The 72089-nt window shown below is 42.3% G+C and overlaps 1 protein-coding gene and 2 pseudogenes across 5 annotated transcripts; 2 read left to right on the forward strand and 1 right to left on the reverse strand.

Annotated features, from left to right (window-relative positions):
• Positions 1-3619: 3619 nt before the first annotated feature.
• Positions 3620-3973, forward strand: LOC100598814 (annotated as a pseudogene).
• Positions 3974-24924: 20951 nt separating this feature from the next.
• Positions 24925-28434, forward strand: LOC100591770 (annotated as a pseudogene).
• Positions 28435-42110: 13676 nt separating this feature from the next.
• PDP1 (pyruvate dehyrogenase phosphatase catalytic subunit 1) lies at positions 42111-51346 on the reverse strand. Of its 5 annotated transcripts, none has more exons than XM_030795190.1 (3): positions 51077-51241; positions 50259-50293; positions 42111-46200 (listed from the first exon to the last, which is right to left on the reverse strand). In XM_030795190.1, exons 2-3 carry the CDS (start codon positions 50287-50289, stop codon positions 44543-44545), a joined length of 1689 nt encoding a protein of 562 aa, XP_030651050.1. In that variant the 5' UTR covers positions 50290-50293; positions 51077-51241; the 3' UTR covers positions 42111-44542. The 5 variants fall into 5 exon arrangements, with proteins under 5 accessions (XP_030651050.1, XP_030651046.1, XP_030651047.1 ...); XM_030795186.1 differs by lacking the exon at positions 51077-51241 and adding an exon at positions 50537-50684; XM_030795187.1 differs by lacking the exon at positions 50259-50293 and having other exon boundaries at positions 51077-51346.
• Between the last annotated feature and the right edge of the window lie 20743 nt (positions 51347-72089).

Consider the following 72089-nt stretch of genomic DNA (forward strand, 5'->3'; position numbering starts at 1 on the left):
AATTCCAAGCTTTCATTCTTACCTTCACTTATAGCCCCCAAAACCTGGGAGGAAGAACTGTTAGAAGCATTGTGGGTCCCCCCAAAGCCACCACCATCCCTTAATGTCCTATGATGTACTCAAAGAAGCAGGAGAGAAAAAAATAAAGCAGCGTTTGAAATAGAATGAAAACTGCCACATTGGGGCAGCATAACTACATCCTGCTGGCAATTGCCAACCACCTGGGCTTCCTCAGGCCCAACCCCAAATCCCTGGAGGAGCCTGCCTGATAAATAAAGCAGGCCAAGAGGCGGAGGCTTATAGAGGGTGAAGTATCAATTTAGGACACTATGTTCTCTGGTTTAGAGCAAAAATTGAACTTGAAAATAGCTAGATCCATTTGGTGAGAAAGGATCAGGAAGGGGATTAGAGGAAAACACATTATGAAAGAATCTTACTGGTGTTTTTCCCTTGGGGATTCCTTGCCACTTGCTGTGTGCTTTGGAAACAACCCAAGTAGAATTTGCTTTTATTAGCAACAAAAATCCAATTTATTTTTCCTATTCAATGGAGGGGGAAAATGAATAAACAGACCCGGGCCTACAAAAAGGTCAAAAATTTCCAAAAGTGTACTGTTAGGCCAATCGTTTGAAAATTGGAATGCATTTTTGCACAGGACCAAAGTGTTGTCTAAGAATTAGATTCTCATGAATGTGTCAAAAGAACCTAGTTAGCTCATAATGAAACTAAAATATTAATTTTGCAATTGAGAAGAAAAGAAAGTAATACTGTCTTAAGAAAGAAGAAGAAAACAGAGCAAACATATTGAATAATTCAGTAATCATTTATTAAATATTTGCTTTGTGTAAGATGTAGTTGATTTGAGTGTGATGTTTAGGACATCAGCTGTGGCCTAGCAGAGCAGGTTTAGTGGATGAGAGGAACAGAAGCTCGCTTAAAGTGGGTGAAGAAGGAGGAGGAGGTAAGAGAGCAGAGCCAAGTGAGATTGTTCTTTATAGGACCTCCATTGGGGAAAAAGAATGTTCTCCTGATAGCTGGAGGAAGATTCAGGTCCAAGTTGTTAAAGCTGTTGGTATTCTCTGATATGCTTTTAGGCTGCTAGAAAGAAGTAAACATAGAGGGAAAGGCAGAAATACAGGTAAAAGAGGCAACATCAATTGATATATGTCCTCGTGCAAAGACTATTAGTTATTCCCTACTGTCTGATCTCTGCCTCCCTTCCTTAGGAAGAGAGCCCTTATTTTAATGCACCCAGCTAGAAGACTACTTCCCCAGCCTCCTTTGTAGCTATGTGTAGCCTTGTGACTAAGTTCTGGCCAATAAGTTACAAGCAGACATTTTAGGTAGACATTTAGGGAAATTACTGACTTGAAGAAAGCTCCTTTGTCCTTCCTACTGTCAAAACATACAAATATTAAAAATATAATTTCCACACATTATCTGAGCACATCCCAAAGTATAATTAATCATTGATGAGGGAAGCCAGTAAGATGACGAGGCAGGTTCAGTAGAAACAAACAAACAAAAAACACCAAAAACTCTGAAATAACAATGCTAAGTTAGATGCAAAAGTGACAAATGTTCTGCAAGGTTAGAAAACCATCTCTGCAGGTTTTCATCTGCATCTAATCAGTTCTTCTAAGTTAACATCTAACTCTCCAGTCTGAACTCTAATCAATAGTACCTAAAGAGTAGTTCACTTCCCAAGAGCGAGATGACCATTAGGGGAACTGGACAATGCTTTAGTACGACATTGGCAGGACATGAAGTCATCCTTTTGCATTATTTCCAAGTTTCGGGTAATTTTCCTGAACACCACCTTCCTTCCTCCTGCTGACTGGAATGTAGACACAGTGGCTGGAGCTGCAGTAGCCACGAGGATGGAAGCCACAAACCAGGATGGCAGAACAGAAAAGGAGAAGGAGACCGTGTCCCTGGTGACCGTGGAGCCACCGAAACAGCTCTGCACCACCTAATTCTGGATTTGTTTTATAAGATAAAAAAATAAAGTTATCTCTTATATAAGCCACTGCTATTTTGGATTTCTCTTAGACATAGCCAAGTCTTATCATCTAATGGAGCAGGAGGGAGATAGAGAGAAAGAACTATGTAAATAATGCTGGAAATTCAATGGGTAACTGCCCTCAATGAGGTTGTCTACAGGCAGACATAGAAGACTTTTAGTGAAACCTACCGAAGAAGGTATGGATGATTTAGGGGTTCCCCAACCATAGACAAATAAGAGAAATGCATTGTTCATACTAGTGGGTGGTGAAGGGTTTACTACAATCTTGTAAAAGAAACTGAAGAACTAACTAAAGACAACGGAGAAACTGACAAAGTTATCCACAAAAACTTAGGTGATGACACCAAATGGGAAATAAGAATATTCTCAGCCTGGACAACATGTTGAAACCCCATCTCTGTCAAAAAATCCAAAAAGTAGCTGGGTGTGGTGGTGCGTACCTGTAGTCCCAGCTACTAGGGAGCCTGAGGCACAAGAATCGCTTGAACCCACCAGGAGGCAGAGGTTGTAGTGAGCTGAGATGGCGCCACTGCACTCCAGCCTGGGCAACAGAGTGAGACTCCATCTCAAAAAAAAAAGGAGTATTTAAAATTTGCTCAAGTGTTACAAAAAGCTAGCTTGATTTATTTTCTCAATATAATCCTCCTTGGAATTGTATGCTATATATTATAGTATACATTATATAGTATATATACCTTACACCTATAAATACTGTCTACTTGATATACTCACACCTGCATATTACTTTACAGTATTGTATTCCTAAAGCTATGTTTGACCTACTGTTATGGGTGACTTAAGAAAACTTCTGAGTGATTCTGACTATATGTGACTCTTGCCTATGGGCTGACTAAAGAATCTAATCTCCATCTTAAGATGTGATTTAACTCCAGAGAAGCTGAAAGGTGATCTGATCAATAAGACTGGTAGAGAGATGAGCCTTAAAACTACAGAGAAGGAGGGAGGTTGAATGCAGGTCAATCTGTTGGCTGGGAAGGAGGAAAGTAAACAAGTTCTCAGCTGATAGCCTCAACATTCTCAGTATGCGACAAGCCATCTGTTGAGAACAGGTGAGCCATGGGAGAGCAAGACTTTCAAGATGCTTGGGAATGTGATGCAGCTTTGGAATCGCTGAATAGGGAATGGGTTTGGGAACTGACCGGAAACTTGTAAGATGATAAGCAAAACTACACACCTAAGCATTGGACATGACTCAGCTCTAAATTGGCATCCTCTTCCTTTCCCCCTATTTCCAGTCCCTGCCAGGGAACCTGGGGGATAGGGAAGGGAAAAGATCAAGCTGTTTTCTATTAAGCCTCATCCACTCAAAGTAAATACGGTCCAATCAGTAAATCGGATAACATGTAGCAGGTGGTGCAATTTGGTTATATTTGTCTAGGAATTGAAGTTTTAGTCATGTGTTTCAAGCTTATTTTAGAATTAAACTCTGTTCCTGGTACAATGTGGACACTTAATAAATGGTGAATGATTAGCCAAACACAAGCAATTGAGGCTTTTGTAGCTGTCCAAGTTCTGCAGAAGCCATTGTTTAGAAGAAAATTTGTCGGGGGACATTGTCTGCAGGCACCCAGAATGGTCCAGCATTTGACATAGCAACATAGGCTTTCCTACAATACAGCTTCTAACAAAACTAGACTGTCCTGAACCCCTGGTAATAGAATTGTTTACCTTTATACCAAGAAGGTTGGGAAAGCACCAAAATCTGCATGTGGTGTGTACCCAGGCCGACTTTGAGGGGTTCGTGCTGTAAGACCTAAAGTTCTTATGAGATTGTCCAAAACAAAGAAACATGTCAGCAGGGTCTATGGTGGTTCCATGTGTGCTAAATGTGTTCGTGACAGGATCAAGTGTGCTTTCCTTATCAAGGAGCAGAAAATCGTTGTGAAAGTATTGAAGGCATAAGCACAGAGTGAGAAAGCTAAATAAATATGAAATTTTTTTGAGTAATACAAATGAAAAAAAAAAGAAAATGTATCAAGAAATGAGTCCTTTAAATGGCAACAAATTCACCTGTACCCCACCTGTGAAGACCTCTAGAATCTGAGGTCCCTGTTGCTGCTGTTTCCTCTCTCTTCTGAGGTCATACCTTCCTCTTTCTTAAACGGTACTTTCCTTTGAAGTGAAAAAGAACTGGGAAAGGAGTCCTGAGAGAAAAGGGCTGAGCATGAACACTACAACCTTACATAACAGACATTTTTATCTCACGATTTAAACCTAATACTGTTTTCCCTTTAGTGGCTATATTTATTTTTGAGAGCACAGTATTTAAAAATGGCATGCCGTGCTGAATTGCTCTCCACTGTCCAGTCCGCCATGGGACTTTGTGATATCATCCGAGTGGTTGGCTATGTTTGTGTTTGATGGCCACGATGCTAATGAAGCAGTGCAGTGTCTTTTGTGGATAGACAGTGGGAAGCACTCTTCATGTCCTTCTGGGTTTTAACAACAACCAAATTTTTAAAAGACAGGAGGCAGAATCCGGCAGAGACCTTGTAGCATTGGCCACCTCTTCTCATGAACATGGGGCTCAATGTCTTAGTATTTAAATGGAGAGTGAGCTCAGTTTGCCATGAAAGGAAGGAAACCATTTCTTTCTGAAGAAGGTAAACTTCTCCAGTACCTAAAGAAATTTAGTTGAGCCAAGAGGGTGGCAGACTTACTCTTTGGGATAGAGGCAAATGTGACCCTGAATGGAGAATAGACTGGGTTTAGAACAAAGTTAGCAGACTCAGAGAACTTGGTTTGAACTCCCTCCCAAAGTGACCAAATAGGAATTTGGTACCCATTGTGTGATAGTAAGCAGCTTTCATCTTCCTTACTTTCCCGGCCATTGTAAGACAGCTGTTGATACAACAAAGAAAAGGATGGCAATTTTGCCTCCGGGCTACAAACGCGGAGCCAGATCATCTTTACTGTGTTCCTACTCCGTGCCAGACAGAAAGCAACATATAAAGAAAGGACGCCCCATATTCAAAGTCAGTGACCTCAGCTGGGCGTGGTGGCTCACACCTGAAATCCCAGCACTTTGGGAGGCTGAGGCGGGTGGATCACCTGAGGTTAGGAGTTTGAGACCAGTCTAGCCAACATGGTGAAACCCCCTCTCTACTAAAAATACAAAAATTATCTGGGCGTGGTCATGCACCCTGAAATCCCAGCTACCCGGGAGCCTGAGGCAGGAGAATCACTGGAACCCAGGAAGTAGAGGTTGCAGTGAGCCAAGGCAACACCACTACACTTCAGCCTGGGCGACAGAGCAAGATTCCATCTCAAAAAAAGAAAAAGAATACAAAAATTAGCCGGGCGTGGTCACGCACGCCTGTAATCCCAGCTACTTGGGAAGCTGAGGCAGGAGAATTGCTTGAACCTGGGAGGCGGAGATTGCAGTGAGCGGAGATCACACCACTGCACTTCAGGCTGGGTGACAGAGCGAGATTCTGTCTCAAAACAAACAAACAAACAAACAAACAAAAATCCACAAAGTCAGTGACCTCAGAACAAGCCCTGGAGCAGCCACAACAAAGTCAGGAAGCAGCTGTCCCCGTGCCTCCATGAGGGTCTGTGTGTTGCTGCCAGTAGACCACGTTGGGGAGCTGGAATGGGAGGTGAGGGGCTGGCCTCTTTCTCAAAAAGGGATGCATTACCAATAAACGTGCTAGAGAAAACCATAATGCAGCAATGATCAAACTCACATGCGGAGGAGGAACAGCATGAGGGGGCGTTGGTGAGGAAAATACAGCCACTGTCCGTAGAAAGAAGATAACTTGCTAGGAAAATAGCACACTTTTACAAGAATACTTTTACAAGAATTCTTTCACAAACCCTAATTTTTAAACACACACACCACACACAAACAGTAAGATAAAATCTGAAACCTCAGAAATTTAATGTGACTGAAATACGTCTGGACAAAAATCACTTGGGTGTTGCGCTCTTCCTCCGTTACCTACGCTGCCAGCTGCAGAAACGTGGAAGAGAAGGGAGGGAAGGGGTGTGCATGTCAGATCAGATGCACTAGAGAGGGCACAGCCAAAGGAGAAGCAGAGGTGAGAGGGTGGGAGAGGGCAAGACACTGGCATTTACAAGGCGCTGCAGAAGTGTTTCCGGCAGAAGATTTTTTTTTTTTTTTTTTTGAGATGAGTCTCGCTCTTGTCACTCGGGCTGGAGTGCAATGGCACTATCTCGGCTTATTGCAACCTCCACCTCCTGGGTTCAAGCGATTCTCCTGCCTCAGCCTCCCAAGTAGCTGGGATTACAGGCATGTGCCACTATGCCTGGCTAATTTTTGTATTTTTAGTACAGACGGGGTTTCACCATGTTAGTGAGGCTGGTCTCAAACTCCCAACCTCAGGTGATCTGCCTACCTCAGCCTCCCAAAGTGCTGGGATTACAAGTGTGAGCCACCACACCCGGCCAAGGCAGAGGATTTAAATATTAACTGTGAATTATGACTTAGAGCCTTTCAAATTTTTAGAGCGCTGAGTAAAACTGAAACGCCTGTTTGAGCAGTGCTTCTTCCAATATAAGCCATCCTGAGACTGGATCATGCAGGTTGTGACTCCATAGATCTTGTCTAAATGAGATAATGAGGCTTTTATTGCCCTTCTGTGAGCAGGTTAAATTGAGAAAAATGAAATCTTTCCCTTTGACTATTTCAAGTACTTTCTTTACCACCCCAGCCCAATCATGTGCCAACTTCTTCATAATCTACATATTACAGTAGCAGAATACATTGAACTTATTATCACTCATTTAAAATTAAGCATTTGTATGCAAAGCAGTTTTCCAAGAATATAGTAATAAGGAATATAAAGCTGTACCCTAAGGGCTTAATTCCAAAAGAGTTTTAAAGTAGCAGTCAAAAGAGAGATACAGATCACATAGCAAATAAACCAGATGTGCCTGTGTATCCCATATTTAAAAATGCTGCAGTTACGACGGGTGCAGTGGCTCATGCCTGTAATCCCAACATTTTGGGAGGCCGAGGTGAGTGGATCATTTGAGGTCAGGAGTTTGAGACCAGCCTGGCCAACATGGTGAAACCCTGTGTAAAACATTTATTTTGTAAAAATACAAAAATTAGCTGGGCGCAGCGGCTCACACCTGAAATCTCAGCACTTTGGGAGGCCAAGGAGGGCGATGACAAGGTCAGGAGATTGGGACCATCCTGGCTAACACAGTGAAACCCCGTCTCTACTAAAAATACAAAAAATTAGCTGGGTGTGGTGGCATGTGCCTTTAGTCCCATATACTCAGGAGGTGAGGGAGGAGAATTGCTTGAACCCAGGAGGCAGAGGTTGCAGTGAGCTAAGATCATGCCACTGCACTCTAGCATAGGTGACAGAGTGAGACTCTGTTTCAAAAAAAAAAAAAAAATTGGCTGGGTGTGGTGGGGGGCATCTTTAGTCCCAGCAACTCAAGAGGCTAAGGCAGGAGAATCAGTTGAACTCAGGAGGTGGAGGTTGCAGCAAAGACTGTACCACTGCACTCCAGCCTGGGTGACAGAACGAGACTCTGTCTCAAAAGAAAAAAGGGGGGGGTGTGTGCTGGCAAGATGACCAAATAAGAACAGCTCAAGTCTGCCACTCCCAGTGAGACCAGCGCAGAAGGCGAGTGATTTCTGCATTTTCAACTGAGGTACCTGGCTCATCCCACTGGGACTGGTTAGACAGGGGGTGCAGCCCACGGAGGGCAAGCAGAAGCAGGGTGGGGCGCTGCCTCATCCGGGAAGTGCAAGGGGTTGGGGAACTCCCTCCCCTAGCCAAGGGAAGCCTTGAGGGATTGTGCCATGAGGGACGGTGCTATCTGGCCCAGATACTATGGTTTTCCCATGGTTTTCACAACCCGCAGACCAGGAGATTCCCTCGGGTGCCTACACCACCAGGACCCTGGGTTTTAAGCACAAAACTAGGGGACCGTTTGGGCAGACACTGAGCTCGCTGTAGGAGGCTTTTTTTGTACCCCAGTGGCACCCGAAACCCAAGCGAGACAGAACCGTTCACTCCCCTGGAAAGGGGGCTGAAGCCAGGAAACCAAGTGGTCTTGATCAGTGGATCTCACCCCCATGGAGCCCAGCAAGCTAAGATCCACTGGCTTGAAATTCTCAATGCCAGCACAGCAGTCTGAAGTCCACCTGGGAAGCTGGAGCTTGGTGGGGGGAGGGGCGTCTGCCATTACTGAGACTTAAGTAGGCAGTTTTCCCCTCACTATGCAAACAAAGCTGCTGGGAAGTTCGAACTGGGTGGAACCCACCACAGTGCACCAAAGCCACTGTAGCCAGACTGCCTCTCTAGATTCCTCCTCTCCAGACCAGACATCTCTGAAAGAAAGGCAGCAGCCCCAGTCAGGGGCCTATAGATAAAACCCCATATCCCTGGAACAGAGCACCCGGGGGAAGGGGCGGCTGTGGGCACAGCTTCAGCAAACTTAAATGTTCCTGTCTGCTGGCTCTGAACAGAGCAGTGGATCTCCTAGCATGGTGCTTGAGCTCTGCTAAGGGACAGACTGCATCCTCAAGTGGGTGGGTCCCTGACCCCCACACCTCCTGACTGGGAGACATCTCCCAGCAGAGGTCGACAGATGCCTCATACAGGACAGCTCAGGCTGGCATCTGTCAGGTGCCCCTCTGGGACGAAGCTTCCAGTGGAAGGAGCAGGCAGCAATCTTTGCTGTTCAGCAGACTCTGCTGGTAATACCCAGGCAAACAGGGTCTGGAGTGGACCTCCAGCAGACCTGCAGAAGACATGCCTGACTGTTAAAAGAAAAACTAACAAACAGAAAGCAATAACATCAACATCAACAAAAAAGATGCCCACACAAAACCCCATCCGAAGGTCATCAGCATCAAAGATCAAAGGTAGATAAATCCATGAAGACAGGACAGGCGTGGTGGCTCACACCTGTAATCCCAGCAGTTTGGAAGGCCAAATCAGGTGGATCACCTGAGGTCAGGAGTTCGAGACCAGGCTGACCAACAACCAACATGGAGAAACCCCGTCTCTACTAAAAATACAACAAAATTAGATGGGCATAGTGGTGGGCACCTGTAATCCCAGCTACTCAGGAGGCTGAGGCAGGTGAATCACTTGAACCTGGGAGGCAGAGGTTGCAGCAAGCCGAGATCACATCATTCACTCCAGCCTAGACAACAAGAACAAAACTCCATCTCAAAAAAAAAAAAAAAAAAAATCCACGAACATGAGGAAAAACCAGCACAAAAATCCTGAAAATTCCAAAAACCAGAATATCTCTTCTCCTCCAAAGGATCACAACTCCTCGCCAGCAAGGGAAAAAAATTGGATGGAGAATGAGTTTGACAAACTCACAGAAATAGGCTTCAGAAAGTGGGTAATAACAAACTCCTCTGAGCTAAAGGAGCATATTCTTTTTTTTTTACAGGTAGGCACTTTTTAAATTAAAGATTTAGGGTACATGTGCACAATATGCAGGTTTGTTACATATGTATACATGTGCCACATTGGTGTGCTGTACCCATTAACTCATCATTTACATTAGGTATATCTCCTAAAGCTATCCCTCCTCCCTACCCCCACCCCATGACAGGCCTCAGTGTGTGATGTTCCCCTTCCTGTGTCCAAGTGTTCTTGTTGCTCAATTCCCACCTATGAGTGAGAACATGCGGTGTTTGGTTTTTTTGTCCCTGCGATAGTTTGCTGAGAATGATGGTTTCTAGCTTCATCCATGTCCCTACAAAGGACATGAACTCATCCTTTTTTATGGCTGCATGGTATTCCATGGTGTATATGTGCCACACCTTCTTTTTTTTTCATTTATATATATTTTTTTATTATTATCATTATTTTTTTTTTATTATACTTTAGGTTTTAGGGTACATGTGCACAATGTGCAGGTTTGTTACATATGTATCCATGTGCCATGTTGATTTCCTGCACCCATTAACTCGTCATTTAGCATTAGGTATATCTCCTAATGCTGTTCCTCCCCCCACCCCCCACCCCACAACAGTCCCCGGAATGTGATGTTCCCCTTCCTGTGTCCATGAGTTCTCATTGTTCAATTCCCACCTATGAGTGAGAACATGCGGTATTTGGTTTTTTGTCCTTGCGATAGTTTACTGAGAATGATGTTTTCCAGTTTCATCCATGTCCCTACAAAGGACACGAACTCATCATATTTATGGCTGCATAGTATTCCATGGTGTATATGTGCCACATTTTCTTAATCCAGTCTATCATTGTTGGACATTTGGGTTGGTTCCAACTCTTTGCTATTGTGAATAGTGCCGCAATAAACATACGTGTGCATGTGTCTTTATAGCAGCATGATTTATAGTCCTTTGGGTATACACCCAGTAATGGGATGCCTGGGTCAAATGGTATTTCTAGTTCTAGATCCCTGAGGAATCGCCACACTGACTTCCACAATGGTTGAACTAGTTTACAGTCCCACCAACAGTGTAAAAGTGTTCCTATTTCTCCACATCCTCTCCAGCACCTGTTGTTTCCTGACTTTTTAATGATGGCCATTCTAACTGGTGTGAGAGGCTATCTCATTGTGGTTTTGATTTGCAATTCTCTGATGGCCAGTGATGATGAGCATTTTTGCATGTGTTTTTTGGCTGCATAAATATCTTCTTTTGAGAAATGTCTGTTCATGTCCTTCGCCCACTTTTTGATGGGGTTGTTTTTTTCTTGTACATTTGTTTGAGTTCACTGTAGATTCTGGATATTAGCCCTTTCTCAGATGAGTAGCTTACGAAAATTTTCTCCCATTTTGTAGGTTGCCTGTTCACTCTGATGGTAGTTTCTTTTGCTGTGCAGAAGCTCTTTAGTTTAATTAGATCCCATTTGTCAATTTTGGCTTTTGTTGCCACTGCTTTCGGTGTTTTAGACATGAAGTCCTTGCCCATGACTATGTCCTGAATGGTATTGCCTAGGTTTTCTTCTAGGGTTTTTATGGTTTTAGGTCTAACATGTAAGTCTTTAATCCATCTTGAATTAATTTTTGTATAAGGTGTAAGGAAGGGATCCAGTTTCAGCTTTCTACATATGGCTAGCCAGTTTTCCCAGCACCATTTATTAAATAGGGAATCCTTTTCCCATTGCTTGTTTTTGTCAGGTTTGTCAAAGATCAGATAGTTGTAGATATGTGGCATTATTGCTGAGGGATCTGTTCTGTTCCATTGATCTATGTCCCTGTTTTGGTACCAGTACCATGCTGTTTTGGTTACTGTAGCCTTGCAGTATAGTTTGAAGTCAGGTAGCGTGATGCCTCCGGCTTTGTTCTTTTGGCTTAGGATTGACTTGGCGATGCAGGCTCTTTTTTGGTTCCATGTGAACTTTAAAGTAGTTTTTTCCAATTCTGTGAAGAAAGTCATTGGTAGCTTGATGGGGATGGCATTGAATCTATAAATTACCGTGGGCAGTATGGCCATTTTCATGATATTGATTCTTCCAACCCATGAGCATGGAATGTTCTTCCATTTGTTTGTATCCTCTTTTATTTCATTGAGCAGTGGTTTGTAGTTCTCCTTGAAGAGGTCCTTCACATCCCTTGTAAGTTGGATTCCTAGGTATTTGATTCTCTTTGAAGCAATTGCGAATGGTAGTTCACTCATGATTTGGCTCTCTGTTTGTCTGTGATTGGTGTACAAGAATGCTTGTGATTTTTGTACATTGATTTTGTATCCTGACACTTTGCTGAAGTTGCTAATCAGCTTAAGGAGATTTTGGGCTGAGACAATGGGGTTTTCTAGATATATAATCATGTCATCTGCAAACAGGGACAATTTGACTTCCTCTTTTCCTAATTGAACACCCTGTATTTCCTTCTCCTGCCTGATTGCCCTGGCCAGAACTTCCAACACTATGTTGAATAGGAGTGGTGAGAGAGGGCATCTCTGTCTTGTGCCAGTTTTCAAAGGGAATGCTTCCAGTTTTTGTCCATTCAGTATGATATTGGCTGTGGGTTTATCATAGATAGCTCTTATTATTTTGAGATACGGCCCATCAATACCTAATTTATTGAGAGTTTTTAGCATGAAGGTTGTTGAATTTTGTCAAAGGCCTTTTCTGCATCTATTGAGATAATCATGTGGTTTTTGTCTTTGGTTCTGTTTATATGCTGGATTACATTTATTGATTTGCGTATGTTGAATGAGCCTTGCATCCCAGGGATGAAGCCCACTTGATCATGGTGGATAAGCTTTTTGATGTGCTGCTGGATTCAGTTTGCCAGTATTTTATTGAGGATTTTTGCATCAATGCTCATCAAGGATATTGGTCTGAAACTCTGTTTTTTGGTTGTGTCTCTGCCAGGCTTTGGTATCAGGACGATGCTGGCCTCATTAAATGTGTTAGGGAGGATTCCCTCTTTTTCTATTGATTGCAATAGTTTCAGAAGGAATGGTACCAGTTCCTCCTTGTACCTCTGGTAGAATTCGGCTGTGAATCCATCAGGTCCTGGACTCTTCTTGGTTGGTAAGCTATTGATTATTGCCACAATTTCAGAGCCTGTTATTGGTCTATTCAGAGATTCAACTTCTTCCTGGTTTAGTCTTGGGAGGGTGTATTTGTCAAGGAATTTATCCATTTCTTCTAGATTTTCTAGTTTATTTGGGTAGAGGTGTTTGTAGTATTCTCTGATGGTAGATTGTATTTCTGTGGGATCGGTGGTGATATCCCCTTTATCATTTTTTATTGCGTCTATTTGATTCTTCTCTCTTTTCTTCTTTATTAGTCTTGCTAGCGGTCTATCAATTTTGTTGATCTTTTCAAAAAACCAGCTCCTGGATTCATTAATTTTTGGAAGGGTTTTTTGTGTCTCTATTTCCTTCAGTTCTGCTCTGATTTTAGTTATTTCTAGCCTTCTGCTAGCTTTTGAATGTGTTTGCTCTTGCTTTTCTAGTTCTTTTAATTGTGATGTTAGGGTGTCAATTTTGGATCTTTCCTGCTTTCTCTTGTGGGCATTTAGTGCTATAAATTTCCCTCTACATACTGCTTTGAATGTGTCCCCAGAGATTCTGGTATGTTGTGTCTTTGTTCTCGTTGGTTTCAAAGAACATCTTTATTTCTGCCTTCATTTCGTTATGTACCCAGTAGTCATTCAGGAGCAGGTTGTTCAGTTTCCATGTAGTTGAGTGGTTTTGAGCGAGTTTCTTAATCCTGAGTTCTAGTTTGATTGCACTGTGGTCTGAGAGACAGTTTGTTATAATTTCTGTTCTTTTACATTTGCTGAGGAGAGCTTTACTTCCAACTATGTGGTCAATATTGGAATAGGTGTGGTGTGGTGCTGAAAAAAATGTATATTCTGTTGATTTGGGGTGGAGAGTTCTGTAGATGTCTATTAGGTCTGCTTGGTGCAGAGCTAAGTTCAATTCCTGGGTATCCTTATTAACTTTCTGTCTCATTGATCTGTCTAATGTTGGCAGTGGGGTGTTAAAATCTCCCATTATTATTGTGTGGGAGTTTAAGTCTCTTTGTAGGTCACTCAGGACTTGCTTTATCAGTCTGGGTGCATATATATTTAGGATAGTTAGCTCTTCTTGTTGAATTGATCCCTTTACCATTATGTAATGGCCTTCTTTGTCTCTTTTGATCTTTGTTGGTTTAAAGTCTACTTTATCAGGGACTAGGATTGCAACCCCTGCCTTTTTTTTGTTTTCCATTTGCTTGGTAGATCTTCCTCCATCCCTTTATTTTGAGACTATGTGTGTCCCTGCATGTGAGATGGGTTTCCTGAATACAGCACACTGATGGGTTTTGACTCCTTATCCAATTTGCCAGTCTGTGTCTTTTAGTTGGAGCATTTAGCCCATTTACATTTAAAGTTAATATTATTATGTGTGAATTTGATCCTGTCATTATGATATTAGCTGGTTATTTTGCTCGTTAGTTGATGCAGTTTCTTCCTAGCCTCGATGGTCTTTACAATTTGGAATATTTTTGCAGTGGCTGGTACCGGTTTTTCCTTTCCATGTTTAGTGCTTCCTTCAGGAGTTCTTTTAGGGCAGGCCTGGTGGTCACAAAATCTCTCAGCATTTGCTTATTTGTAAAGAGTTTTATTTCTCCTTCACTTATGAAGCTTAGTTTGGCTGGATATAAAATTCTGGGTTGAAAATTCTTTTCTTTAAGAATGTTGAATATTGGCCCCCACTGTCTTCTGGCTTGTAGGGTTTCTCTAGAGAGATCCACTGTTAGTCTGATGGGCTTCCCTTTGTGGGTAACGTGACCTTTCTCTCTGGCCGCCCTTAACATTTTTTCCTTCATTTCAACTTTGGTGAATCTGACAATTATGTGTCTTGGAGTTGCTCTTCTCGAGGAGTATCTTTGTGGCGTTCTCTGTATTTCCTGAATCTGAATGTTGGCCTGCCTTGCTAGATTGGGGAAGTTCTCCTGGATAATATCTTGCAGAGTGTTTTCCAATTTGGTTCCATTCTCCCCGTCACTTTCAGGTACACGATTCAGACACAGGTTTGGTCTTTTCACATAGTCCCATATTTCTTGGAGGCTTTGTTCATTTCTTTTTGTTCTTTTTTCTCTAAACTTCCCTTCTCGCTTCATTTCATTCTTTTCATCTTCCATCACTGATACTCTTTCTTCCAGTTGATCACAATGGCTACTGAGGCTTCTGCATTCTTCACGTAGTTCTCAAAACTTGGCTTTCAGCTCCATCAGCTCCTTCAAGCACTTCTCTGCATTGGTTATTTTAGTTATACATTCATCTAATTTTTTTTTCAAAGTTTTTAACTTCTTCGCCATTGGTTTGAATTTCCTCCTGTAGCTCAGAGTAGTTTGATCGTCTGAAGCCTTATTCTCTCAACTCGTCAAAGCTTTGTTCCGTTGCTGGTGAGGAAGTGCGTTCCTTTGGAGGAGGAGAGGTGCTCTGCTTTTTAGAGTTTCCAGTTTTTCTGCTCTGTTTTCTCCCCATCTTTGTAGTTTTTAATACTTTTGGTCTTTGATGATGGTGGTGTACAGATGGGTTTTTGGTGTGGGTGTCCTTTCTATTTGTTAGTTTTCCTTCTAACAGACAGGACCCTCAGCTGCAGGTCTGCTGGAGTTTGCTAGAGGTCCACTCCAGACCCTGTTTGGCTGGGTGTCAGCAGCGGTGGCTGCAGAACAGCGGATTTTCATGAACCGCAAATTTAGCTGTCTGATCGTTCCTCTGGAAGTTTTGTCTCAGAGGAGTACCTGGCCAAGTGAGGTGTCAGTCTGTCCCTACTCGGGGGGTGCCTCCCAGTTAGGCTGCTCGGGGGTGAGGGACCCACTTGAGGAGGCAGTCTGCCCGTTCTCAGATCTCTAGCTGCGTGCTGGGAGAACCACTACTCGCTTCAAAGCTGTCAGACAGGGACATTTAAGTCTGCAGAGGTTACTGCTGACTTTTTGTTTGTCTGTGCCCTGCCCCCAGAGGTGGAGCCTACAGAGGCAGGCAGGCCGCCTTGAGCTGTGGTGGGCTCCACCCAGTTCGAGCTTCCTGGCTGCTTTGTTTAGCTAAGCAAGCCTAGGCAATGGCGGGCGCCCCTCCCCCAGCCTCGCTGCTGCCTTGCAGTTTGATCTCAGACTGCTGTGCTAGCAATCAGTGAGACTCGTGGGCATAGGACCCTCTGAGCCAGGTGCGGGACACAATCTCCTGGTGTGCCGTTTTCCAAGCACCTTGGAAAAGCGCGGTATTAGGGTTGGAGTGACCCGATTTTCCAGGTGACCTCTGTCACCCCTTTCTTTGACTAGGAAAGGGAACTCCCTGACCCCTTGCACCTCCCAAGTGAGGCAATGCCTCGCCCTGCTATGGCTCATGCATGGTGCGCTGCACCGACTGTCCTGCACCCACTGTTTGGCACTCCCTAGTGAGATGAACCTGGTACCTCAGATAGAAATGCAGAAATCACCCGTTTTCTGTGTTGCTCACGCTGGGAGCTGTAGACCGGAGCTGTTCCTATTTGGCCATCTTGGCTCCACCCCCTAAAGGAGCATATTCTAACCCAATGCAAGGAAGCTAAGAATCTTGATGAAAGGTTACAGAAACTGCTAACTAGAATAACCAGTTTAGAGAAAAACATAAATAACCTGAAGGAGCTGAAAAACACAACATGAGAACTTTGTGAAGCATACACAAGTATCAATAGCCAAATCAATCAAGCAGAAGAAAAGATATCAGAGCTTGAGATCAACTTGATGAAATAAAGCATGAAGACAACATTAGAGAAAAAAAAAATGAAAAGGAATGAACTTCTCCAAGAAATATGGGACTATGTGAAAATACCAAACCTATGATTGATTGGTGTGCCTGGAAAGTGATAGGGAGAATGGAACCAAGTTGGAAAACACGCTTCAGGATATTATCCAGGAGAACTTCCCCAACCTAGCAAGACAGGCCAACATTCAAATTCAGGAGATACAGAGAATACCACTAAGATACTCCTCAACAAGATCAACCCCAAGACACATAATCATCAGATTCACCAAGGTTGAAATGAAGGAAAAAATGTTAAGGGCAGCCAGAGAGAAAGGTCAGGTTACCCACAATGGGAAGCCCACCAGACTAACAGTGGATCTTTCTGCAGAAACCCTACAAGCCAGAAGAGAGTGGGGGCCAATATTCAGCATTCTTAAAGAAAAGAATTTTTCAACCCAGATTTTCATATCCAGCCAAACTAAGCTTCATAAGTGAAGGAGAAATAAAATCCTTTACAGATAAGCAAATGCTGAGGGATTTTGTCTTCACCAAGCCTGCCTTACAAGAGCTCCTGAAGGAAGCACTAAATACGGAAAGGAAAAACTGGTAGAAGCCACTGCAAAAACATACCAAAACATAAATACCATCAACACTATGAAGAAACTGCATCAACTAATGTGCAAAGTAACCAGCTAGCATCATAATGACAGAATCAAATTCACACAAAACAATATTAGCCTTAAATGTAAATCGGCTAAATGCCCCAATTAAAAGACATAGACTGGCAAATTGGATTAAGAGTCAAGACCTGTCAGCATGCTGTATTCAGGAGACCCATCTCAAGTGCAAAGACACACATAGGCTCAAAATAACGGGATGGAGGAATATTTACCAAGTAAATGGAAAGCAAAAAAAAAAAGCAGGGGTTGCAATGCTAGTCTCTGATAAAACAGACTTTAAACCAACAAAGATCAAAAGAGACAAGGCCATTACATAATGGTAAAGGGATCAATGCAACAAGAAGAGCTAACTATCCTAAATATATACGCACCCAATACGGGAGCACCCAGATTCATAAAACAAGTTCTTAGAGACCTACAAAGAGACTTAGACTCCCACACAATAATAGTGGGAGACTTTAACAGCCCACCGTCAACAGTAGACAGATCAAAGAGACAGAAAATTAACAAGGATATTCAGGACTTGAACTCAGCTCTGCACCAAGCAGACCTAATGGACATCTACAGAACTCTCCACCCCAAATCAACAGAACATACATTCTGCTCAGTGCCACATTGCACTTATTCTAAAACTGACCACATAATTGGAAGTAAAACACTCCTCAGCAAATGCAAAAGAACGGAAATCTTAACAAACAGTCTCTCTGACCACAGTGCAATCAAATTACAACTCAGGATTAGGAAACTCATTCAAAACTGCACAACTACATGGAAACTAACAACCTGCTCCTGAATGAGTACTGGGTAAATAACAAAATGAAGGCAGAAATAAAGATGTTCTTTGAAACCAATGAGAACAAAGACACAACCTACCAGAATCTCTGGGACACATTCAAAGCAGTGTGTAGAGGGAAATTTATAGCATTAAATACCCACAAGAGAAAGCAGGAAAGATCTAAAATTGACACCCTAACATCACAATTAAAAGAACGAGAGAAGCAAGAGCAAACAAATTCAAAAGGTAGCAGAAGACAAGAAATAACTAAGATCAGAGCAGAACTGAAGGAGGTAGAGACATGAAAAAACCCTTCAAAAAAATCCATGAATCCACGAGCTGGTTTTTTGAAAAGATTAACAAAATAGACAACTAGCCAGACTAATAAAGAAGAAAAGAGAGAAGAATCAAATAGACACAATAAAAAATGATAAAGGGGATATCACCACCCATCCCACATAAATACAAACTACCATCAGAGAATACTATAAACACCTCTATGCAAATAAACTAGAAAATTTGGAAGAATGGATAAATTCCTGGACACATACAACCTCCTAAGACTAAACCAGGAAGAAGTCAAATCCCTGAATAGACCAATAATAAGTTCTGAAATTGAGGCAGTAATTAATAGCCTACCAACCAAAAAAAGCCCAGGATCAGACAGATTTACAGCTGAATTCTACCAGAGGTACAAAGAGGAGCTGGTACCATTCCTTCTGAAACTATTCCAAACAATAGAAAAAGAGGGACTCCTCCCTAAGTCATTTTATGAGGCCAACATCATCCTGATACCAAAACCTGCCAGAGACACAACAAAAAAAGAAAATTTCATCCCAAAATCCCTGATGAACATTGATGTGAAAATTCTCAGTAAAATACTGGCAAACTGAATCCAATAGCACATCAAAAAGCTTATCCACCACGATCAAGTCAGCTTCATCCCTGGGATGCAAGGCTGGTTCAACATATGCAAATCAATAAATGTAATCCATCACATAAGCAGAACCAATGACAAAAACTTCATGATTATCTCAATAGATACAGAAAAGGCCTTCGACAAAATTCTCCATCCCTTCATGCTAAAAACACTCAATAAACTAGGTATTGATGGAGCATATCTCAAAATAATAAGAGCTATTTATGACAAACCCACAACCAATATCATACTGAATGGGCAAAAGCTGGAAGCATTCCCTTTGAAAACCAGCACAAGACAAGGATGCCCTCTCTCACCACTCCAGTTCTAAATAGTATTGAAAGTTCTGTCCAGGGCAATCAGGCAATGGAAATAAATAAAGCATATTCAAATAGGAAGACAGGAAGTCAAATTGTCTCTGTCTGTAGATGACATGATTGTATATTTAGAAAACCCCATCGTCTCAGCCCCAAATCTCCTTAAGCCGATAAGCAACTTCAGCAAAGTCTCAGGATACGAAATCAATGTGCAAAAATCACAAACATTCCTATACACCAACAAGAGACAAACAGAGAGCCAAATCCTGAGTGAATTCCCATTCACAATTGCTACAAAGAGAATAAATTACCTAGGAATACAACTTACAAGGGACATGAAGGACCTCTTCAAGGAGAACTACAAACCACTGCTCAAGGGAATAAGAGAGGACACAAACAAATGGAAAAACATACCATGCTCATGGGTAGAAAGAATCAATATTGTGAAAATGGCCATACTGCCCCAAGTAATTTTTTTTTTTTTGAGATGGAGTTTCGCTCTTGTTGCCCAGGCTAGAGTGCAATGGCGCAATCTTGGCTCACCACAACCTCTGCCTCCCAGTTTCAAGCAATTCTCCTGCCTCAGTCTCCCGAGTAGCTGGGATTACAGGCATGTACCACCACACCTGGCTAATTTTTAGTAGAGACGAAGTCTCCATGTTGGTCAGGCTGGTCTCGAACTCCTGACCTCAGGTGATCCACCCACCTTGGCCTCCAAAAGTGCTGGGATTACAGGCATAAGCCATCGCGCCTGGCCCTGTCCAAAGTAATTTATAGATTCATTGCTATTTTCATCAAGGTACCATTGACTTTCTTCACAGAATTAGAAAAAATACTGTAAATTTCATATGAAATGAAAAAAGAGCCCGCATTGTCAAGACAATCCTAAGCAAAAAGACCAAAGCTGGAGGCATTATGCCACCTGACTTCAAACTATACAACAAGGCTACAGTAACCAAAACAGCATGGTACTAGTACCAAAACAGATATATAGACCAATGGAACAGAACAGAGGCCTCAGAAATAACACCACACATCTACAACCATCTAATATTTGACAAACCTTACAAAAACAAGCAACAGGGAAAGGATTCCCTATTTAATAAATGGTGTTGGGAAAATTGGCTAACCATATGCAGAAAACTGAAGCTGGATCCCGTCCTTACACTTTATACAAAAATTAATTCAAGATGGATTAAAGGGTTAAACATAAGACCTAAAACCATTAAAACCCTAGAAGAAAACCTGGGCAATACCATTCAGGACATAGGCATGGGCAAAGACTTTATGACTAAAACACCAAAAGCAATTGCAACAATAGCCAAAATTGACAAATGGGATCTAATTAAACTAAAGAGCTTCTGCACAGCAAATAAACTATCATCAGAGTAAACAGTCAACCTACAGAATGGGAGAAAATTTTTGCAATCTATCCATCTGACAAAGGGCTAATATCCAGAATCTACAAGGAACTTAAACAAATTTACAAGAAAAAGAAAAAAACTCCATCAAAAAGTGGGTGAAAGATATGAACAGACACTTCTCAAAAGAAGACATTTATGCAGCCAACAAACATATGAAAAAAAGCTCATCACCACTGGTCATTAGAGAAATGCAAATCAAAACCACAATGAGATACCATCTCATGCCAGTTAGAATGGTGATCATTAAAAAGTCAGGAAACAACAGATGCTGGAGAGGATGTGGAGAAACAGGAACGCTTTTACACTGTTGGTGGGAGTGTAAATTAGTTCAACCATTGTGGAAGACAGTGTGGCGATTTCTCAAGGATCTAGAACCAGAAATACCATTTGACTCAGCAATCCCATTACTGGGTATATACCCAAAGGATTATAAATCATTCAACTATAAAGACACATGTACATTTGTATGTATTGCAGCCCTATACACAATAGCAAAGACTTGGAACCAACCCAAATGCCCATCAATGATAGACCGGATAAAGAAAATGTGGCACGTATACACCATGGAATAGTATGCAGCCATAAAATGAATGAGTTCATGTCCTTTGCAGGGACATGGATGAAGCTGCAAACCATCATTCTCATCAAACTAACACAGAAACTGAAAACCAAACACCACATGCTGTCACTCATAAGTGGGAGTTAAACAACGAGAACACATGGACGCAGGGAGGGGAACATCACACACCGGGGCCTGTCAGGAGGTTGGGGGCTAGTGGAGGGATAGCATTAGGAGAAATACCTATTGTAGATGACAGGTTGATGGGTGCAGCAAACCACCATGGTACATGTATACCTATGTAAAAAACCTGAACATTCTGCACATGTATCCCAGAACTTAAAGTATAATAATAATAATAAAAAGTGATGTAGTTGATATGCAGACATTAATATCATCAAATTCAATACATAAAAAGTATCAAACAATAATATAGGATCTTGTAACCTCTCTGCAAGAAGATATTCTAATGTAACATAGAATTGCTTGAAAAGAAAAAAAAAGCTTCATGGGATAGATGAGTCTTTAAGTGTGTCAAGAAGAGAGTACAAGGAAACTAATTAATGTTGCTGCTGTCATATCAGCAGCATTGAGAGAAAGACATTATTCAAAAGAAATCACTGGCCAGGCTCAGTGGCTCATACCTGTAATCCCAGTGTTTTGGGAGGCTGAAGCAGAAAGATCACTTGAGAACAGGAGTTCAAGACCAGCCTGGGCAACACAGGGAGACCCTGTCTGTACAAAATTTTTTTTTAAATTAGCTAGTCATGGTGGTGTGTGCCTGTAGTCCCAGCTACTCAGGAGGCTGAGGCAAAAGGATCACTTGAACCCAGGAGTAGAGGCTGCAGTGAGTTATGATCATGCCACTGCACTCCAGCCTGGGTGACCAAGAGACTCTGTCGATATCTAATAAATACAAGTCATTTACCATATATATGATTTATAAATATCAATTCTGTGGATGTCAAATTAGAAATATTTTATCCAATCTAATGATGTCCATTGAAGCCCAAAATTTTAATATTGATGAAGTCCAATTTATCATTTACTTTGTCACTTGTACTTCTGGCATCAATCTAAGAAGGCTTAGCATAATGCAAGGTCACAAAGATTTACTCCTATATTTTCTTCTAAGAATTTTATAGTTTTATCTTTCACATTTAGCTCCATGATCCATACTAAGTACATTTCTGTGTATGAAGTAAGAAAGGATCCAACTTCATTGTATTGCATGAGGCTTTACAGTTGTACCAGCACGATTTGTTGAAAAGACTGCCTTTCCCCCAACTGAATTGTCTTGGCACCCTTGCTAAAAATCAATTGACTATAAATATGAGAGTTTATTTCTGGACTCTCATTTAAATTCTATTGATCTGTATGTCTATCCATATGCCAGTATCACACAGTCTTGATTACTATAGCTTTGTATTAAGTTTTGAAATAGGGATGTGAGTCCTCCAAATGTGTTATTCTCTGGCCAGGTTGTTTTTCAAGATTAATGTTTTACATCAAATTTGGGAACTTTTAAGCCATAAGTTTTTAAATGTGTTTCTTCTATTACTTTCTCTCTCTCTCCTTTTATTCTGGTACTCCAATCATGCATATTTTGGTGGATTTAATGATGTCCAACATTTCTCTAATAATCTGTTCATATTCATTATTTTCATTTTTTTTCTTCTCCACTCTTCAGGCTGCCTTATCTCTATTGATCTATCTTCAAGTTTGCTGATTCTTTATTCTGCCAAATCTACTCTTGAGGCCCTCTAATACATTTTTCACCTTGGTGTTTTACATTTCAACTCTAGAATTTTGATTTGGTTCATTATTTACATACAAACATACATACATATATGTATATGTACATATATATACATTTATGTAAATACATAAACTGATATTACATATATACATCTTTGCATATGCTGCATTATGTGTAATATAAATTTATGTATTTAAATAAATATATATGTGTATGTGTGTGTGTGTATATGTATATATATATATATACACATATGCATGTAAAGAACCAAATGAAAATTCTTGAGTTAAAATGTGTAACAACCAAATTATTGGTTGATATATATATCTTTATTGATAGTCTCTATTTGATGAGATTGTCATCATATTATTCTTTACTTCTTTAAGCATAGTTTCCTTTAGTTCTTTGAACATATTTATAATAACTAGTTTGAAGTCTTTGTCAAGTCTGACATATGGGCCTTCTCACAGGCAGTTTTGGTTGTCGGCTTTTTTTCCCCTCTGTGTGTGAGTCACAGTTTCCTGATTCTTTGCATATCTTGCAATTTTTTTGTTGAAAACTAGACTATTGAATAATATATTTTAAGAATGCTATATACTGATTCTTCCCTGCAAACCTATAGAGCTACTTTTTGTTGTTTTCTTATTTTTTAGTGACATGGCAGGGCTATTTCAAGAAAGTCTATTGTCTCCACAGTGAAGCCTCTGAAGTTGATCTTCAGAGGACATGGTCTTGGACATTTGCACAGTCACCCAGAAGTGACAGTGATTTTAGCAAGGCTTTCTTTGTGTCTTTCCCTGATCTCTCTGTTAAGCTGTCCGCCTCTGTTGGTATCACATCCAACTGTTAGGCTCCACTAATTGCATGTTGATTGCTCTATTGTTTTTGATAATGTCCCGGATGTCCTGCAGCATAAATTACAGTTGGATCCAATTAAATCTGGGCCTATTTGCAGGAGTGGTTTTTGAGGCTAGTCTTTGAGGTTTGTTCCAACCCCAGGAAAGATCTTAGCTTTCTCCCCCATCCCTCCCCTTGTCTCTTTGGTAAATCAGCTGACCTGTGTTAGCTCATAGCTCCCCTGGGGCTATCTCTTAATTGCTTATCACCTTAACTTCCATTGTTTTCCAGAGAGCCCTCAGGCATCAACTTGCTCACATTTTTCTTAAGATAAAGTCAATTTATTTAGAGATAGCTCAGAGCTCATGCTCTTTCTCTCTCTTATTTATTTAGAGTCAAGGTCTCACTTTGTCACCTGGGATGGGGTGCAGTGGTGTGATTTCAGCTCACTTCAGCCTTGACCTCCTGGGCTCAAGCAATCCTCCCACCTCAGCTCCTCAAATAGCTGAGACTACAGGCACGCACCACCACACCCAGCTTTTTTTTTTTGTATTTTTTGTAGAGGCAGGGTTTTGCCATGTTGCCCAGGCTGGGCTTGAACTCCTAAGGTCAAGCAATCTGCCTGCTTCAGCCTCCCAAAGTGCTAGGAGTGCTGGCATAAGCCATCGTGCCCAGCCAGAGCTCTCTCTTCTTATGGCCTGCTCTCCCTGGGCAAAACCTGTGTACCACTGCTCCGGAGCTGGGGGTGGGGACAGTGGCACACTTCTTTCAAAATGACACCCTTGTTTTATGAGCAGCATGCTGGACAGGGGCAGTAGCACCTAGTTTTCTTGGCTTACCTCTTCCAGTGAGCAACATCTGTCCTATAAGCAAGCCAGGGCAAAAGCAATTGGGGCCTAGTGTTTTCAACCTGTCATGTCTAGGGTAGCAGTAGAGAGCTGAGTGAAGGACGGGAGTCCCCGGCTCTTTGGCTGTACTCACTGAGAATTTAGCCTCTGCCACATGGAGAAGGGGATGAGAGAAACGCCGGCAGCCTGAACTCTGGGAGAGACTGGGAGCTGGGGCTCCATATTCTTGGCCACCCAACCTGCAGTGGATCTTCCATCACATGGAGTTTGAGGGTAGTGGGAGGCAGGGAGCAGATCAAGTGTCGCAGACTCTCACTGTCCAAAATTTAGTAGATTTACTTGAATAAATACTTATTCATTTGCTGTATGTCCTCTGGACAATCTCCAGTGACTCTAAGTGTTGGGGTTTTTTTCTTAATAATTTTCACCAATTACTGATGTTTCACTGGGAAGCAGGTCCGAGAAACTTCTCACACCGCCAGTCTGGAATTGGATCTCCAGTACTTGTGTTTGGTATTTTGCACAGAGGCACAGAGGGAAAACACAGTTAAAGTCAGGTTGGGAGCCAGAGAAGAAAAGTGAGGGGATGTGCTTTGGCTCTCCAGGTAAAGATGGCAGAGCACAGGTACAGCTTCTTGCTGACTACACTCAGCCCATCTGGTACACTCGTCCAGACTGAATATGCTTTAGCTGCTGTAGTGGGAGGAGCCCCTTCAGTGGGAATTACAGCTGCAAATGCACTGAGAAGACACAGAAATCCATTCTGTATGATGAGCAAAGTGCACACAAAGTAGAACCCATTACCAAGCCTAGTGGTTTGGTGCACAGTGGCGCGGATCCAGATCAGAGTGCTTGTGCATGGGATTCAAAAACAGCTCAGCAATACTGTAATATCTGTGTACCAATGATAACGACAGGAAGCAGCCAAATGCAGATAGGCAGATAGGCGCGGGTCCCCAATGAAACCCCACCTTCAAGCCAAAAACAGCCTGAAGGTTGACAGACCAGACTGCTGGTCCCAGATGAAACCCACAACTCAGAGTGAAAACTTCTGTTCTTGTTTGCCTGCCCTTTCCCAATCGATTCTTTCTGAATAATGCCTTTTAACCAATCAAATGTTGCCTTTTCCAATACTACCTATGGCCTGCCCCACCCCTATTCTGAACTCATAAAAGGCACTGGACCTGACCATGTGGGGAGGAGAGAACCCCCCGACTGCAGGGCTGGGGGACCACCCACCACGTCTCCTCTCCACTGAGAGCTGTTCAGTTGCTCAATATAATTATTCTCCCCTCTCCCTGGGCACAGTACAAGAGCTCAGGAACCGCCGAACGCAGGTACAAGCTATAACACAGGCGAGCTGGGGCATGCCAGTGTGGCTGAGCAAGGCCCGGGTGGGGCATCACCAGCTGGGGGTCCCTGGCTTGCAAACTGACTGAAAAGAAAAATCCTACATCATTTTGGGGAATCACCCAGGATACCTGAAGGGTGAGTAAATGCGGACGTAGACACTTCACTTTTTTCCGAGGCTTCTTGTCCTCAGACTCTTTTCTGAAGGCAGATGAAGCACCAAACCTCTGGTGAGCCAATTAAGAGCAATGGCGCAACTAAGAGGACAGGATGCTGGAGAGGACCCCGACACCCCCACCTCCGTCATCTCTGGGGTTGGGAATGTCAGCCTCATTCCAATCCAGTCTTTCCTATAGCATTTTCCTTCTTTTTTTTTCACAGATGTCATAGCACTATCTCCCTTACAATGTTAAGAGTGTTGTTGCAAACTAGAGATATTACTAGGTGGAAAGAGCGTTTGGCCCAGCCATCAGATATGCAATTCAGAACAATGCAGTTTCTGTCTATTCTTAGCGGCAAAGAGGAAGCACAGATTAAGAATTTCTCTCCCTTTTGGAGGAACTCAATTGCATAGATCAAGAGGCTTTTTCCCCCAGGCACCTTCCCCACCCTGCACTTAAGCTGTTTTTTTCTTTTCTCCACCATGTCAGGAGTTAACACAGTCCCGCAAATACAGGGAGCTTTTTCTATGCTAGAGGATTTTTTCCTTTTGAAAGGCATCTTACTAGGCCAGGACCCCAATTCTCCTTTCACTCCCTTGTTTGAGGAAGACTCAGTTCCATGCTTTACCTTAGCATTGGGCTTATGATAAGGAAGCAGTGAAGGAGCAGCCCCACTGGCTGATGGCTGCAGTCTGGTGAGGGCCATGTAGGACTTAATTTAATGCATCCACGAACCCTCTTGAGGCAGCTTCTTGCCCCAAACTCAATTTGGAGCTTCAGGTTGAATTCCTAGAAAGGAAAACTATATCAGAGTGATCCAAAGGCAGGCGATAACAGAAGTCAAGGGGCACAGCGCAGGTGAGCATGACTAATTCCTGCTGGTTAGCTCCCCCAACCCATTTCATGGATAAAGGTCATGCTAGCATCCATGGAATAGATGAGATTACCAAGAGGAGGGAGGACAGGACAATGTGTAGGTGAATGCGGATAATTCCTACCCACTAGGCCTCCCTGTTAACATGGGTAAAAGCCACATTGGCACCAATGGGTGGCACCCTGCTGAGGTCGCCAGGACCTGGGGATACAAACCCCAGTAAAATCCCACCTTCAAGCCAAAAACAGCCTGAAGCCTGAAAGACCAGACTGCTGGCCCTGGATTAAACCTGAGACTGAGTGAGAACTTTTGTTCCTGTTTGCCTGCCCTTCCCAATTGATTCTTTCTGAATAATGCCTTTTAACCAATTGAATGTTGCCTTTTCCAATACTACCTACAGTGGGCCCCACCCCTATTCTGAGCCCATAAAAAGCCCTGGACCCAGCCACACAGGGAGGAGAGAACCACCCAATGGTGAGGTGGGGGACCACCCCCCGCATCCTCTCTCCACTGGGAGCTGTTCCATCACTCAATAAAATTCTTTTCCACCCTCCTCACCCTTCAATATCCAGCATATCCTCATTCTTCTTGGGTGCAGTACAAGACCTCGAGAACTGCCAAACACAGGTACAAGCTATAACACACGCAAGCTGGGGCATGCCAGTGTGGCCAAGTGAGGGCCGGGAGGGGTGTCGCCAGCTGAGGATCCCCTGGCCTGCAAAGTGACCAAGAAGAAAAATCCTACATCACCAAGAAACCATTTCCATAGCTTGGCTGGTACAGAGAGTAGTTTCTGTAACCCAAGAACACACTCACTCAAGTGGTGTTTGTCCATCTGGAGTTGTTTATCTGTGGTTGGAATGAGGGATGACCATGTTTATTTCAGTCAGATCCATCCAGAGCTTACTTTGCTGGAAAACCACAGCAAAGAACCATGTGAATGGGAAAATGCTGAGAAAAGATATAATGAAGATCTGGAGCTTGAAGATGGCATTCATATAGCTGTAAACCAAAAATAAAATTTTGAGGCCCCCCCAACCATCTGAATGGACTTCTTCCTCTGTCAGGGCACTCCTAACCTGAAAGACTGCTTCAGGCCATGATGGAAAGTCGGGGTCAGACAGGCCTCATTATACCTCTGTGGCATTAACATCAATACAGACCCTGAGTTTGATAAGAAGCATTTAGAGTCTATTCTCTCTGAAGCCTACTACCTGGAGGTTTCATCTGCATGATAAAACTTTGGTCTCCACAACCTCTTCTACAATCCAGACGCTTCGTTTCTATTGATCCCAGGTCTTTAGATAAACTCAACCAATTTTCAACCAGAAAATTTTAAATCTACCTATAACTGGAAGTCCATCACCCCAACCTTCAAGTTGTCCTGCCTTTCTGGACCAAACCAATGTATTTCTTAAATGTATTTGACTGAAGTCTCATGTCTCCCTAAAAGGTATAAAACCAAGCTGCACCATGGGCACATGTTCTCAGGACCTCCTAGGGCTGTGTCATGGGTCCTGGTCACTCATATTTGGCTCAGAATAAATCTCTTCAAATATTTTACTATTTTACAGTTTGATTCTTTTTTTCAATACAGCCATCTTAACACCTCAAGGAAAGCTTTGAAGGGCAAATGACAGAGGATAACATAGAAGTTGGAATCTGCAGTGAAGCTGATTTGGAAGATTACTCCAACTGAAGTTAAGGATTACTTGGCTGTCATAGCACAACAATGAAATGACTGAACAATCTGGAATTTCAGATAATCTATCTACTTAAACATGTTTATGGCTGGGCGTGATGGCACATGCCTGTAATCCCAGCATTTTGGGAGGCCAAGGCGGGTGGATCACCTGAGGTCAAGAGTTCGAGACCAGCCTGACCAGCATGGTGAAACCCTGTCCCTACTAAAAATACAAAAATTAGCTGGGCTTGGTGGCAGATGCTTGTAATCCTAGCTACTTGGGACGCTGACAAGGTGGAGGTTGCAGTGAGCCGAGATCGCACCATTATACTGCAGCTTGGGTGACAGTGAGACTCCGTCTCAAAAAAAACAAAAACAAAAAACATGTTTAAAATATGTTCTGTTTTTCAGACTTTTCAAAAACTTATTTCTACGTGGTTTAAATGGACTAATGTTTCTAAAATGACACTTGTAAGTCATAATAATAAACCCCTTCCCAACAAAAAACAAAGAAGTGAGAACTTGGCAGCCCAAATGAATCTGTTGGTCATGGTTACTTACCTCTGGGGGACTTTGTGGTTCAGCTCACTCTGGAATTAGATCACTTCTTGGCTGAACTTGCACTGGCAAAGCTGTGAGCAGTGATGCATGACAGCCTAGCCCCATTGGGAAGCATGTGATGGCATAACCAGCTTATTCTTCGGACCAGAGATAAGAAAGGCAGTGGGCTAGCAAGAGACAGCCAAAGTGGGGTGGGAGGGAGCTGGGAGAGAGTCTTGGCAGGGCAGGAAGCTCAGCAGTAGATGAACTAGGAAGGGTCACAGGCTAGGTTTCAGGCTGGTGGTTTTTGTTTGTAAAGTATTAATCTGCCTACTTAAAGACTCTATAAAGTGGAAGTATCACAGTCATATTCTGTAAATTTCCACTAAAAAATGGAAATTCTCTCTGCTACTAAGAAAAAGAGCAAAAAGCATAAAAAAAAATCAAAATCCAGTCACTTAAATTATTACTACTTTTTAAAATATTAAAACTAATTCAGTAAAAAAGAAACCCAACAACTAAATGTTAACTCAGATTATTAACATAAAAACATTGAAAAAATAAGATATGGCTGGGCACGGTGGCTTGCGCCTGTAATCCCAGCACTCTGAGAGGTTGAGGCGGGCGGATCACAAGGTCAGGAGTTTGAGACCAGCCTGGCCAGCATGGTGAAACCCCGTCTCTACTAAAAATACAAAAAATTAGCCAGGCATGGTGGTACATGCCTGTAGTCTTAGCTACTTGGGAGGCTGAGGCAGAAGAATTGCTTAAACCCTACAGGCGGAGGTTGCTGTGAGCTGAGATCGCACCACTGAACTCCAGCCTGGGCAACAGAGTGAGACTCCATCTCAAAAAAATAAATAAATAAGATATCGGTTAAATGTATTTTGGCATGTCCAAAAAATAGATTACTATGTGATTGTTTTTAAAAGATATTTGTTATATATTAGTAAGTGGAAAACATATCAATCATATCAATATACATGGTACAATCTGATTTTATTTTAAATGTATCTATGCATAGCAAAAAATATGGGAGGATAGGGCGGGCATGGTGGCTCATGCCTGTAATCCCAGCACTTTGGGAGGCTGAGGCAGGCAGATCACGAGGTCAGGAGATTAAGACCATCCTGGCTTACCTGGTGAAACCCCGTCTCTACTAAAAATACAAAAAATTAGCCGGGTGTGGTGGCAGGTGCCTATAGTCCCAGCTACTTGGGAGGCTGAGGCAGGAGAATGGCGTGAACCCAGGAGGCAGAGCTTGCAGTGAGCCGAGATCATGCCATTGCATTCCAGCCTGGGTGACACAGCAAGACTCCATCTCAAAAAAAAAAAAAAAAAAAAAAAAAGGAAGGATAATAGTAAAAAGAGCTTCGAGAGCATTTTTGTCTGTTGCCAAGCCTTTCATGTATACATTATTCCATGTAATCCTCACAAAAAGCCCGTGAAGAAAGTACCATTGTTAGCCCCATTTTATAGATGAGGAATCTGAGGCAACAAAAGGTAAAAATGTTTCCAGGAAGTGGTCAACTTGAGACACAAATCCAGGTAAACTTGTGGGTAAGCCACTGTTAATTCCACTCTCCTACACTGTCTCCTGATATACATGGAATTGTACACAATTGTCATCACTGGATAGCAAGATAATTGTTGACTCCGATTATCTATTAATTATGTTTGCTTACATGTATTTTCTAATTTTCTACAATCAACACTTAGGGTCTGTCTAAATGATAGAAATAAAGCCTAAAATTTCTTTTTTAAACAGGCTGAGAATAATCAATCACATTCCACCTGGAAATTAAAATAACATTCATGCCCAAATCTAGACTTTGTTTTGAGCAATCAAAAAGACGGACTCTTATGCCTCTCTTTTTAACATAAAAATCTCCATTGCTGGAAATGTTGACAATTTAAACTTATTTACTTAAAGTAAGAGGAGAGACTTGACTTCCAGGAGAAGTAAAGTCATTATTTACTTCTGGAAAGAAAGAACAATTAATACTAAAACTATTTTAAAAATTAGATAATTGCTGGATCATACCTTTAAGAAATTGTAGGGAGGGAATATCCATTAGGAAAAATGTTAATAAAACTGGAAAGTCTTTCGATTTGGTAGGCGTGTTCTGTAGCCCAATTAGAGCTCAGTGTATAGAGCACCTTGGACATAATTACGTAACTCCATCTTAGAAAAAGACTCCCAGCCTGGGCGACAGAGCGAGACTCCGTCTCAAAAAAAAAAAAAAAAGAAAAGAAAAAGACTCAATTTGCTATTTTTTTTTTCTTTTTTTGAGATGGAGTCTTGCTCTGTCATCCAGGCTGGAGTGCAATGTTATGATCTCAGCTCACTGCAACCTCCACCTTCTGGGTTCAAGCGATTCTCCCGCCTCAGCCTCCCGAATGGCTGGGATTACAGGCGTGCACCACCAGGCCCAGCTAATTTTTGTATTTTTAGTAAAGACAGGTTTCACCATGTTGGCCAGGCTAGTCTCGAACTCCTGACCTCAGGTGATCTGCCCACCTTGGCCTCCCAAAGTGCTGGGATTACAGGCGTGAGTCACTGCGCCTGGCCTCAATTTGCTATTTCATAGGGGACTTTGTCAACAAGGATAAGATGTTTTGCTTAATAAACAGAAAATAAAATAAAAACTACATTCAACCAGATAAAGACATAACCAAGCATACTCTTCCACTATCAGTCCTCACTAGAGGACTCTGGTCATAAAAAGAGCAGGCCTTCAGCAGCTCCAAACGGCCATCTTAACCGACACTGTCTTGCTGTCACTCATAAGAACTCAGAATCTGCCACTGAAGCCTCTGCCACATGAAAGATTCTTCCTTGAAAGTCCTATCAACTACCCAACCCAAACCAGGAGATTCTTTGCATCTTCCTAGTGCTCCCTGGACTGGTTTGTTAACCAGACCTATTCTTCTCCAGTCCTAGTTCTCCTACTTCTTTTCTCTTGATTTTAAAAAATACTTTGTGGAATGTTTAATCTATTCATTTATATATTGATTAAGTGTACTATTATGTACGGTCTGCAATGTTGACTGACTTGTGAAGTGGCTTGAGCCTGTGTGCCCACAGCTCTGACTCATGAGTGAACAGGAAATACTAAGGAGACTCACCTCTTTGAGAACTCCATGCCGCTTGTGGCTTTTGTGATTGAAATAGCATCAATAAAAGTCTTACACTGTGGGAAGACACAAATGTGCATGAACCTGGTTGTTTCTGACCTTGCACCACTCATGAAACTCAGGCACTGGGCTAAGTGCCAAGAAATAGAGAGAGAGAAAAAAAAAAAAAAAAAATCTAGCGCCCGACCACAGGTGCTTCTGATCTGTGGTTATTATCTACTGACTACGGAAAGCTGAATTAGTAGCTTCAATTCCATTCCCTGTTACCAGATATTTCCAGGACAGGAAGTCGTAGAAAGCTTATTAAATGAGTAATTAAAACAAGATTTCAAAAGATTAAGACTTTTTTTCTTTCATGGAAAACTTTCTCTCAGTGGAAGGCCTTTGAAACTGGATAGATGCCCATATTTCTGGGATGCAATTCATCCTACGTAAGTTGTTACTTTTAGGTTGTGTCTTCCTAACACTGATTTTAATTTGCCTTTCAAAGAAAGTAAAAGAAAAACTAATGACTCAAACAATTGTCATACATATAATGTGATGAAACAAGTTAAATCGGTAACCTAGTAGCTGGGGAAATGAAGAAGGAAAAATGAGGAAGCTCGGAGTCCATTCCGATGCAGTGGAAACTACAGTGTGCTTTAGTTTCCCAAATTACCAGGGAGAGGGAACAGATCCCTGTAACCAGGCAACAGATGACGCACTCACATCCCACCCAACCCCCACTCCCGCCTACCCCACCCCATTTATAGGCACAGAACCCCGCCTACCCCACCCCATTTATAGGCACAGAACCCCGCCTACCTCATCCCATTTATAGGCACAGAACCCATAATGGGAAACATCAAAGAGGACATAAGGAGCCTTGAATGTTAAGGAGCCTGGAGAATAAAGGGAAAGGTTGACTGGCACCCACTGACTGGCTTGTGGGAACCTGTGAGGTATTGCCTGCATCCGGCCAGAAAGAACTGGAAGACACCAGAAGAAAGAGAGCTAATTTGCAGCACTCAAGTTCAGATCATCACACTTCAGGTATAAAAATGACACGAGAAAATGTGCTCAACACCTTTGGTTGTCACAATGAGAAACCACTTTATACCCACTAGAGTGGCTGAAATAAACAACACGAATACCACCCAATGTGAATGAGGATGTGGAGCAATGGTAAACTCTCATATATCGCTGGTGGTGTTGTAAAATGGCTCATACATTTGGGAGAATTGCAGTTTCTTTAAAGTTCCACATACAACTACCCTATGACCCAACAATTCCACTTGTAGGTATTTAGCCAGGAGAAATGAAAACATATGCCCACAAAATGACTTATGCAAGAATTATTATAGCAGCCTTGTCCATAATAGCCAACAACTGGACAACCCAAATGTTATCCAGAGGTGAGCGGATAAACAAAGTTAGTACAGTCAAACAATGGAATATTACTCAACAACAAAAGGAACAAATTATTAAGATGCACATGTATAAATCTCAAAAACATGATGCTGATATAAGATTCCATTTATATGAAATCTAATTTCTATGGTGATAAAAATCAGCATGTGTTTGCAGTTGCAGGGAAATGCAGTGACTGGAAAGGGGCACAAGGGAACTTTCTGGGACCATGAAAATGCCCTGGATACTCTGGGCACACTGCCTGTTGAGAGAGCCCTGCTCTACAAGGAGCAGTAAATAAAAAAGAAAACAAGAAATTGTCTTATATATTATTTTGATGGTGGTTACATAGGTATACGACATTGTTGGAACTTATCAATCCTCTAAGATCTGGGCTTTTTATTGCATGTTAATCTTACCTCAATTTAAAAAATTATAATGACATATGACCTTATTTTACAGTCACAGGCCAGTGAGGCCTGATACATTTACATTATATATCATTTATTTACTAACCATACTATTAATTCCTGTAACAAAACTTTCGCCTAAAATGATTTTGAACAGCTTTAAACAGATGTGTTTTCAAATATCAAATTTTAATGTGTAAATATACCTGCTGAGAATCTCAAGGACTAGTAATAGCAAATTAGCAGAAATTACCCAAAGTGAAAGTGATTTGCGGGGGGTCATGGGTTGGCTTGTCAGCTGCTCCTCCCGTAGTGGGATTCCCTTTCATTGACAATCTAGAAAACTGGAGATGCTTTTTTTAAAAAACATAAATAAGACCACAAGGCCAGGCGCAATGGTTCACACCTGTAATCTAGCACTTTGGGGGGACAGGACGATCACTCGAGGTCAGGAGATCAAGACCAGCCTGGCCAACATGGCGAAGCTCTGTCTCTACTAAAAATATAAAAATTAGCCAGGCATGGCGGTGCAGCTACTCGGGAGGCAGAGGCATGAGAATCGCTTGAACCTGGGAGATGGAGGTTGCAGTGAGCCAAGACTGCACCACTACACTCCAGCCTCGGTGACAGGACTGTCTCAAAAATAAAATAAAATAAAAATAAATAAAGACCATATTATACAATTTGACTTGTTCTACTAAATATGTCTCAGAAGTCTTTTCATGAGAGTATATATAGATCTACCTCCATTTCTTTGAACCCAAGTGACCTTTAAATATGTGACTTATTTGGTCATTGCACATCTTGTTTACCAGGTAATCCAAGTTGGAGACACAGTCAAATAATCAGTGTCTGTGTGACCAAACTGTAAAATTCTCAAGAGTGTAACAAATTTAACTCAAATCTTAGCATCTAAAACAACAAAGTTATTTCTCACACAGTTTCTGAGGGTTTAGAACCTGAGAGCAGCTTTTCTAGCTCAAGGTCATTCATGAGGTACAGTCATGCTGTTGACTAAGGGTGCAGCCATGAAGATGTCACTGGGACTGCAAAACCTGCTTCCAAGTTCACTCAGGTGATTGTTGGAAGAAGGATTCAGTCCCTTTCTCCATGGGCCTCTCTAGAAAGCTGCACACAGCATGGCTCTTCCTAGAGTCAGTTATCCAAGAGCAAAGCAGTGTCCAAGACAGAAGCTGCAGTGTCTTTTTATAATCTAATATCAGGAGGGCCATCCCATTGCATCTGCTGTGCTCTAACCCAATCCTAGGAGTGTATTGACTACACAGGATGTAAATACCAGGAGGCAGGGGTCACTGAGAGCCATCCTGAAGGCTGGTTACCACGTATCCCTAGTACCTAAAACAATGAAGCAACCCAATACACACTTGCTAGATTGGACTGAACCAGCCCGTGGCTGGTAATTCAATCCAGCTGTCATGGTCCAAGACTTTGATGGATGGCTGGTAGGTTACTCAAGTTCAGTGGCTTTTAAGTTGCCCAATACCTGAGTAGTGTTCAGTAAGTGTACTATAGTAGCCAAGGAACTGAGGGGAACAAAAATATGACTATGTTTGAATTAAATACCAGGTTACTAAATTTGACTGCAGACCCACGAATGACTAATGGCAATATGCAAATCACACAGATGTTCTCTTGTTTAACCATCAACACTTCCTCACTTAAATTAGTCTACGCTCCTACCTGTGAGTGGCTAGAAACCAGATCTCAGCCTGGCACTGGTCCAGCTGACCTTCCTTTGTCCTTCTTCCTCCCACACCTGCCCCCACCAACTCTTGCATCCCATGCTTGTCTTGGTTGGCCCCTGCCTTCTCAAGCAGTTCTGTCTCTAAAGTTCTGCTGGCTGCAAAAGTCCTCCAGAGTGACTGTGTATTTGCTTAGGGCTCTTCTGTGCTGTTCCTACCTTTCCACCTCATCACCCACCACAGCTCCCTGCCAGTGCATGTTCTACCCATATGAAAGGCACTCAGAGCCCTTCAAACACGAGTTCTGCCTTCTTCCAACAAAGTCATCCCTCAATTCTTCTCTTTTTTTTTTATTGTTGTTTGTTTTTTGTTGAGACACAGTCTTGCTCTGTCACTCAGGCTGGAGTGCAATGGCACAATCTCGGCTCACTGCAACCTCCGCCTCCCGGATTTAAGCGATTCTCCTGCCTCAGCCTCCCAAGTAGCTAGGATTACAGGCATATGCCACCACGCCCAGCTAATTTTTGTATTCTTAGTAGAGAAGGGGTTTCACCATGTTGGCCAGGCTGGTCTCAAACTCCTGACTTCAGGTGATCCACCCACCTCGGCCTCTCAAAGTGCTGGGATTACAGGCGTGAGCCACCAAGCCTGGCCCTGGATTCTTTTCTGCCTGGCAAACCCCTTTTCCCCTTTAAAATCTCTGCTCAAGCACTGTCCCTTCTAATGAAACTTCCCCGACTCTCTAGGGCCTGCCTTGTCACTGTGGCACATCAGAACAGAGTCACTCTTTTTTCTGGATTATTGTTGAAATTTTGTATTTGTCTGAATTTCTGAATCATCCTTAATTACCAAAGGGTAATTATTATTTTATGCAATGGTAATTTTCCCTCCAAACTGTGAGCTCCTTGAAGGCAGACCCTACCTTTTAACCACCTTTCACCCCTAACACGTATCCTCAGTGCCTGGACAATTGAAACGGGGCACTAAGAAGCATGTACTTGTGTACTGCAATGCACTGCTAAGTGAGAAACAACTGGTTCTAACCTATAAAACCATAATTCTGTTTTTTCTGCACCCACCTCACTCCTTCCATCTGTGGGGGGCTCCATTCCTTGTGTGCTATGTTAACTGCTGGGCTATGTCAATCTTGGTTTCTGCTTCTCAAGGAATCCCTTGCTTATTGGCCACTTAGGCCTCAGGTTTTCTCGATTCCAAAGGAATCATTCTGGTTACATGGAGAGGCCAGGCAGCATGCTGTGTTGATTAAACATGCCGGCTTTGAAATACACAGACGTGAATTTGTTTGGTGTGTGATGCTGGACGTGTTACCCAGCCTCTTTGTGCTGGATAAAATAGAGGATATAATACTTCAGCTTGCTTTGAAGCTTATGTTGGTCAGGTCTCAGCAAGAAACTGACTTCACCCTAGATGTTTCAAATGAATGGATTTCTTACAGAGATTTGAACAAGGGTAAAGCAACAAACAAAGGATGGTGGGGCACCAGGAGACTAGCAACAGTAGAAGTCATTACCCTCCCTAAGGCTGAAAGGACAAAGGAAGAAAATAATGTTACCTGGGCCCACTGAGGCTTGGAATCATGGAAGACAAGCAGTACAGTGTGAGGGTTACAGCTAAGGCCGGAGATGCAGCCCACAGCATGGAGGGAATAAGGAAGAAATATCCCGGCCTCTCTCTCATCCCACCCTCTGATCATCTGCTGGTGTTACCTGTTGGTTGAACTGAAATGGCAATCAGGAGGCAAATGAGCCCTGGGAGCTACAGCCTATAGAGTCTGGCTTCCTGGTCCACAGAGCAGGGCAGGGACAGCCAGAGAAGGGATTGAAGGGCCAGACACTAGCTGGCACAAGGATAAAATGAGAAAATGTACACAGTGTACTTTTCACAGAACCAGGCACATAGGAGGTACACCAGAAACAATGGTTGTGGTTACTGTTAGTATTAGTATGGCTGCAACATCAGTGTGTTTTCTGGTTATGCCTGGAGCCACAGGGCTCTGACTTCATGGTCAACAAGGCCCTGCTTTAATAACCCTCATTCTCTCTGGCCTGCTCAGTCTCACAGCTGTCTCTACTGACACCAGGGCCTTAATGATCCCATCTCTGTTTTCATCAGGCTAAATTAGGCTATTTAACTTATCTACAGGTTTGGAGCAAAGAAAAGTAATTTCTAAGCAAAGTTCTTTGGAGAAAACTATCCTTCTGGGTACCACAGATCCCTTTCCATATGGTCAGTTTCAAAGACTTTCCTTTTTGCTTATCTAATGGACCAGGACTAAATGGCCATGCTAATGTCAATTGCTGCTGCCCTACCATAAAATATGTGCAAATAAGGGTTTAAAAATAATTTTTTTTTTTTTTGAGACGGAGTCTTGCTCTGTTGGCCCAGTCTGGAGGGCAGTGGCGCGATCTCAGCTCACTGCAAGCTCCGCTTCCTGGGTTCATGCCATTCTCCTGTCTCAGCCTCCCCAGGAGCTGGAACTACAGGTGCACGCCGCCACGCCTGGCTAATTTTTTTGTATTTTTAGTAAAGACAGGGTTTCACCGTGTTAGCCAGGATGGTCTCGATCTCCTGACGTTGTGATCTGCCCGCCTCAGCCTCCCAAAGTGCTGGGATTAAAGGCGTGAGCCACCATGCCTGGCCTTTTTTTTTTTTTTTTTTTTTTTTTTTTGAGGCAGAGTCTTGCTCTGTCACCAGGCTGGAGTGCAGTGGCGCAATCTTGGCTCACTGCAGCCTCCACCTTCCAGGTTCAAGTGATTCTCCTGTCTCAGCCTCCCAAGTAGCTGGGATTACAGGTATGCGCCACCATGCCCAACTAATTTTTTTGTATTTTTAGTAGAGATGGGGTTTTGCCACATTGGCCAGGGGGCTCTTGAACTCCTGACCTCAGGTGATTCACCCACCTCAGCCTCCCATAAGCGCTGAGTTTACAGACATGAGCCACCGTGCCCGGCCAAAAATGATTTTTAAAGTCCTTTACCTTGCTACCATTTAGCTCACTGCTGTCTTTCCGGTGCTTTGCTCTCATCCTTGTCACTGGTCCAAAGTATTAGGATCTGGTTCTCCCTGACCCCATTACTGCCTCTGTAATCACTACAGCAATTGCCAATACCATTCTTTCCCTTCCCTCACTTTTCCTGTTTTTCCCAGCTTAGGTCTCTTGTCACATTTCCCATTCTTCTCAGTGTTCACGCTGGAAGGCTGGTCTCTGAGGCAACACTGCCAGCAAATAAAACAGTTCCTGGCATTCAAAAAGACAATCTGGTTCATCACCACAGATGAGATAAAATCTTTAGTTGACTCTTCTTGACTGCTTGTTGCTAGTGCCCAGGGTTTGTAAGTTTCTGAAAGGCTGAATGTGATCACTAACCTCACACTTCAGTATTTGTGCACTTTGAGCATCTGTTACAAGCAGAAAGTCAGTGAACTGGGTATGTTTTAGAAAAGCAGAGAACTGGCTGGGCACAGTGGCTCACGTCTGTAATCCCAGCACTTTGGGAGACCAAGGCAGGCAGATCATCTGAAGTCGGAAGTTTGAGACCAGCCTGACCAATATGGAGAAACCCTGTCTCTACTAAAAATACAAAATTAGCCGGGTGTAGTGGCACATGCCTGTAATTCCAGCTACTCGGAAGGCTGAGGCAGGAGAATCGCTTGAACCCAGGAGGCGGTTGTAATGAGCCTAGATTGCACCATTGCACTCCAGCCTAGGCAAGAAGAGTGAAGCTCTGTCTCAAAAAGAAAAAAAAAAAAGAAAAGAAAGAAAAGCAGAGAACTCATGAGTTTGGGCAGGATCCTAGATGGAAAACTGTCTCCTCCACCCGCCTTTGGGTAGGGGTAGTAAGATAAACCAAGATGAAACATCCAGTCCTTTTGGAGCTGGGTACCTGATACTCACAAATAGCAGCTACAGTTCCTGGTGGACCCTCAAAGGAACGCTTCTCTCATTCTGTGCATAGGGAGCTTCTGAGAGTCAAGGGTTGGATGGGGACCATTTGTGAACCTAAATATTGACTAAATAACTGAGCCTAAATTGTGTGGACCTTAATATACATGCATTGGATAATCTTTTATTTTCTTTTTTTTTTCTTGAGACGGAGTGTTGCTCTGTCACCCAGGCTGGAGTACAGTGGTGCGATCTTGGCTCACTGCAAGCTCCGCCTCCCGGGTTCATGCCATTCTCCTGCCTCAGCCTCCCAAGTGCCTCCCACTACAGGCACCCACCACCACACCCGGCTAATTTTTTGTATTTTTAGTAAAGACGGGGTTTCACCGTGTTAGCCAGGATGGTCTCCATCTCCTGACCTTGTGATCTGCCTGCCTTGGCCTCCCAAAGTGCTGGGATTACAGGTGTGAGCCACCATGCCCGGCCATGGATAACCATTTTTAATGGCATATGGAGTACACAAATTTCATCATTCCTAATATATTTGTTCTGAAGACTTGTAATTTGAGAGCTATTTAGAAAACAACGCTATACATTATGATTCAATCCAGGGTTATAAACTGCATTGTCATAAGAACTGGACAGACAGGATTTAATAGGATTAAGCTTGGCTTTTAAAGTACATTCTGAAAGGAAAAAAGGAAATGATTTTCATACTGTAACAAGCCAATTCTGATGCCATTAAAACGTCTTCATTTATTCAGCTTGTTTAGGTAGTAAAGGCACCACTGCATCAATTTTAACAGAACGTAGCTTTTGAAGGTCTGAAAAACTCTACAATGAATAGCTATTGCTCTAGTATTTATGAAAAAAGTCAGAATTAAATATGTCAACCTATAGAGAGGATAACAGTTACCTAGATCCTCTTGCTATACCCAAGGACAAACGAATAACCCACATTCAGGTATGTGTTTGACTAGTGAACATGGAAGCTCATTCTAAGCAGTGTTAACTTTGTTTAATGAAAAAAGAAATACTCAAGTCAGTCATCCCATCCCCAACAGTCAGCACTTCATCCTCTTCCTTTCTCATCCCTAGTCATAGCTATGGCCAATGCAGTGATAAACCCAAACCATCAAAAACCAAGCTAGATGAGCTTAGGAGGTTGAGGTTGTAATAAGCTGTGATCACACCACTACACTCCAGCCTGGGTGACAGAGTGAGACTCTTGTCTCTTAAAAAACAGACAAAACATCCACCAAGGTATAATTTGCCATTTTCTCAATTTGTCATTAACATAATCATCTACGAAGCTTAATGAACTCAACAAAGCTCCCAGTGGGAGAGGAACACAGAGGCCAATAGCAAAGGGCCACACCTTAATCCCACCGAACTTTTCAGCATGAAAAATTCCCACTTGTTTTAAGGGCATTAAGGGTCCTATCATCAAAGCTTTAACATAAAACTTACCTGTAATCATTATTTGCAAAGTTAAAGCTACACCTTAACCAAACAGCATTTCTGAGAATTATTAATCTAAAATTTATCTTTAAAGGGGGGCAGGGGGAGACTGACAACATCCATCAATAGAGAATGGATAAATTGTGATACATTCAAACACTGGAATGCTACTCAGTAATAAGGAACACACTATGAATACAATCAACAACATAAGTGAATCTCCAAAAATTGAGCAAAAGTAAAACATAAAAAGTACATATGTGGGCCAGGTGCAGTGGCTTATGCCTGTGATCCCAGTACTTTGGGAGGCTGATGTGGGCATATCACTTGAGGTCAGGAGTTTGAGACCAGCCTGGCTAACATGGTGAAATCCCATCTCCACCAAAAATACAAAAGTTAACCAGGTGTGGTGGCACATGCTTGTAGTCCCAGCTACTCGGGAGGCTGAGGCAGGAGGATTGCCCAAACCCAGGAGGTGGAGGCTGCAGTGAGCTGAGATCATGCACTCCAGCCAGGGCGACAGAGCAAGACTGTCTGAAAAAAAAAAAAAAAAAAGTACATGTATAATTTATATAAATTTCTAGAAGCAAAATTACAGTGAGAGAAGTGGAACGATAGTTATGGGGGGAGGGATTAACTGGAAAGGGGCATACGGAATTTTCTGAAGGAAAAGTTTTATATCTTTATTGGGGTGTTACCAAATGTTACATCACAAATTTTAAATCTGTGCATTTTGTTTAAATTATATCTCAATTTTGGCCGGGCGTGGTGGCTCACACCTGTAATCCAAACACTTTGGGAGGCCAAGGCGGGTGGATCACAAGGTCAGGAGTTCAAGACCAGCCTGACCAATATGGTGAAACCCCATCTCTACTAAAAATACAAAAATTAGCCAGGCGTGGTGGCACGCACCTGTAGTCCCAGCTACTTGGGAGGCTGAGGCAGAAGAACTGCTTGAACCCAGGAGGCAGAGACTGCAGTAAGATGAGATCGCGCCACCGCACTCCAGCCTGGGTGACAGAGCGAGACTCCATCTCAAAAAAAAAAAAAAAAAAAAAAAAATTTTACCTCAATTTTAACAAATTTGAAGTACTATGTATCTACTGGGTCCTAAAGTTAAATATAATCTACCATGCATAGGAAGCATCTAATCAATCTTGTTATTAAAAACCAACACAGGACATTCAGAAAGCAGATATGAAGCTTTAATTCACCCTGGGCATTTCTCCAACCATTCTGTACATTAAACTTTCATGTCTTCACACATATACATCTTTTATAAGACAGTTTTCTCACCAATATGGTACTCTGTACCATACCAACATTCCATTTAACTAGTTAAGGGTGTATTATATAACATGAACCACTGATTAAATATAAATACAGAAGTTGAATACATAGGTTAGAAAGTTTAAATTTTAAAAAAATTTAAGAAAGGCTAAATACCATGAAAGTTTACATGTATTCTTTAATTCTAGACACCGTGTAACAGTGACAACCAATTACAATAAAATCACAATTGCTTTTAGATGACAGTACTTTCAGATTTCTAATACCCAATTACTTTCATTTCCACAATGTCAACTCCATGCTGCATTTTCATTTCTACAGAGTAGACCAGCTTCCAGACTGCAGACCAAGTTTCTTGTGTAATAATACTACTATCTTGATCATGACCACAGGAAACCAATTTTATATTCCCTGTACTATAGAGATGAGACATTATTTGGTGTACAATATGAAACTCTTTAGTGGTGGTGTTCAAGAACATTCAAATAGTAGCTGAAAATAGGGTTTGCTAGAGCAGTCCACATATTTCATTAAAACAAAAAGGCCCAGTCAAAACATTTAGAAATAAATATATAGTACAGCCTTTCCCTCTCCCAAATACTGCCCGGGAAAAAAGTTCCAAGCTGACTTCAAAAAAAAAAAAAACACACACACAAATAAAAACACCTCAAAAAATAAACATTATATGATATTCTGAGCAGCAATCTTCCTGAGTCTATTTTCAATTTAAACAAATTCTGCAGCCAATAGTACACTGATTCAGTATCCACAGTCCAGAAGGAGTCCTTGAACATCTAGTTCATATCCCCCCAAAATGTGAAAAGACTCCTAAACACCCAAGTTATTACACAATGGGAAGCTGATATTGGCTTGTATTAAAATCCAGGTGAATATCAAACATAATCACAGCCATTTTTTTAACAGTGATGCTAGAATAAGTGATGAAAATATGTGCACAGCTGTATACAGATCACTATTAAACACAGGAACAAAATGCCATTTGATGCATATCAAATAAGCTCCCAAAAAGCCAATTTGAATATATTTATTTCATTTACATTGATACAGTATTAGAAGAGAATGAATATAATTATGGAGACTGCTGCAAACATTTGATGCCACTAAGTGAGTGTTCTATTAAGCATCAGGCATGCACAGTAGTTACCTTTTAAAGTTTCTCATGTATATATCTTAACACATATATCTTAAGCTACAATATGTTTAAAGCATTTAGTCATTTTAAACCCAAATATTTTAATTGACCTATGTCTAAATGGAGAAAAACAAAAACTTTCTCCTGTCTCAATACCCGATGGCAATATTAAATCTTATTCCCCAAACTGATATTTAAACTTATTTTATTTATGTCATCTTTAAAATTCCAAAAATAATGAAAAGTCTTATCACTACTAAATAAGAAGTACGATCCCCCGGCAGCAGTCTACCCACCACACACTTATGGCATGCCAAGCCTTTGGGGATTACAAAAGAGTGATGTGCTGGTGGCTACAGATGACAATAATTGAAGAGATCAGTCTCTTCTTTTTATTCTGGATCTCCTTATTTTAAACTAAAGCTTTTCATTAATACAAATAAAAAAATCTTTTTTTCTTTATTTAACTTCAATAGAAGAGTAGATAAAACTAAAAACCCTTATTGTCTCCAACTGTGTGGCAAAATAGAAAATGTTTCAATTACATTAGGAAATCGGGTGAATAACGAGTATAGTTATTCCACTTAAGAAGCATTCCAGTCAAATAATCACAAAAACAAATTCAGATTGCTTGGATCTTGGTCATTTATGGCTTGAAGAACTGGATTTGAAAACCACTTCAGGCTAAAATAAATGTATACGAATAATGCATAGACTGTGTACCTAGAAAATCATGCAATAAATATATGTTCTCATGTACACTGGCATCTCAGTGAAGAAAGGGGTCTGCAGGTGTGAACAGTACTGTTTCTTCACTTTAACCAAGAGACTACACACAATAAGATACTTGCTTTTGGCCTATTCAAGATCTTATTTGCCACGTCATCCTAATTTTCTCAGGTTGGTAAAAGAAGCCAATGTTTCAAGACACCTGTGATAAAGAAGTGACTTGCTTCAAGTGCAGGTGCCATGAAATCTGAGCTAGGCAGAACCAGACTCTCCTGACCCTGCCACCCTGCTGCAGTCAATTTGGAGTACCTGACTAGCTAGAATATCAAAAGGGTAAATGCTTAGAACGACCAACTGGAAATGTTTATTACAGTAGTATCTTTTTAAAAAATCTGCCCTTTAAATGTGTATCATTTGAGAACTGCCAGTGAAAGAGCCACTCACTATTCTTGGTTTTGATATGCCCCTACGACATGAGAATTGAACTGAACTACAATGATTGTAATGTCATCTCTGTACATTCGAGCAAGCTCTTCAGGAAGACTAAGCATTTTAGAGAGGCGCTCATGATCAACAGTCCCAAACTCGTTGTTGCCCACAGCGTGGCGAATGAGATGGGTTGCTGCGTTCTGATCCTCAAATACCGAGGACATTTTGGTTCTCCTTTCTGTTAAAAGGCCATGCATCTGTCCCAGAGTCACCTTGTAGCCACCAACAGCTATTGGCTGTTGGTGATGCATGCCAGTTAGGTACTCACCCACAATCCTAACCACATCCTGCCTATGCATAGTCTCCCACAACCCATCAGTAGCCAACACCAGAAACTTATCCTGTGGCCTTAATCGGTGGTAAGTTACCTCTGGCTCAGCAGTGAGATAAGGAGGTGTGTGATAATTAGGAGGAATAAACTTGGTATATTCATTGTCATTCAACTGGTCTGGGCCAGATTCTATCACTCTCTTTTGAAGGTCAATGCTCCATTTGAACTTTACATCTCCAAATGCCCTAAATGGCATCAGCAAGCCAAGCAGCCGATCCTGTTTCACGACACTCTTGGCCTCACTCTTTGGATGTTCCAATTTCAGTCGTTCTAGTTCTCTTTCATTTTGAGCATTGTGGTCATTAGACAGCGTGACTGCTGACCATGAGCCGTCCTCTTCCTGCACACCCAGCATGGCTCTGCTATCGCCAGTATTGGCCACATGAAGGTCAACACCATCCACATGGGCCACACAAGCAGTGGCTCCAGAAAATGCCACTCGAAGCACCAGGTAGTTGAGAAAGGAATTAGGATCACCAACTTGTGCCTCCAAGGAGATGTCACTATCAAGCCTCTTGAAGGCATTAATTAGAGCCTCCTTAACATCAATATCAGTTGACTCACCAGTGTTGAGGTCTATAAGCTCTTGCCAGTAAGTCCTCAAGCTGTTAAAGTACAATTTGGATGCCTCCTTACTGAAGTAATCATTGGGGTGCTTGTGCCACTGGAGAATGGGTAGCAGTGCCCGGCCACTCTCCACTGCATTTTCAATCTCTAGCAAAGTCTCATGGGGTAACAAAGAGACAGCAATATAATAAAAGAGTCTTTCACTGACTGCCTGGGAACAAGCACAACCTGCATGGCCATCAAAAACCCCCAAAAGCATCCCTCTGGTCTGCAAGCAGGTTGCTGCACTTCTCCGGTCCTCAATGGGTGCATTTGCAGGCAGCTGATTGCTGTCAAATCCAAGGATAGAACTGACATTTTTGCCATCAAATTCTGGCACTTTGAAACTGTATTCATTAGCTTTAAGGATGCTATTGACTTGTGGAGGTGTGAGGTAAAATTTCTGTGGTGTGGAAGCATATCTCCTTCCTTGGGTGTACTGCCACCAGTTCTCCTTTGGCCTGCAAAAGGTAGCATATGCTGGATGAGGTGTGTATCTCAGTCGACTCTGAGGTATGTATGATGAGGAACAACAGAGATGTTTGTGGTGGCAGTAACATGCAGTGCCATAGATCCTGCTCAGTTCACAGTTACGGATGAGAGGAAAAAACAGTTGAGTTGGTGCTGGCATGGCATCAGAGAACAGTGGCAGGCTGGAACTTCTGACTGGGATTCCTAGACAGCAAATTAGACAGATGTACACAAAGAAAAGAGTTACATTTCAGGATACTTAATCTAGCTTTGCCTTTATAACAAATATTAAGCAAGTCAATCTACATGTTAAGCCTTTGCTAGAAGGTACTACATTTTATACACACATCATGTACTATTTCTACAGGGTTTATTCTGGCAGGCACAACTTCCAATCATTCGTGGAACCACGATTGAACTCCTGGCTCCTATACTCAAACTTCAATTTTCTCTTTTCTTTGTCCTTCTTTGTGCAGTACAAACTGTGCAGAATGTACAACAGATTTGGCTGGGGAAAGCTGAGGAGATGAAGGTTATATAACATTATGCAGTAGCCGTCTACCTGACCAATCATCCTTCTCCCTCCCTATCCTTAAAAAATGCCTTGAAATCTCCCATTTTACACAGGGACTTCTTCCATTTATGAAGCCCCTTTACATATACCTGTGGTCAATTTTTGGCATGATTACACATGGCTATGACCAGAAGTGTTAAGATGCAGCCAAACATATGTGTATTTACGAATTACTTGTACATCATATACATATATGACTACAGTAATATGCATTGTAACATATACAGAAAAATTTCTACATAATTAAATAAAAAAAGAAATTCCAGTATTTCTCTCCTGTACCCCAGTAGATGGTCTTGCAAAACTTGCTTCTGTAGACCACTGTGGCAATTTGCCAGGCTAACGGGGATAGGTCTGCCACCAACTCCCAAATAATCTTGGAAAAGTCAGCTCACATCTTTGAGTCTCACTCTTCTAACCTGTAAAGGAACACAACAGAGCAGATGCTATCTAAGGCTCTTCTAGGATTCATGCCTTTATGCTTATGGAAGTGAGGCTTTTAAATAAAATTCAGGTTTCATTTATTCACTGTTGAATTCTACCGTGTCCTTCATGATTTAAAAAAAAAAAAAAAGTTTAAGTATTGCAGCTCTAAAGCTTTGTTAGTAACATAAATGGTTTCAGCCCTAGAACTTAATTTACCTACTAACAATGTTCCCTGCTTAGCAGCTATAAAGAAAACCCATAGAAGTATTTTCATCTACTATGGATCCAAAGTAGAATTAACACCCAGAAAAATGTTTTCTTGGATATGGTAATCACTCTGATTTGATCATTACACAATGTCTACCAATATATACATGCACTGAAACATCACATTGTACCCCATAAATATATAACATTATGTGTCAATTGTAAATTAAAAATAAATTTTAAAAGACCAAAAATGTTTTCTCTCACATTAAAAAAAAAAAAAAAAAGGTATTTACTTGCTCCAGGGAAGCAGTATAGTCAAATAATAGTCTAAGGTTTGGATTGAAAAGGTACAGCAATATAATTACAAACTTAAAAAAAATCCTATCACTCACTATATGCACTGAAAATAATTTCTGGGCATTTATTTGGGAAGTTTAATGAATATATCATTAATCTAGATAATTTAGGCGAGAAAAAAATCCCTCTTCTTCCTCAATAACATATATTTTCTCTGAATTCTTGAGATACTGCTTCAAAATAGTCATTTGTACTATAAAGAAACACTTTGGAAATACTTTAAATAAACAAATGCAATAAACAAAAGGGAACACGGAAAATAAAACCATCTGAGTTAATAGCAACTATTCCTTCCCACGACTAAACAAATATCATAGCAAGTGTTAGCTATATATTATTTTCATGTACCTTTTTTGAAGAGTAATTTGAGAAAAAGTGATAAATCGGGGTAGAGAGAAGAAAACTAAACACTGATAATCACTGATTCTTGTTTGTTTCTGTAATATGCAAGGCATAAGCCAGCCACACAGATTCTCTTCTGCAAGTAGTAGAAAGTACCATCATTTTAACTGCACTATCTAAGAAGGGATTTGTTTACGAAAATGAAGACAAGATCAGGCAATAGAAAGTAATGGCTAAAATTTTGGAAATAAGAATCCGTAACTAAAAAAGCATTGTGAAATGCACTAATGAAAAACAGAAATTCCAGAAAAACAGGAATCCATCAGGAGTAACCATTTAAATAAAAGCAATTCAAACTGAATACCTGAAAGTCATCCAGAGGTTAAGTGTACATGACTGAGCCAGAAGATGTGCTCAATGTTGGGCCACATGACAGTGGCTTCCATACTTAAACCGTATCTCTTTTTAGGTTTGCATGCAGAAAGCGTATCAACTCATTTTGTGCTTTGTATAAAGGTTTTCTATCATTAAAAATGTAAACTAATGTAATCTTAATGAATTTTTCTTCATAATTTTATGACTGCATTTGCTCTTTCTTTAAAACTTAAGAATCTTACAGAAAAAAACAATGAAAATGTGCCTGTAGGGAACGTAAATTGACTCAAAATACTATTTGTGTGTGGGGGGAGGGAGGGTTGATAGATGCATAACAGGGTTTGATTGTTTAATTAAGGAATAACAAGTCCAGGAAACCTGCACTTTCCTTAAATTCCTTTGCTTCGACATTTTTTTTTGCGGGGGGGGGGGGCGGCGGGGGGAGGAGTTTTGCTCTTGTTGCCCAGGCTGAAGTGCAATGGCGTGATCTCAGCTCGTCGCAACCTCTGCCTCCCGGGTTCAAGCGATTCTCCTGCCCGGCTAATTGTGTATTTTCAGTAGAGACGGGGTTTCACCATGTTGGTCAGGTTGGTCTCGAACTCCTGACCTCAGGCCATCCACCCGCCTCAGCCTCCCAAAGTGCTGGGATTACAGGCGTGAGCCACTGCACCCAGCTTGGTTTGACATCTTTTCTACTTTTGTAATTGACTGCAAAATGAATGAAATCTAGTGACAAAAAGCTAATGATTCACACAGCAGGTGCTTTTAATAATACTTATGTTCAAACATCAAACAAATTCTCCACTACATTTTTCCCTTCAAGGCAAAAGTTCTTCAGATTAAAAACAAAAAAATGAGAGAGTGAATTTTATTGACTCTATCTTTCAGTTATGCAGAGGCTTAGCACATGGACTGAGATTATATCCCAATGCCCCAACTTCCAACGTGCCTTCAAAAGACAAAATTCCTAGGGAAGTTGGAATTTATGAAAACTGTGCTATGATTAATGAGCGTTCTATCCGCATCGGTACAAGTGATACATTCTCTCCATCAGATCAGATACCCTTGGGAGTCAAAGTACTTTCAAATGCTTTCATAAATAAGTAAGCAATGAAAAACTCTTAATATCCTTCAGAATATCCACTGATTCAACAACAAGAAAACCCTCTACATCATAACTTTTGCTGACAAGCTTGTTAAATTAGTGTAGAAGGCTCTTGATCAGGCAGTAAGAACAGCATCCAGGTACAACTGTTGGTAAAACAGAGCAGTGTCAAATTTGCAAGTTATTCCTGATCACAATTTTCACGGAAAAGTTCCTATTCCATGATCTAGACTCAGCCACGTTGTATGCAGCATATTCATCCCAGGCAGATTTGGCTGATTTTGCCAATGACTAATAAAGAAAGATGCACTGCAACCAGAAACAGGAAAGAGACCCGTCCATTCTTACTGATGTGCTTAGCAGAGCCTGTGCAAAGACATTTTTTCCACTCCATCAATAGACCCACGGACCAAATTAATTAGCAAATGCTATTAAGGCACCGACTCCGGAGCCCTTTAGCTTTGCAAAGCTTCTGATGTAAATGAAAAAGAAAAGCTATGCTAATCATTTAATGTGTCAGAACCCCAGTTTATGTAATCCGATTGCATTAAACACTCTACAAAAAGACCATCCGCGATTTTTCAACATTTTTCTGGAAATGCCTAGCCATTTCACAGCTCCTGCTATCTTTTTACATAAATGAATGATACGAAGCACCATGCCAGTACTTGTTTGATTAGTTTCCTTTGTCGCTACCTGAAAAATTGTACTCACAAAGGCATCAAAGCTATCCCAATCCAAGACGCCTTTGTCCCTTTTTCCAATCTATCTCATCCTTTAATACCACGCTGATCCATCTAAAACCATCCATACACAAAAATCTGTCACCATCCTTCCTGGGTACCCAACGCAGGTAGTTAAGTGAATACCTACCAATTCGTCTGGGCCCGGGACACACACACATTCTCCTGTCATCACAACACGGAGCCGACAACATCCACAACCCGCGCGGGCAGCAGCAGCGACAGCAGCACCGGCCCATTGAAAGCAAGGCAGAGATGCTCATTAGAGGAGGCGGCGGCGGGGAGGCGGGAGCGGAGGAGGGGCGAGGTCTCGCTCCAGCCCGGTGAATGGGCTGGGAGGTGGGGGGAAGAGGATGGAGGAGGGATAAAGGGGTGGAGAGAACAAGGAAGCCAACCAAACCAACCCACCCCGCTGGGGGAGGCAGAGCCAAGCCCAAGGCAGCGGGGCCCAGGCGCGAGCAGGGGCGCGCCCCGAGGGCCAGCCCCTCCATCCAGCCGAGGCGCGAAGCCCATGGACTGCAGCCCCGCCCGGCCCGGCCCCGCCCCACGGGTGCCCGTTTCAGTCCAGACGAACAGGGGACGGCCGGCGTCAGGCTGCCAGCGGGGCCAGCCCGGACCCGGGGTGCGTCAGGGAGACCCTCAGGCAGTGCCGCAGCCCTACAGCCTCCCTACAGCTCACTCTGCCGCGGGCCCCGCGGCGCCCTTCCTGCTGACAGCCGGAGCGCAGGGGCCGGAAGACGCTAGGGCTGCACGGCGGCCCCGCCCCCGTCCCCAGCCCGCCGACGGCCCCCAGCGCCGCCGCGCCCGCCCCACAGCCCCGACGCCCGGCGCGCACCTGGCGCTCCAGGGCTCGTCCCGCCCTCCGCACGCCCGGCGCCCCCTCACAACTTTGGACGGGTGGAGGATCCCGGATGGGGCGGCTCGTGGCAGGGAGTAGGGAATACGAACCGGGTACGGCAGGAGACCAAACGATTCTTCCCGACGAGGAGGGGGCGACAACGACGCCACCGCTCAGCGCGCTTTCCACGCAGCCCCGTGCAGCTCCCGGAGCGCGAGCCCTCACCCCCGGCCGGCCCACTCTGCTCCCCTACCCTGCGGGGCCACCACCCTGCCCCGCCCGCACGTTCGGGCCGGAGTGCTTCCCGCCTCCCGATTGGCTGCGCAGTGACGAGTGGGCGGGGAGGCGGAGAGGGCTGCGGCCGGGGGTGGGGCGGGGGCGGAAGAGGAGCGCGCTGCCCGCCAGCTTTGTGACGTCACGGGGGTCAGACAATCCCTTCCATTCGGCGCGAGCCGCCCATTGGTTCCCTGGGCCCGCCTCACGTGACCCCTCCCTCTAGCGAGTGGAAGGTGTGGCTGCGTGGCGCTAAGGAGCGGTGGTCTGCGGAGCTGGGCGGCGTTGGCGGAGCAGGCTGTGGGGTCGGGAGAGGGGAGGCGCCTGGGCCGGCTCCAATGTCTTCGCGTGCGTGGGGCCGGAGGAACGGGCTGCTCCCCTTCCTCGAATCCCTGGCACTTCTGCGGGGATGCGGTGGTGTGGGTGGCCGGCCCAGCGGCCAAGCCTCCCCTGCGCCTCGCGGTTGGGTGCGGGCTTCCCAGGGTAGGCTGTGGGAGCGGCTCCCAGCCCCACGGGAACCTCAATTCCCTGCGGCGCACCCCAGCCTGCGGTACAAGGCGTAGCAAAGAACCTCAAGAGTAGCTGTTGCTTCGTTCGTTTGATATGTTGCAGATTTCAGGAGCATTAACGCCCATCATGTTTTCTGTCGCCCCAGGGAGAGGAAGCAGGCGTAGACAGCAGCAAGAGGGAATTGTGATGAGGGAATTCTCTCTGTAGCGTAGATGTGTGCTCACGTTCTCTGAGGAGTTTTGAAATCAGTATTGTTTCCGTTGCCCTGAATGGTTACAAGGAGAGAACACTGGACTTGGAGTCAGAAGACCTTCATCCAAGTCGTTCCCTGCTCTAAGTCCCATTTCTCCATTTCTGCTCCATGAGATTGTTTCCACTTCAGATGAGATTAGACTTCAGGTGGCATTGGTATTGGCTGTGGTAAAACAAGGTATCTTCGAGGACTCTTCAGTGACTTAGATCCATACATTCCTTTTATGGGATAGTGGCTTCTGAAAGCTTCCTTGGAGACGGCAGATAGAGCATTGCACTTATCTTCCCTAGTGTTCACCAATAAGTTGACTTTGATTTATTACACATAACTTCTTACTAGCCAGTCAGGTTCACAAAATGATGTGGAGTGAATTACTTTTTATGTAATAAAGAACGTTATATACCCAAACTGGTCCTTTATAACTCCTGGATCTTTCAAGTTGCTGTATTCTCTGTTCTCTAAATAAACTAGAGGAGACTCTTTTTGCCCATCCCCAGGTTGCCCATGGAACTTTTGCGGCTATTCTATCTGGCCTTCATCCCAGTTTTTACAGGTCCATCTGCCTCCCTTCATCCTCTCCTTTTTGCTTCTCAAATGGGCTTCCCATAAATTTGCAAATATTCTCCACTGCCCTTTTCCTATTACTTAACTTATGTATCTGGTTTCTTCTTCATAGACGCATAGGATGGTGTAGCCTAGTGATTAAGAGTGTAGCGGGAGCCAAGCTGGCTGGGTTCCATTCCCAGCTCTGCAGCTTTCTATGTAGTCATGGGCAACTCTGCCTGCCTCAGTTCTCTCACGTGTAAGATAAAAATGTGAAAAGTAATAACAGGGCTGTATTAAGAGAGTTGACATATATAGCTTGCTAAGAAAGTACATAGCATGTAGTGTTATATAAGTGTTAGCTATTCTTGATATTATCGACATGTCCAGGTCAGTGCTTCAGATTAAGAACTCCTAGCAAGTAGGAGACCCAGGCTCCCAAGTGCATTAGATTCTATAGTTAGGTACTAATAAGTTATTAATAGAATGGAGAATCTTAGAACCTTAGAATATCAGTTTAAATTCATTTATATGGAGCATCTCTGCCTCTTAACCCTTACTTTGTGGACATGGAGACCACTTAACTGAAGCTATGAGTGGAATTTTAAGAGTTTCTGCTTTATGACCCAGAAATGAAGTACATACTAGACTTCTCTGTTGTCTTATCAACTTTTTCCTGGCCAGGCTTGGTGGGCTCATGCCTGTAATCCCAGCACTTTGGGAGGCCGGGGTGGAAGAATTGCTTGAGCCCAGAGACCAGCCTGAGCAGCATAGAGAGACCTCATCTCTACAAAAAATCTAAAAAAAAATTATCTGGGTGTGGTGGCGCGTGCCTATAGTCTCAGCTACTCAGGAGGCTTGCTTGATCCCAGGAAGCTGAGGCTGCTGTAAGCAGTGATGCATCACTGCACTCCAGCCTAGGCGAGTAAGCAAGTTCCTGTCTCAAAAAAAACAAAAAGCTTTTTTTTTTAATGGTTGTGAAATAGAGTAGTAAGAATCCAACATCCAGGCCAGGTGCGGTGGCTCACGCCTGTAATCCCAGCACTTTGGGAGGCCTAGGCGGGTGGATTGCTTGAGGACAGCAGTTTTGAGACCAGCCTGGCCAACATGGTGAAACCCTATCTCTACTACAAATACAAAAAATTAGCCGGGTGTGGTGGCGGGCATCTGTAATCCCAGCTACTCGGGAGGCTGAGGCAGGAGAACTGCTTGAATCTGGGAGGTGGAGGTTGCAGTGAGCTGAGATTGCAGCATTGCACTCCAGCCTGGGCAACAGAGTGAGACTCCGTCTCCAAAAAAAAACAGAGTCCAGCATCCATATCAAATGACCTCTTCAAAGCTGTTACCTTAGTAGCAACCCTTATTCCACACTGACATTGCCATTATTCAGAGCACTTTTAAAACTCCCTTTTCAAATTGTTTTCAGATCTGCACAGGAAACTCCAACTTGTTTTACTATAACCAACACTTTGGTTTTATACCAGAATAGTATTGATTCCCATCTTATTCTTCTTAGTTCTGAATGACCTGGATATTTCTAAAAATAACACCCACTCCCAAAAAAACTGGTATTTGCCACCACTAAATATAGTCAAAAGAATTTTGACATAAGTATTGAATGCCAAGGTGTTTTTGAAATCAGAATAAAGCCTTCCCAAAGTGATGGCTTTGAAATAATCTCATTTACAGGTATAAGTTTTGTCCTCTGGTTGTAAAGTTGTATGGTTCAGTGAGAGGTATATTATAAATAAACTACCCTTCTGCAAAGGTACCAACTGCTGGTACAACTGGAGGAGATTCTTTAGTATCTCAACCTTGATTCTCCTCTGGCCTGGCTTTGTTCCTGTTTCTGGATGGAGCTCCATTTAGCCACCCACTGGGCTTGCTTCAGAAGTGCTGTTTGTTATCACATGGCCAACTGGCCAGGGCCAGGACAGGTCCTTGGGTTTACTGCGTTGACCCCAGACTGTCTTAGCCACCAGAGCACTTGTTGATACTTCAACATTGGAAAGTGTTGAAAAGCAGCACTGAAACAACCCAGGATCATTGTCGAGAAGGTAGGGAAGGAGAGAGGAAGGGGCTTCAAAAATAGTATGGTACTAAGAAAGCACTGTGCGAAATCACCTGTTTACACAAATGCTTTCTGTGATAATCAAAAATGCAATGACATTTCCTGAATGTGAACCTTAACATTTAGTCATCCATTTGCCCTAGGACAGATTTGAAAATGAGCAATCCTTGATCAGGTTGGCCTGATGTTCTTGGGGACAGGTGATAAGACCCTTAGACCCTTAGGGGTATTGGAGGTTAGCTTTGACAACATGGAGATGATCCAGCAGTCTCAGTGGTGCCAGCCAAGAAGCTTAAAATAGACCTGAATGTGGGTCTGAGATGCCCTCACCCTGATGGTTACTGATTTACTGTGGCCTTTGCCAAAATCAGCAGTCACAGGGAAAAGAGGCTGGTTTACCATACTCTAGCACCTGTTTCCCTAGAGGTCTTGGCTAGGAAATCAGCAAGAAATTGCTAAGTAACTAAAGAATGGCTACCTGTTTTATTACCGTGTCAGTGTTGGGAGTTGCTTCTTTGAAATTAAGTTGTTTGGAGTTAGCAGTGAGATTGACGAATCATCTATACAAAAGAAACAACATGTACTGTGGTTCATCTCCTTTGGACCAGACACTGTTCTAGATGCTTTCACATTTGTCTGATTTTATATTTGAAAAGGAATCCATTCTCATCAGAATTCATGAGACAATAGAATGTTCAAGGGGGGAAAAGCTTTATTCTCTTGCAAAATGTGGGACCAAAGGCTCTTGGCTGGCAGGCAGGAAGTTTCTGTGTACTAATTGAACATGACACAGAATACAAAAAGTAGGTGTCTGGGGTTGCTTAATGATAGAATTCAAGTGCTTTACCAAGAGGATTGCATGCCTGTGGACCTGAGATTGGCACATACTTCAAAAATTCCTGTTAGGCTATCTTCAAATACTAAAGATGACATGTATGGGCAAGAGGGGAGAGATGAAAGGGGAGGTAGGTGTTGGTGTTAGTATCTGGCCATCAGGCAATTTGGCAAGATTAATTTTTTATTCAGTATAATTCTGTAGGTGGATTCCCCAAAGCACAGAGGGTATGAGGTAGAGGACAGGCTTCCGGGGAACTGAGACATTGGGGTGTGTCTAGAGCACTTCTTACAATGGGTGCCAGTCATGGCTGCCCCAAAGCAGGTCCTGCCAATCTACAGACTTCAGTAGGAGTCCCCAAGCTGTGAACTCAAAAATAGTAGTGGCTGATTTGCATACTTTTTAAAAGCTATAATTCTTTGCTTATCTGAACTACTTAGAGTATAAGTTTTTCAAGAACAGGGAACATGTCTTTTTACCCACCAATACAAACCCATGGCCTAGCATATAGTGAAAACTAACAGGTAGCAGATGCTTCCTTTCTACTGTTCTCTCTTCTAAGTGCACTGACTCCTTATGAGGCAGGCATTTTTCTTATATCCATTTCACAGGAGAGGAAACTGAATCTCAATGAGGGTAATTTGCCCTAGCATCACATAAGTAAGAAGTTGTGGAGCCATCTACTCCAGAGCTTGCACACTAAGGCACTATGTAATAGTATAGTGATCACTATGTGTAATAGGAGCTCAGTGAATAAATGGGCTTGTTTTAAATGAAGGGAAAGAAAATGACATGTTTCAACAGGTGAATGAAAATACTTCATGAATGAATAAATGCATATGTCACCTTTTATTATATCCCTTAGGTTTCAAAAGGGCTTATGTCAGGATTAGGATTTAATTAATTCTAGCTTTGTGAAAACTAAAGAAAGTTTTACGTTTTCATTATGGGTTTGGGGGCAAACTGCATCCTTATAATTGGAAAATTTCCACCCATACTTATTGTGTCTATAAACAGCAGTAAAGTTTGCACAGCTAAGTGTATCACCACTGAATAGTCACTCTTGTTAGAGAGCTGCAAGGTTTGAATATAGTTTATCAGGAGAACCAATCACACCTTATAAAAGCATATTTTCCTTAGAAAACAGATACTGTATTTGTAGGTGAATACCTACTGTATTCAACTCACATTCTAATATAACTATAGTTGATAATGTGATTTGAAGTGAACAATTTGATTTGTTAAAAGCAGTAAGTTAATATTCAGTTCAAAATGTTACTTTTATGTTTAAGCAGTATCAACTGGAGAGAGAAAAGTTCAAGGAGAGAAAAAAAGCAGTGAATTAAAGATTAACAATAGATATTGAATTATACATCTAGTTTCTGCCAGAAACGATGGGCTCTGGGATTCTAATCAGAACATTCTCAGGTGCAATATCTGCATTTTGGTTTTATCCCTCTTTAAGGCATACTGGTTTTGTTGAATGAGTATGAGTTGGAGTCAGACACACTTGAGTTCAAACCCTAGCTCTGCTTCTTATTTTCTGGGTTTATCCTTCAAAATTTACCCAACAACTTCAACTTTTTAAAAAATCTAACGTGTTGTAAGGATTAGGAATTAGCCAAATGATAACTGGCAAATAACGCCAAATGTTCATACTTAAAAATGAATTTCCTATTGCTGCTGTAACAAATGACCACAAATTCAGTAGCTTAAAATAACACACATACTATCTTTCAGTTCTGAAGGTCAGAAGTCTGAAATGGGTCTCACTGGGCTCAAATCAAGGCATCAGCAGGGCTGTGTTTCCTTCTGGGGGCTCTAAGGGAGAATCCATTTTCTTTCCTTTCTCAGCTTTGAGAAGCTGCCCACATTCCTTGGCTCATAGCTCCTTTCTCCATCTTCAATGTTAGCAGAGTAGCACCTTCCAGCCACTCTCTGACTTTTGACTTCCTCCTCTCTCTTCATTTTAAAAAGATCCTGATGATTACATTGGGTACACGATGATGATTGAGAATAATCTCTTTATTTTCAAATCAGCTAACTAGCAACCTTAATTCCATGTGCAACCTTAATTTTCCTTTGCCATGTAACATAGCATATTCACAGGTTCTGGGATTATGATGTGGACATCTTTTTTTTGGGAGAGAGGGGGCATTATTCTGCATACCACGGCATTTTTCTCCCTTAACACTCATGTATTTATTAATATATTTATTAAAGGAAAATGAATAATAAAAAATATTTTTATCCTCAAGAAACCTAATATTTAGGTGGAGAGTTTAAATATATGCAAAAGACATTAACCAGCAGTACAAGGCAGCAAGCAACAAGCTCCAATATGAGCCATTCAAATTTGTGTCACAGGCCGGACCTGGTGGCTCATGCCTGTAATCCCGGCACTTTGAGAGGCCAAGGTGGGAGGACTGCTTGAGCCTAGGAGTTCAACACCAGCCTATGCAACATACTGAGACTTTGTCTCTGCAACAAAATTTAAAAAATTAGCCAGGCAAGGTGGCACACATCTGTAGTCTCTGTTACTTGGGAGGCAGAGATGGAGCTCGAGGCTGCAGTGAGCTGTGATTGTGCCAGTGCACTCCAAAACAAACAAAAAGAAAACAAAAACCAACAACAAATTTTTGCTACAGGATTTTAGAGGTCACTTAGGTGTGTGAGAGAGGGAAAAAAGAGTCACCAGAAATTTTGATTGTCTAAAAGCAGCAATGTAATGAGAATGCCCCCTTCCCTCTTCAAAACCTAAATGTGATTTTAGGTTGAGTTAGGAACAAAGGAGGTGATAGACTCCCTCCATTCTGCCTTGTTGAGTCCCTACCAAACTCTGAAGGGCATAAAAAATCTACAGTGTAGCCAGAGGAGGGCTACCAGCAGGATAAAAAGTTTAGAATCAGAACATATGAGAAGTTTAGAGATATTCATGGCATGCTCTTCAAATACTTTAATGATTGTCATATGAAAAGACAGCTAGCTTTGTCTTTGAAAACACCAGAGTTTGAAAAAACTAGGCCAGGTACGGTGGCTCAACACCTGTAATCCCGGCACTTTGGAAGGCCGAGGCAAATGGATCACTTGAGGTCAGGAGTTCGAGACCAGCCTGGCCAACATGGCAAAACCCCATCTCTACCAAAAATACAAAAATTAGCCAGGTGTGGTGGTGTGTATCTGTAATCCCAGCTACTTAGGAGGCTGAGGCACGAGAATCGCTTGAACCTGAGAGGCAGTGGTTGTAGTGAGCTGAGATGGGCCACTGCACTCTAGCCTGGGCAACAGAGTAAGACTCTTTCTCAAAAAACAACAACAACAACAACAACAAAATGGCCAGGCGTGGTGGTTCACGCCTATAATCCCAGCACTTTGGGAGGCTGAGGCAGGTGGATCACCTGAGGTCGGGAGTTCGAGACCAGCCTGACCAACATGGAGAAACCCCATCTCTAATTAAAATACAAAATTAGCCAGGCATGATGGCCCATGCCTGTAATCCCAGCTACTAGGGAGGTTGAGGCAGGAGAATTGCTTGAACCTGAGAGGCGGAGATTGTGGTGAGCTGAGATCGTGCCGATGCACTCCAGCCTGGGCAACAAGAGTGAAACTCCATCTCAAAAAAAAAAAAAGAAAAGAAAAAAGAAAAAGTTAGAATTAAGTGTGTGGAAGTTAGATTTAAACTCAATATGATAACTTTAAAGTGGTTACAGTTTTCTGAAAATGAATGAGCTACCCCTTGAGACAATGAGTTTCCTGTTACTGAAGGTATTCAAATAGACTGTTGTTGTGGGAAGTCAGGGACCCTGAACGGAGGGACTGGCTGAAGCCGTGGCAGAAGTACATAAATTGTGAAGATTTCATGGACATTTATTAGTTCCCCAAATTAATACTTTTATAATTTCTTACTCCTGTCTTTACTGCAATCTCTGAACATAAATTGTGAAGATTTCATGGACATTTATCACTTCCCTAATCAATACTCTTGTGATTTCCTATGCCTGTCTTTACTTTAATCTCTTAATCCCGTCATCGTAAACTGAGGATGTATGTCACCTCAGGACCCTGTGATGATTGCATTAACTGCACTGACTGGTCGTAAAGCATGTGTGTTTAAACAATATGAAATCTGGGCACCCTGAAAAAAGAACAGGATAACAGTGATGCTCAGGGAACAAAGGAGATAACCATTAGGTCTGGCTGCCTGAGAGCCGGGCGGAACAGAGCCATATTTCTCTTCTTTCAAAAGCAAATAGGAGAAATATTGCTGAATTCTTTTTATCAGCAAGGAACAGCCCTGAGAAAGAGAATGCATTCCCATTGGTAGGTCTCTAAAATGCCACTCTGGGAATGTCTGTCTTACACGGTTGAAGATAAGGGATGAAATAAGTCTCCCACAGCACTTCCAGGACTATTAGGAGGATGAAATTCCCGCCTAATAAATTTTGGTCAGACTGGTTGTCTGCTCTCAAACCCTGTCTCCTGATAAGATTTATCAATGACAACGCGTGCCCAGTGGGACATGAAACTTCATTAGCATTTTTAATTTCGCTGTGGTCCTGTGATCTCCCCCTGCCTCCATTCGCCTTGTGATATTTTATTGCCTTGCGAAGCATGTGATCTCTGTGACCCACACCCTATTCGTACACTCCCTCCCCTTTGAAAATCACTAATAAAAACTTGCTGATTTTGTGGCTTGGGGGGCGTCACGGAACCTGCCGACATGTGATGTCTCCCCTGGACACCCAGCTTTAAAATTTCTTTTGTACTCTTTCCCTTTATTTCTCAGACCAGCTGACACTTAGGGAAATAGAAAAGAACCTATGTTGAATTATTGGGGGTGATTCCCCCAATAGAATGTAGACAACAAATGCCAAAGAATGTGCTCTCAAAGCACTTTGTTTGTGTCTTGAACTTTATACTCACATTATCATCATTTGCAGGCCAGTCTCCCTGTATAGATGTGACCTCTTCCTAGGCTGAATCTATCATATATGTTTTTAACTTGGCTTAAGAGGTAGCTAACAAATGTTGGCTAGGTAAATGGATGATGCATGGGTGAGGTTGAGAGTTGGAGAGAGTGACCGTCAAGAGTCCCTCCAACTCTGGGACTCTCAATTCTCTGAGCTGGGATCTGAGCTAGGTTTAGTGAATTTAATTGAGATACAGAAAGGGGGTGAGGGTGGTGGCACATTCCAGGTGGGAACCACAGTGCAGAAAGGCCAAGAGGAGAGAAAATCTGAGTCGAGGAGCTATGTTGGGTGAAGAGTGGGAGTTAGAGTTGGGCAGAGTCTGGGTCTTGATTCTTGAAGGTCTTTCATTTCAAGGATGTTGGACTTCCTCATTCTGCAGTTGGGATGCAGATTGACACTTGACTGAATTGTGATCAAAGAAGAGAAAATTGCCCTGACAATGATATGCATCATAGCTGATTGGCAATAACTGGAAGTGATTGCCTAAACGTGGGTGTAAAGAGTTAAAATGCAGAGCTAGATGATGGCAGAAAGGATGTAAAGGAGAGAACAGATAGGAAGATATGTTACTAAAAAATCAGGACTTGTTGGCGAGGTAAATGAGAAAGGGTGAAAAGGGGGAAGGTATCAAAGAGGCCTAAAGCTTTGTGCATGGGTGGCCATGAGGATGGACATGTATGTCAAACTTTCTTATTGAGATGGAAGTAATATGGAAAAAATATTCAAAATATCCAGGATTTTTCCCACACTGTTTCCATTAAGTTCATGGCTGAAGTGGGCTGTTTTGAATATGTATGAGGATAGAAAGTCAAAAGTATTGCCGAGTGCAGTGGCTCACACCTGTAATCCCAGCACTTTGGGAGGCTAAGGTGGGCGGATCACAAGGTCAGGAGATCAAGATCATCCTGGCTAACATGGTGAAACCCCGTCTCTACTAAAAATACAAAAATATTAGCCAGGCATGGTGGCGGGTGCCTGTAATCCCAGCTACTCAGGAGGCTGAGGCAGGAGAATGGCACGAACCCGGGAGGTAGAGCTTGCAGTGAGCTGAGATCGTGCCATTGCACTCCAGCCTGGGTGACAGAGCAAGACTCTGTCTCAAAAAAAAAAAGTCAAGAGCATTAGCCTGTGAAGGGCAAATATTTTTAAGAGGTGAGCTGTTATACTGGCAAAACCTGATACTGAATAGTAATAGTTACAGTAGCACCTTGTATGAGCCCATTATGAACCTGCATGATATGAGACACTTCGTATGTATCATCCCATTTCATGCAGTTACCCATGAGTATGAAGGCATCAGCTGGTACTCCACACAGTGTCTGCTTTAGGGCAGATCCCAGGGAAAATTCTCACCCATCTTAGTACTAAGGATAATTATAAGTCTCAGAAGTGATTGGATTCTTTTAAAAATTCTTGGACTCTGAACTGAATAAATAATTTTATCCCTGTGCGTTTGAAGGGGTGGAGGAGGTAAAAAGAATTATTCAAAGTTTTAGAGCCAGAATTGTGACTCAGTTATGGAATGTGTGCAATATATTGTTTTTTAAACCTGTTTTCTGTTTCTGTTTCATGTCCCCACCCTTGTTTTCCTTGTTTTTCTGCCTCTCTTCTCACTTCTCATTTAACTTATGCTATCTTTTATTTTATATATCCCTAAAAGTAGTCATAAATTCATTCTGGAATAAAGGAGAGCAATATAAATGTATTTTTATTTATATTAGTCCTCACTTTATAGATGAGGAACAGGGGCTTAATTTATCTAACTTGCCCAAGATTATAGCGGGTGTATTGTCTATCGCTAGATAACAAATCACCACCAAAATTAGCTTGAAACAACAAATATTTCTGATCTCACTCTGTTTCTGAGGGTCAAGAACCTGGGAGCAGCTTCCCTGGGTGGTTCTAGCTCAGGGTCTCATGTGTTTGCAGTCAAGCCATCAGCCAGGGCTGCAGAGTCACCTGAAGGCTTGGCTGAGGCTGAAGAATATGCTTCCAGCTCTCTCACATGGCTGAACATTCTCCTTTCTTGCCACATGGGCCTTTCTATAGGGCTGCTCACAACATGGCAGCTGCTTTCCCCAGAGTGAGTAATCTGAGAGAGACAGACAATGAGAGAGAGACAAAGACGGAAGCTACAGCATCTTTTACAACAATCTTGGAAGTGACATACAATTACTTCTGTACCCTGGTAAAATTTGAGAAAGCATTCCACAGGGGTATGAATTCCAGCAGAAATCACTGGAGGCCATCTTGGAGGCTGCCAACCACAGTGAGTACATGATGTAGCGGAACCTACATGATGCTGCTTTTGCAGAAGTGTTGGATTAGAAGAGCCTCAAGTTTGGTTCTCAGAGCTGTTCCCATTCCTTTCATCTTGAAAACTAGGGAAATAAGCACCAGCAAGTGGTGATGTCCTGGGTTTCTAGTTTTCTTCCTCTGACCCTGGTTACAATTGCCAGTGCTGCCACAATTTCATCCATAAAGTTTTGTGTAGCCTCACATCTCCATTTAATCACTACTAAAAGTAAGTCCAAATTTGAACCTCCAGTCAACATTAAACAATTGAATGTTTGGATACCACTAAGGAGTTAAAATAATAGCTAATGGACCAGGTACAGTGGTTCATGCCTGTAATCCCAGCACTTTTGGGGGCCAAGGTAGGAAGATGCCTTGAGTCCAAGAGTCTGAGACTTCAATGAGCTATGATCGTACCACTGTACTCCAGCCTGGGTAACAGAGCAAGACTCTATCTCTTAAAAATAAAAAATAAAAAATAACATAACACTATGTATGCTTACATTCTCTGAATTTAGTAGTGTATGAAACCATTGATTATAATTTTATTCCTTGTACTTTTTATGTTCATGGGAAATGTATGCATATAGAGGATACAAGTATTTGGTGATTCCACCCCCCATGAGGGGAAATTGTCAATGTAATGAGAAAATCCATAAAGATATTTTTATGGAGCATATTTTTTACTGCATTGCTGAACTGTAGCCAGATTTTGTCAGGGAAATAAGAACTTACTGTTTTCCTAGTTTCAGGGAACTGCTGGCTCAGTGTTCAGTTTTCATTCCACAAATCCATGACTCACGAATAAATGACCTGGATAAATGAACACTGAGGATCTCAGTTGCAGCTGGCAATTACCCTATCTTCTGATGGCACTTATTCTATTCTGCATCTGGAAATTCCATTTCCACTTGAAGTATGTATAAATGGATGTCACCCTTAAGGTTTAAACACAACCCCTATTACTTAGCCAAGACTGTTCTGAACAATGGTGTTTACTAATTATGTCAATTTCAATTTCAATTTCAATTCTCGAGCCATTACTATGTGCCTGTGGTATTTGAATGTTCTTATAACTTTCTTTACCTCTTGGGGCTTCCCTTCAGGGCCTGTTGTGGTATGCCAGTTTGCAAAAAAGGTGATCAGTTTTGTCTAGGGAGAGAAACTTCTCTTTATATTTGACTTAGTTATATGCAAACTAATTGGATAAACACTCTTCGAATGTTTGTGTTCTAGGGTTTTTGCTGTGTTCTGCAAATGGAAAAAAGAGTAAGACATAGTCTTTATGCCTTTAAAAATTTGGCCGGGCACGGTGCCTCATGCTTATAATCCCAGCACTTTGGGAGGCCGAGGTGGGTGGATCACTTGAGGACAGGAGTTCAAGACCAGCCTGGCCAACATGATGAAACCCTGTCTCTACTAAAAATACAAAACAATTAGCCAGGCATGGTGGTGGGTGCCTATAATCCCAGCTACTCAGGAGGCTGAGGCAGGAGAATCACTCTAACCAAGGAGATGGAAGGTGCAGTGAGCCGAGATCATGCCATTGCAATCCAGCCTGGGTAACAAGAGCGAAACTCTGTCTCAAAAAAAAAAAAAGCAGGCATTTTTTTTTTTCTTGCAGATTAATTTCCCCTTAACTCAGATGTGGTGAAGCCACTGACAAGCAAACTGCAGGAACTCCTTTATATAGGAGTATGTCTCTTCCAACTCCAGCTTAAATGTAATCATTTATAACACGGCTCCTAACTTTTTGGATTTCAAGGACCCTCCTTGGCCTCCCAAAGTGCTGGGATTACAGGTGTGAGCCACCACGCCTAACCTATGCTTGCTTTTTAAAACTGGTTTTTGATGCTTTTCTTGTATTTGTCTGGGGGAGTGAGGGGGAAGGTGAGTAGTAGGAAAGAAAACTTGTACCCACAGTGGTAGAGAATGTGAACTGTAGTTGTGGAAAGCAGCTGTTGCCTACATGGAAATGAAACTGGTTTGGGAAGGATTCCTGCCCCCCCCCCGCATAAAATCTTATACAGTTTAGGTAAAATTAGACCTGATGAATGTAAACCTTCTACTTATTGCTAGGTGTTAGGCTAAAAAATAAAAAGGACCTTTGTATATATGGGTCTTTTTTCCCCTCTGATATTTTGCAAGGGGAAGAGAGAAGGGATGAGCCATTGGACTCAGGTATCTAAGCAAGTCAGCAGTAATAGAATCTTTAACTTGGCCATGATGAAGGCTGACTGTGCCCAGTGTCCTTCATTCAATGCACCTACAATAGCAGAGCTATTCATGGATTTGCACATAAATGCCTCTCTGGAATTGAACTATATCCATACTTTTCTGGAATGTGTCATCTTTGAAGTGCGATTCAAGGAGAACCACAAAGATGATAAAAGGACTAAATAATAAAAAAATGCTTACAAAGAGTATAGGGATTCCTCTATCTGAACTCTGAGGCAGTAATCTAACAGGAGTTTATCTGTCCTGGGTTTCTCCCAACATAAGCCTTTTAAGAAATGATCAAAGATTTCTTTGAAAACTTGCCAGACAACAATAGTAAATAACAGGCTTCTGTCTCTATCATGCGCTTGGACACATTCCTCATGTGTGTGGTGAAGCAAGGGCTCTGAGGTCAGACCCGCTCCATCAAATACTTGCTCCACCCCTTGCTACTGTCAAGTCACAGCCTTGCTAAGCCTCAGTTTTCTGCTCTCTATAATGAGAATAATGGTTCTTATTTCACAGGGCTCTTGTAAACAGAAGTATTATACATGCAGTAGCACTAGCACATGATACTACTTTTTATATTTTAAGTGATATTATTGCTATTTCTTCTGGAAGGAGTGCTTCTCTCCTGCCCCCTCTGTCCTCTACTGTTCACTGGCTACCTACCATCTCTGAGTCTGGAGGGTCCTGATTCATATGCACTGGTTGGTTCTTTCAGGTTCCTTGAAACAAAGTCATCTACACGTGAACGATAAATATGCTAATCGTCAAAAGGCAGATAATTTATTTTGGTTAACTGTCACATATTTAAGCAAATTAAAATTTGATATTGCACTATTTCTAGACAAAGTCATGCTGAGAAATAATATGAACTTTTAAACAAATTACACATTCTATCAACAATGCTCAGGCTGCCCTCTCCTCATGACCTTTAGCAACTCAGCAATGAAAATATTGGAAGGAGGTGAGCTCACCAGTGAGGATGGGTGAGTCCTTCCTGGTTCCAGCTTTTCAAAGAAAAGAAGATACATGGCCTCTAGGAGAGCAATCCTAACCTGATCTGGCACACAGGGCTGTGCCTTGAAGCCTGTCTTGCCTGAGATGACTAGCTGAGCTGTTGGAGGTTGAGAGAGAGACACTGAAAAGGGCTCCTTTATTCTCCTTTACACACTCCCCAGAAACAAATTTTGTAATTAAGTTAAAAGGGAGTGGAGGAGACAGAAGGTTACATCTCTTGCTTAGAAAGTCTAGGGAAAGATTGAATTGACCTAACTTTGAAGAGCACTGCCTTTAGTCACGAATTCATCCAGCCAATAATTATTTGACACCCAATGTGTGCCAGACAGTGTTCTTGACACTGGAGATAAAACAGGACAAAGATCCCGTTCTCATGGAACTTGCAACCTAGTGGGGAAAATGATACAAAAAGAATTCCACAGGAATCCCACAGCAGATGCAGCCCCACAGTAGCATAGGAATGCTCTGAGGGTGGGCTTGGTGCGTTTTCCACTCTGAGCACTGTGTTTGAGACTCACTCAGAGACAGGTGTGCGTTTTTAATGTTGTTACACTGATTACCAAAGCAGTAACTTCCATTTAAAGCAGAGAGTATTTTCAACCTCTCAGAAATGATTGACATGGCTTTGGAGATCTATTTTTGTTCTGCATTCTCAAGTTCACGTCCTTTGTGGTAGCCAGCAAGGAAAATATCACCCTGCTGCTAGTGTCGCAGAATAAGCTCTATGTTATCCGTGATACTTCGGCCTTGACATGCTGAGAAGCAAAACTTTGATTTACATAATGTCATTTTATGCTTTAAGCCTTGGGGTTACCTATCTAACATTTTGCTCTTTGATATACTTACCTTTTTATATACATAACTTACCTTTAAAGATACACTTTACCTTTTATGCCTTCTTAAGTTTCTACACAAATTTTAATAGGGGTCAGAAAGCTTAGATGAGGCCAAAACCTGGATAATATTATACATGTACTGATAAAGACATGAGAATGACCTTCAGATGCCTGTAGGCTGGTGGTTTATAAAAGAGGAAAGTTAGTTTTAACCTTAACCCAACCTCCACCCCTGGTAAAACACACACACACACACGGTAAAAGGATATGTTGGGAGTTGCATTTCAGCTATGGAGAGATATCTAATATCAAGTCAAATTTTTTTTTTTACCCTGGAGGTACTGTATTAAATGAGTAAGAACAAGTCTTCTCTCAAATATCTCACACAGATTATTGATTAATTACAACAAGGAAAAAGATACCTTTACAATGGGAATATCTGACAGGTCCCACCATAACCAATGAATCTAACATCATTAATAAGGGTGATGATTGACACCCTGTTCTTCCCAGTGAGATGCAATCGCCTAGGTAATCAGCATCACCTAGGTAAAATTCTTACCAAAGAATATCTAATCCGAATCTAATTACGAGGAAACAGGCAGACAAATTCAGATTGTGGGACATCATGTAGGGCAAATGTCTTGGACCCTTCAAAAATGTCAATATTGTAAAAGACAAAAAAAAAGATAAATAAACATAAGGTGGGAGAAAGCTCCACATTAAAAGAGACTAAAGAGGCATGATGGCTGGGTAGTTTGGGTGGTGGGTCTAAAAATGAAGGAAAGGAAAGTAGAGGGGAAGAAATGGAAGAAAGGAAGAAAATATCTACAAAGGATATTTAGGGGACAATTGGAGAAATGTGAATATGGTCATTTTATTAGATAATGATTTTGAATTGGTGTTAAATTTTCTGAATCTGATTGTTATGAGAGTGTCTTTGTCCTTAGGAGATGCATGCTGAAATATTTTAGATATGAAACGTCGTGAGATCTGCAACTTTCAAATGGTTCCAGAAAAAAGTAAATACACATGGGAGAAAGTAAAAGAGAGGGGAACAGACATGACACGATGTGAATCCGTGAATCAGGGTGAAGGGAGTGTGTTCATTGACTTATTCTCTCAATTTATCTTAGGTTTTAAATTTTTCCAAATAAAAAGTTGTATGCAGCAGGGGTCAGAAGACAAGAAAAGTCTATTTGAAGGAAATTATTATAGAAATCCAGAACAAAAATAAAAGATGGAGAAAACTTACACAGACAACACAGACAACTGATGCATGAAGCCTCAGGGGAAGAAAGCCCTGGACAAGGACAGAGCTCTGGAATGGGGATGGCAGGGCCTACACTCGCCCGTCTCCTCCGTCATCACAGGCTGTGTGATCGTGGACATTTGCCTAAGCTCTCTGTCTTCATTTCTTAGGGCTGCCATCAGCAAAACAACAGGTATTTATTAGGCCGGGCGCAGTGGCTCATGCCTGTAATCCCAGCACTTTGGGAAGCTGAGGCGGGTGGATCACCTGAGGTCAGGAGTTCCGGACCGGCCTGACCAACATGGAGAAACCCTGTCTCTACTAAAAATACAAAAAATAAAAAAAATAAAAAAAAATTAGCCAGGCGTGGTGGCGCATGCTTGTAGTCCCAGCTACTCAGGAGACTGAGGCAGGAGAATCACTTGAACCCGGGAGGCAGAGGTTGCAGTGAGCCGAGATCGTGCCATTGCACTCCAGCCTGGGCAACAAGAGCAGAACTTCATCTCAAGGAAAAAAAAACAACAACAAAAACAAAAACAATAGGTATTTATTGTCTCACAGTTCTGTTGGCCAAAAGCCCAATATGAAGGTGTCCGATGGCCCTTCCCTCTCTGAAACCTGTAGCACAAGATCCTTCCTTGCCTCTTCCTAGCTGCTGGTAGTTTTCCCGCAATTCTTGGCACACCCTGGCCTGCAACTGCAATATTCAGCCTCTTTTTCTGTCATTACATGGAGTTCTTCCCTCATGCATTTCTGTTCCAGTGTATCTTCTCCTCTTTTAAGGACACCAGTCACATTAGTGCCCACCCCTCATCTTAACCTTGATTACCTCTGCAAAAACCCTATTTCCAAAGAAAGTCACATTCATGGGTACTCGGTGTTAGGACTTTAACATACCTTTTTGGAGGGCACAGTTCAACCCATTCCACTCTACACCAGTTTCTCCAACTCCCAGACCGGCATGGGGAATCCGGTAGACGTGGTGAACTAAAACGAACCCTGAGGTCCCTTCAGCTGTGAGTCTGAGGTTCTGTGTATCCACCTGTTCTAAGTGCATACATCTGTTAAGCTTGGGCTACTAAGGAGCCCAAGAGAGACTTGATGAGGAGGAGGTTCCAGGTTATTATAGAACAGATAAGCAATGTGGCCTTTGGAAAGCATGATTCATGTTAAGTTCTTGGCATAGCAGGCTGTTCTATTTTGCTTGTCACAGTCATCCTTTTTGTCCTCATTTTTATTCGTCTGAATGATCGTTGGTCAAAATGTTTTCTAAGCTAAATTGCCATCCTGTTATCCCATAAAATTACATAAAATGGGATGTTAGTGTTTTAAAAAAATAATTGTTACATCACAGATGATTTCAAATGTTGGACAGGCTGCCAGCTGGAGCAGATTAACAAGGAAAATCGAGACTCCTCTCTCTTTCTTTGTCCTTCAGGCTAAAAAAAGGCAAGATAAGAAGAGAGGACATTCTGTAATGAATAAGGGTGGCTGCACCTTCAAACTTTCCCGGACCCCTCCTGCTGGGTCAGCTCTCAGTATCTGGAGGAGGATACCCTTTGAGGTCCTTGGGGGACTTGCAAGCAGAGCAGGGGGTATAGGGAGAGCATAAATGGAGATGAGACTCTGTTCACACTCTTTCCTGATATCCCTGTGTTTTCAAAGAGAAAAATGTGTCAAAACCAGGGAAGGGGGGCGAGGAGGTGAAAAAGGACATTTTCCAAGAACTCCAGGCCTGCAGTTCTTAGTGCGACACTACCTGTTGTTTACAAAGATTCATCTGCCTCTGTCCTGCATTTCCCTCCGTGGACACCAGGTATGTAAACCAGGACAGGGTGGTGTCTTATCTGAGATACCTCTCACTTGGGAGTAGGAAGCAAAAACCTCAGCGAAATGAAATCTTATCCCAAATTAAATACAGCACTGTTTTTCTTGACTTTCAGAAATTATTTAGACAAATAATTTGTAATTTAATTATAATGTTATGAAAGCCTGTTCCATCACTTGCTGCCAACACTAGGTAAAAATACTGGGGATTCACAATGCGTCATTATTATTCTAGTCTTTCTTTGCCATTCCTTAAGCAGTGGGAGTTATGGATATGTCAGCATTTCCATTATTGCCGCCCATTTTCAAGGCCTCTGTCTTAGTCCTTGAAAATTGCATCGTACTGGATGGAAGCCTAGAGGTAATTTCCTTTAATGTTATGGCAGCTGCATTCTTTATGGTTGTGTGTGACTTTGCAAGTGATCTCAATATCTTTTTATTTAAAAAATTAATTCATACATAAGTCTCAACTTTTTATGTATATAGCTCTTATTCAAGATTAGGATATGAATCATGCAAAGTTAAAGTTTACAAACAGTGCACACTTAAGAAAGGTTGTGTACTTGGGGAACTTGGTGGCAACAGAACAAAGCATGGCCAAGAAGTAATAAGATCCTGGTGTAGATAATCAGTCACATATCTCTGAGATTTTAAATGTAAAAGAGAGGAGAAGAAAAGTTCTTAAGTTATAAATTTAAATTACATGCATTACACTCATTGCAGACATTGGGATTTTCTCATCAAATCATATAATTTCAGAATCTGAAGAGGACCTTAGGTCTTATCTTCTCAATCAATTATGGATGCTTATTCCATCAATTCCTCTTCTGCCCACCCAACAGTGTATCATTTACCTGTTTCTGCCTTACAAACCAATCCAGAATTTAGTGACTTAAAACAACAATTACTGAGCAGCTCATGATTCCAGGTGTTGGCAATTTGAACTGAGCTTAGCTAGGTGGTTATTTAGTTGGTACCACCTGGGCTCACACATGTGGCTGCAGTCAGCTGGCAGGTCAGCCAGAAGCTGATTGATCAGAGATGGCCCCACTCACACATCTGGTGGTTGGCTATGGTGCAAAAGCAACTGGGCCCTGTGTCTGCAGCATCTAGCACGTACCTCAGGCTACTGGCTTCTGTTTTCCAAAAGAAGAAAAGAAGGCAGCTCCCATTGTAGAACTGTTTCCAAGACTCTGTGTCACATTTGCCAATGGGTCATTGGCCAGAGCAAATCACATGGCCAAGCTCATAAGCAAGGAGGTGAAGATAAAAGACTCTCTCTCAGTGGAATGCAGTAATGTAACTTGAAGTCTGCATCCATTTATTTTTATTCAGAAACTAGTGTCCCATCCTGATAGCTTCAGCTGGGATCTCCTCGTAATTCAGTCTTGCCTCAAAAGAAACAGAAGGGGAAACAGTTATGGGTGGCCTACTTACATGAAGGAACAAAAAGCCTTAGTTCGTGGACTATCTTGCAACTCTCTTCTCTTTCCTCAGGATTAACTGAGAATTCATCCTGAGGAAAGAGAAGAGAGTTGTAAGATAGTCCAAGAACATTGAGTCAGTGATAAGGGATGGCTCTATCAGTACAGCCCCAGTCTGTCCCACAGGTGGCCCCAGTCTTGCCCCCATGAGCTGTACCCAAGCCTTGAAGAGAAGAGGCTGCAATCGAAAATACAAAACAGGAGGCCAGGTGCAGTGACTCACACCTATAATCCCAGCACTTTGGGAGGCTGAGGCAGGCGGATCACAAGGTCAGGAGCTCGAGACCAGCCTGGCCAACATAGTGAAACCCTGTCTCTACTAAAAATACAAAAAAATTAGCCAGGTGTGGTGGCATGTGCCTGTGGTCCCAGCTACTCAGGAGGTTGAGGCAGGAGAATCACTTGAACCCGGGAGGCGGAGGTTGCAGTGAGCCAAGACCACGCCATTGTACTCCAGCCTGGGTGACAGAGTGAGACTCCGTCTAAAAAAAAAATATATATATATATATATATGTATATATATGCAAAACAGGGTTTCAGTGAAGTTTCTAGGGAAAACATGGGGATTTAGAGGACAAAGGGAACATTCCTCATTCGGGTCTTTGAACTCAGAAGGGGCAAAGCAGCTGAGCAGAGGCATGGGCTGAACAAAGCCTAGTTCTGGACCAGAGATGGCATGGGAAAGGAAATCAGCTCGAGGCAGGCATCCAGACCTTTGGCACAGGCCTTGGGGG

This window comes from Nomascus leucogenys, chromosome 16, assembly GCF_006542625.1.
Source record: "Nomascus leucogenys isolate Asia chromosome 16, Asia_NLE_v1, whole genome shotgun sequence".
NCBI lineage: Eukaryota > Metazoa > Chordata > Mammalia > Primates > Hylobatidae > Nomascus > Nomascus leucogenys.

Excerpts from the sequence above, each read along its gene's own strand:
- PDP1 (XM_003268310.4), bottom strand. The coding sequence starts at position 50,391 with ATGAGCATCTCTGCCTTGCTTTCAATGGGCCGGTGCTGCTGTCGCTGC. Across the intron at positions 46,201-50,258 it reads TCCCGGGCCCAGACGAATTG|GAATCCCAGTCAGAAGTTCC; the intron begins GTAGGTATTCAC and ends TTTGCTGTCTAG.